We start from the raw sequence: 72,089 nt of genomic DNA on the forward strand, positions 1-72,089 counted from the left end.
GCGTGTTTCAGCCGAGAGCGCCCCCCGCTGTTGCTGCCGACGTGATCCAGAGTCTCTCGTGTCTACTTTGGTGGCCGTCTGAAACTGGGCCAAGAAACGTGGCGCCAGTTGTCGGTGATCCTGGCAGGAGCCGTCGGTGTTGGTTAGGTCCACGTAGGTGAATACCTGCGACCGTTCTTGGCCGGTCACGCTGCGGCTGCGTTGGCTGCATGCTTCCTGAGAAGGCAGCAACCGGTGGTACTTGGCCGACGGGGACGACTCGGACAGGCGGAGCAGCAGCAGGCATCCCAGGAAACAGAGTACGACGAGGATAGCGGCACCGAGAATGAGAAGCCCGATGAAAAGCGAGAGAGCAGCCTGCGTGTCGTCGACGCCTTTGACGTGCTCGATGAGGACCTCGGAGAGCTGGTCGTCATGCCGCCTGAGTCTGTCCACCGCAGCAGTAGATTTGGGGGAGCCAGCGACGACTAGGGACGCCTTCGCTGATAAAAGTACATAATTTAGCAAGAGCACTACGGTCGCGTTGCGGACCAGCGATCGGGCGCCCCAAATCATGGCTGCATCCGACGCATGGCCACCTCCCGCGACTAAGCCACCATGACAGTCTCCCAGTCGTTGTTATTTCTGATACAATGGTTCATACCCACTATGCGAGATAGGTCAGCAATCGAATGAAATCGAAATTAAAATAGAAATTAAATTTTATTTCCAAATGTGTACCGTCGCCGAAGAGTAAACACCGTGAGAAAGACTAAATAGTAAGTTACAGGTACGAAAACAAAATGCATTGGAAAGCAGGATAGCCGACAATTCGTACATCAACCCCGAGATAATTCCAGATGTTGGTCCGAGGTGTATTGTACCACAAGGTGCAGCACACTGTCACGCAAGAAAATGAGGTAGCTGTCGAGAACCACACTCGCGACTGATAAGATGTCTATAATTAGTGTGCGGCAGTTTAATTTATTGAAACGTTCCTTTCTAGCACTTTACTCTACCTTGACTAAACTGGACAAGCATAGCCATTTAGTGCAGCCAGGTTGAAAAATTGAAATGAATGGTTAGCATGGACCAGTGTTCATCTTTTTTTTATTTGAAAATATTAATCCCCGCGCCTTTGTCGGCATTATTGCGAGATGGATGGATGGATGGAAAAACTTTATTGAGGTCCATCGGATAGTGTAATAGCAGGTAGCGGGCCACTCCCACGTCGGCACAGAAAGACTTAGCCTTTCCGCTGCGTCGCGGGCCCGTTGGGCTGCCCATAGTCGGGCTTCAAAATTGGGACTGCGTAGGACAGCCTCCCAATGGGACAACATAATGTCTTCATCGCCCCGTAAAGCGAGGCGCCGCCAGAGCATGTGGTCTAAGTGGGCAAAGTCTGAGCAAAGCACTCAAGTGTTTGACGTTTGAATTTCAGAATATATCCGGTGGAAGAGGGTGGTGCTAGGATACGCGCCGACTTGCAAGAGTCTGAGTGTCAATGCCTGACGCGTGTTCAATTTACTGTGCGGTGGCGGGTAATTCCGCTTCTTCAGATAAAATCACTTTGTGAGTTCGTTGAACGAGGCAAGGGGTTCCCTATTGTCCGGAACCTCAGCGCCGTGCCAACCGATGGCTACGCGGTCGACGACTCCTCGCGAAACACTGTGGGCCGACTCATTGAAGCTGGAAGGGGTGCCCTTGATCTGTCCCATGTGAGCGGGGAACCAGACGATCGTGTGTTGCTTGGTTTCCTTGTCCAGTAGGATCCGCAGGACCTGTTTGGAGACGGTGCCTTTGGCGAATGCTCGGACCACCTAAAGCCCCTCCGTCCACGCGTCACCGCCAGAACCTGGTCGGCGGAAAAGTGTATGGAGCGGCTTTAGGACCACCGATATCGAGTCACTGTATATCGTCGTTCTCCCGTCGTCGAGCAGGGCCAACGCTACTGCGGCCTGATCCTTAACCTCGGCCGCCGTCGTCCGGACCGTCGATGAGTTTGGGATTTTCCTTTCTTGATCGACGCTGACTGTAGCGAACGCCTTTCCGTCAGGGTACCGGGCTGCATCGACGAAACAGCAAATCCGGGCGCGTGCGCCGACCTCTTCCAGGAGGGCTTTAGCCCTAGCCCTTCGTCTGCCTACGTTGTACTCGGGGTGGACATTTCGAGGAATCGGAGCAATGGTGATGAGCTCTCTCTGTTCTCGAGGTAGGCGAAAAGAAAACCCATTGGCGAGCAGGATAGCCGCCACTTCGTACGTCAACCACGAGATAATTCCCGTTGTTGGTCCGAGGTCCGCTGCAACACAAGGTGGAGCACACTGCCAAGCAAGAAAATGTGGTAATTGTCGAGAAATACAGCTGCTGTCTATCATTAGTGCACGGCATTTTAAATTATTGAAACGTTACTTTCTAGTGCTTTACCTGTTTGTTGGCTAAACAGGACAAGCATAGTGATTTAGTGCAGCATGGTTGAAAGATTGAAATGAATAGTTAGCATGAACCACAGATGATTTATTTGTTTCTTATTTGAAAACATTACCCGCAGCATCTTTGTCCGAAGCATTGCGGAGAGCACAAAGCTTCGTATGATCAATTCGCGCAGTCTTGCGGCCCACCAAATCTGCTGATAACAAATGGCATGCAGTAATCGTTCTTAGGGAAAACAAATGCTAAAAATGGGCGCCAACCCACTCTGTGAAGGTGGTTGGGCAGTGAAGCAGCGGTTCGTGTATCACGTAGCCAAATGGCACATCTTCTACATCAGTCTACGGCTATGAACTTGAACAAGGACGTTAATTTTGTTTAATTTGACCTACTGATGGGTACTAAAGTGTTCCGCACAAAGTGAAAGTGGTTTTGTTTGCACAATCTGCTCACCTACATCAATATACATAATATACAGTAATTTGTATTAGCCACAGGGACGTCTTTGATGCCGTTTGTTCTTTCATACAGTCAACAAAACAAATAGCATTTTTAATTCCTACTTTTACAGCTCTCTTAGTGATCTATGTGCGTTAAACCATAACATTACTATTATAAATTGTACTGTTTAGTACAATTTATTGATATGTATATATCGATTGCTAAATTGCACATTACTTGTAGTTTCCTGAAATATTAGGCAAAAGTTCAGGTGCCCAATTCTTGGCCAATCTTCCAGGGTGGGTACGTGCCATATTTTAGGGACATCATCACTATGATCATCGTCACTTTGCCGCGGGTGCGTCCCAGACTCGGCAACTACAACGAGGAGATGCCCAATGTCTACTCGCGCAACCATGGCCGAGGATGTTGCCCAGCCGGAGCCCTCGGACAGGGCCGCCAACCCGCAGAGGCTGGACGTGAGCCGCATCCGGTGGCTGACGCGGGCGATGCAGGAGCTGCTGGTAAACCCGTATGACGAGATGCGACGCAGCCTGCGAAACATCCGCGAGTGCCTGCACGAGTCGCACAACGTCGGCCGCGTGCTCGTCGCCTGCATTGCCAACGTACAGCAGTACATCGACGTGGTCGACTACGCCAAGGACTTCGAGAAGATGGGCGGCTTCCAGGTATGCTGTCCATCACTGACGGGCGCTGGATGCGGTCATGACGAGAGCGGGCTAGCAGTGTTCGAAAGCAGTTGGAGGACATCCCATGCTTCCGAAATTGGGGAGAGCTGGGCAAGTCGGAGTGGTAACTTGATTAAAGAGCGTCACACCCAAACGCGAAGACAACAGGCAACAAGCCAGTGTGCTGCCTTGTTGTGTTCATCTTTGGCTCTTTTTCACCCTGTTCCCGAGCTTTTAGTCGGGCCAAATACACAATATAAAACGTGCGTGGCTCCTCAATAGCATGCGTAACTCCCGCCTTGTTTGGCTATACGAACGCAAAACCACGCTGTGCCCCCTTCACAAGCCGCACAGTCTGCTACAAAAAGAGAGACTTCTGGCACGCTGATCATTCACCTCCCAAGGAAATAATTGTTAGTTCATGAATTTTCGCACTTGTGCCTCGAAACGTTCTTGTGGCGTTATTTTATTACACATATATCTTTCTAAATTGAAAATGCCAAGCGCTCATAGTTTTCTGAGCCCAAGGCTCTCGGACTCTGCCCACATGCATAATCATTGCGAGTTGGGCCATTTACAACGCAATGTGCTGATGAAAATAATTAGATTGCAAAGTCGCGAAGTCGTTTGAAGCCATAAAGACGGAGTCTAGGCAAATCCATGAGTAGCACATCATTCCCACATTGGATGAACCACCGTTCTAGAAGCTCGCGTATAAGCCAGCGCCACAGCTTCCTCTAGTAATTTTTGTAGGAAATTCTGTTACAAGTGACCATGTGCATGCGAACTTCCGCGTAGTATTTTGTTAGTGCTCGTACGGTACAACATCAAACATAGCTCACCCGGCCACGCCGTTTTGTTCGCGGCGCATCTAGGCATGCGCTATGTGTCGTTCTTGAAGTACGCAGTCGGTATGGTTAGTTATAGGAACACAGGAACTCATATATATATATATATATATATATATATATATATATATATATATATATATATATATATATATGAGTTCCTGTGTGGTTACTACCCGCCGTGGTTGCGCAGTGGCTATGGTGTTGGGCTGCTGAGCACGAGGTCGCGGCATCGAATCCCGGCTACGGCGGCCGCATTTCGATGGAAGTGAAATGCGAAAACGCCCGTGTACTTAGATTTAGGTGCACTTTAAAGAACCCCAGGTGGTCGAAATTTACGGAGTCCTCCACTACGGCGTGCCTCATAATCAGAAAGTGGTTTTGGCACGTTAAATCCCATAATTTAATTTTTTTATATATGCCTTATAAGAACACTAAAAAAGAATCGATAAGACAGAACCCACTTTGAGAACTCCATTTGGTGCTTAAGCGTGTGAAGATATTGCTAGAGCTGCTAGGGGTTCAATGCAATGTAAAAAAATTACTCCGAGGATTCGCTGCAAAAAACCTGTGAGCTGACGGTTACATTATGGGAGGGTCAAGGTGCCGTTGGCACCTGTGTTTTGTTTTTAGGTCCTGATGCTTGACAGAAAGAAACCAGGAAAGAGTACATTGCATTCAGTTAAAGATAAGCGAAGTAAGCAGTTTCTAGGATATAGTAAATAAAGCAGGTGACTTCTACACTGATGCGTAGAGCACCCCGAAAGGCCACGCAACCTTGATTGGAGGTAGTGACGAACAGAATACAGAAGCTGTAACTAGAGATGATGTTTGAAAAGCTCTATAATGCATGTCTCACGAAAAAGCGGCAGGAGAAGATAGAATACCACATGATTTAATCAAAGGAAGGATCGGATATAGAGAAAATCCTGCGACCGATACGCAATGCCCCACAACACCAAGTGTACTGAAGTGTTGGAAGAATACAAACATTACAGTTATTCATAAGAAGGAAGACGTTAAAGAATTGAAGAAATATAGGCCTATTAGGTTGCTTTCAGTAGTGTATAAAATATTCACCGAGGTAATTTTGAGACAATCAACGCAGCACATGACCTCAATCAACCGAGCGGACAGGCTGGCTTGAGAAAGAGGTATCGTGCAATGGACCACATCCGTGTCTTCGATCAGGCAATTGAGAAATCTGCAAAGTAGAACCAACCTCTCCATATGGCTTTAATAGATTACGCAAACGTATTTGATTCGGTAGAGTTACCAGTGGTAATGGAGGCATTGCGTAATATAATAGTATATGTAATAGCAATGTAATATGTAATGTAATATATAATACGTAGAAATGGAGGCATTGCGGTTGCTTAGTGGCTATAGCGTTGAGCTGCTAAGCATGAGGTCGCGGCATCGAATCCCGGCCAGGGCGGCCGCATTTCGATGGGGTGAAATGCGGCCGTGTATTGAGATTTAGGTGCACGTTAAAGAACCCCAGGTGGTACAAATTTCCGGACTCCCCCACTATGGCATGCATCATAATCGGATCGTGGTTTTGGCACGTAAAACCCCATAATTTAGTTTTTGAGGCATTGGTTAATAAAGCAGTACAGTAAGCCTACGTGAATGTCTCATCAAATATCTATAAACATTACTCAGCTACCTTAAGTCTTCACCGAAAAAAAAGGGAAAATATCGATCAATAAAGGAATCAGCACGGAGACACAATCTCTCCAATGCTATTCACTGCATGCTTAGAGGAACTATTCAAGCTATTAGACTGGAAATTGGGCATCAGGAATGAGGGTCAATGCCGAATATTTCAGCAATGTACGGTTCGCACATGACGTCCTGTTCAGCGACGCTGCGCATGCATTACAACAAATAATTGAAGACCTTCGCCGAGAAAATGGGAGAGAAGGCTTGAAGATTAATTAATAGCCAAACACCGAAGGTAACTCATAGCCTAGAGAGAGCCAGAATTCATGATTGGCAGTCAGCCTCTAGAATCTGTGCAATAATTTGTTTATCTGTCAATTGCGTACAGGGGACCCTCGTCATGAGAAAAAATTTACAGAAGAATAAAGATAGTTTAGAGCGCATACGGTAGGCATTACCAAAACATGACTAGCAGCTTTTCTTGAGGAGAAAAGTGCATAATTATCTCAAATTATTCGTACTAACATATGGGGCAGAAATTTGGAGCCTGGAAAGAAGCTTTAGAAGACGTTAACGACAGTGCAACGAGCGATGCAACGAGAATTGTTAGGCGTAACGTTAAAAGGAAGGAAGACAGTGGTGGAAATTAGAGAGAAAACGATAGCAGCCGATGTTCTAGTTGGTATTACGAGGGGGAAATGGAGCTGGGCAAGCCATGTAGCCATGTAAAGCGGAGGGCACATAACCGCTGATCTATTAAAATTACAGAATGTGCCAAGTGTAGGGTAGGGCATTCAAGGACGCAGAAAATTAGGTGGGGTGATGAAATTAGGAAATTTCCAGACATAACTTGGTATAGGCTAGCGCAAGACAGGAGTAATTGAAGATCCCTGGGAGCGGCCTTCGTGCTGCAGTGGAGAAAGAAAAGGCTGATGATGATGGTGACTTACTAAACCTCTCTTCACGGTAAGACTATTCTGTATAGTAAATTTTGAGTGTAACGTACTTGAAGAAAAACGGCGCTAAAGAGACGAGGACGACAAGAACATGTACGACGGACAGGCGCCAAACTTCCAACTAAATTTTATTTGAACAAACATGGTTTATATACATGGAAAATGAATAGTACCACAGTGACGTCAAGAAATCTCTATCGCATGAGAAATGCAATCTCTTTGTCGGCAAGTGCCACTGATGGGCAGGCAATGCACGCGAACTTGGCCTTAGCAATGTGAAATGTTTCTAATATCTCCCTTGCTAGTCTATCTCCGAAGCGTGTCCGAAACTTGGCGCCACGAAGGTACGGACGGTATTTGTGACGTTTTCAATGTTCAGCCGGATGACCCCCCCGCATTGTTATTTACGGACCAAGTGTGCTCTCGCGCCCTGTCATTGTAACATTTAATTTCAAGTTTAGCGTATGTCCGCCGTACATGTTCTTCTTTTCATCCTCGTCTCCTTAGCGCTATTTTCTTCAAGTATGTTACACCAACTCGCCCACATCAAGCTCCTGCTGCTTCAGAGTGTAACCTAATACGTCGATGCGAATGTTTGCTTCTCTTTTTAATGACAGTACCACGATAGTAAAAAATAAAAATTATGCAGGTATAATTTATGTGAAGCGGAGCTTTCATGATGCGGTTAATCGAACGTTATAAATTTGTCCATTTAATTCCTGCACCCTTGCTCTAAGGGAAAGTGACATGTGCATGTGTTTTCGCGCACCCGTGCTACTCAACGCGACATATGTAGCGGTGATCGCAAAGAACTGGTTGGCGTTGGCAGGATCGAAGTATACGCGCAATTGGGGCGTGATGGTTAGAGTACCAATCAGCTGTGCTGAGGAATGGTTCGATCCCACCATAGCGTACGTAATGCAATTTTCTTTTTGCGAAACCATCGAATGGCCCATTGCGCGATTTTTCGCTCAATGAGCCGGCGTCTGTAGTCTCTAGCCGTTAGAGGGCACCTTAATTCCCATTGGCTGCGACGCCACGTCATGAACGCGCTTAGACGGAGCAGAGCGGGAGAAACGGAACGTCTGCTGCAGGACTAGTGCGCCAAGTGTTGTGTGAGGGGAGGGGGAATCACCACGGCGTCCCGTCACCAGCGCGTTTCGATGGAGCACATACGGCGCCGCAGGCTCCTGTACGTACTGCTGGCTCAGGCAGTACGTACCGTTATAGAGTCTGAAACATCTACATCGTCGGCGGCCGCAGCCTCGGCATTAGCGAAACGTGGCCGTTCACGCTAGTACACCGTACACGAAACAAGGGAGCAGAAGAACGCAGCAAAACGAGCGAAGAGGCAGGCAGCGAAATGCACCATCGTCGTCAACTCGCCCAATACACAACGGTTGGAATGAGCGACGGCGCAATGTGCTAGGACACAGCGAGAAGACATTCGAAAGCGTGAGGTGGAAGCGGATTGCCAAGAGAAGCCTCTCAAGCGGCAAGAGGACGAATTCCTTTGACAACGCGTTCAATTGGACAATAATGCTTTCGCATTCATAACTCATAAGAAGTGTTTAGGTGTCCTCGGATATATTTATTGCCATAGCAATTATATAGACACTCTAGGCGCGTTTCTGCCGTCGGCTTCGCCGTCGCCGTCGCCGTGATGTTCTGTATGAAGTCCAACGCTGATAACACCGTCGCCGCGCCCCGCAGGCTGTGCGTGCGAGTGAAAGCACGCGATGGGAGCCGACGATCGCGAAAGGAAGGAAAGTGAGGTGGCAGCGCGGAAGGGAGACGGGAGCGGCTTCAACTCAGCCACCAACTGCGTAGGTTGCGGGGCAGGCTGCGGTCGCGTGTGCGTATCTTGGAAGAGATCAGCTGATGGCTCATACCTTTGGGCGTGCTGTATACTCGCCACTGTTTGCGTTGAAGCGATGGACAGCACGAAGGTCACTTCACTCGCTACTGCTGGCGCGCTTGCTGACACCAGCATTTTAACAGCGAATGTCCACGGTTATCGAGAGTGATGTGTTCATGTTTGCCAGTGCTCGCTGACGCCATGCTTGTTAATGCAGTTAAGGCTCACTTACACTAGGCCGACCCGACACCGATTTCGGTCTGCCGACTGTCGGTGACAGCGTTTTTTCTTCGTGTCGGCGCCTCAGTCACATTGTACCGATGCCGGCAATCTACCGACGGTCGGCGGAGAGCTCGGCGTCGGTACAATGTGACAAAGGCGCCGTCACGAAGGAAAAAAGATGCTGTCACCGACAGTCGGCAGACCGAAATCGGTGTCGGGTCGGCTTAGTGTGAGTGAGCCTTTAGCAAGCGAATGTTCCCAAGTTTACACGGCAGATAGAATTATTATCCCTACTTCGTATAGCTGTCTACTAAATTGATATCGCAATCGATCCTTCGCCTTTCGGATGAAACTGCGACTATTTTTTTTAAAGTACGAGCTATTCAAGAAGACAGCTGCATGCAGCCACCGTGAGCAACGCCCTGGAGAGTTCGCAAAGGAAGCTTCGCTTTACTATGACAACTAGTGTAAGGAAATACGAGTGTAGGATGCAAGTCATTGCGAATACACATCGGCAGCGGCATGAGCGATGCACAGCAAGACGTCAAATAGGACTGGTTGCCCGTATATAAACCATGAGCCGTCAGTGTCGCCAGCGTAATATCAAAGTGCAATGTCTGGCAGGTTCGAAGGAATTACCTGAGGGGTGGCCACCCAGAAGGGAGGCTCGAAGTGCCAGAGGCAAGTGTGAGTGACGATTACAGCCAGACGATTCACGTGCGGTAGTGTGAAGAAGGCACAATTTTTGCTGCAAACATTGCTGGTGGGTGTGGAATACGGGGAGAGCCGTTGGTGTCCGGCATGCCTACTGTCGCGTTGTAGTGAAGGTGAAGAACACAGTAGAACAACTGTGAATCTCGAAACGAACTCTTTCTTGGGCGAACCTGTGCCCACAAAAGCAGGTGTGACACTCAAAGCTGAACGGTATAGCAACGTGTACAGTCGGCCATTGTTGAAACCTTGGTCTGCGGGTCAAGCGCGCCGGCTTTTAGACATGACTTGTCTAACGTTCCAGTGTAACCTATGGCGCCCGTGTGGCTTTCAAAAAGTACTGCACAATTCGTGTCGCGCATATAATCTGCTTATGCAAGGTTCGGCGAGAACATACACAACAGATAGAATCAACGATAACATTCGAGTAAGTACCAAATTATGCAGATGCATCTTGCGCCTAGCAATAACTTTAAATTGTTAGCGGTAGAAATGCAGTCCTCGGAGAAAGGATCAATAAGTACACGTGTCATTATAAAGGCGCCACTGATTAACCGGCGTCGGTAATATGTATCATTATTGGGCATGTTGATTCTGCATAATTACGACGAGCCCGTGACGCAAGACGAAAATGCATAGAGGTGTGAGCCTATGCATAGAATGCATAGAAGTGATGCATAGAAGCATAATGCATAGAAGTGAGCATGGACGCTGTCCCTCACGTGGTGGCTGCAGTAATAATTGATCAGCGTGGCGATGCGTGAGAATGGAGACGTCGTGATGCGTGGCAGCGAGAAAGGGGAGAGAGGGAACGGGGCAGTTGCGAGCATCTTCGTATGCAGAGCAGACTAGCGAGAAAGTAGAAACCCCGCAGTGCCAAATGTTCATAGACAATGAGGAAAACAAAAATGAGCCCTGCTTCTTGAGAATGTCGGTCACCCGGGGAGGTTGCGTTATTTCATAGTTGGCAAAAATACGCATCTGCACCCAATGAGGCTGCTTGTTGGCATGGGCGCAGCTTATGAGTGGAAAAAGCTTTTCTTCCTGTGACTTAACGAATATTTTATAGTATTTGCAAAATTATTTTGAGATACATTGCTAGAATTATGACATGAAATAACCGGTTGTGTTGTATAGAAGCATAACCCTACTGCAATCCGCATCACCAATGAGGACAGGGGATATGCCAAAATATGAGAAAATTTCTGTTTTAATTCTGCAGTTCTGTTGCAGCCAAAGCCTTCTTCCCTGGTGACAGAATGTGCCTTGTCCTCCACAGAACCCGTCGGCCTAAGCGGAATACATTTGATATCCATGCTTAAAAAGAAACTTTGTCGGAACGACGGCATGTCAGGTTGAGCTGAACCAAAAATTTCTCTTCGGGTGAAAGGACTATGCCAAAACAACAAGCAAAGAACTTGAATTACACAAACAGTTGCCCTTTTTGACCTTGTTCTTAACATGCTTGTATATATGTAGCGTACTAGAAGAGATGCAGACAAAGGCATGAAGGTAGGCACAGCATTGGCAGCAGTTTGGCGTCTTTCTTCTTTACCTTGCGCGTTCACGTTCTCGAAGGTGGTTGCTAAAAATAACACCAGCAGCAAAATCCACTAGTTAAGACATCCGCTTTTTGCGACGGGGTTATATATAGGTTCGCGGCCATGCTTTCGCTGCACCAGGTGTTCCCCGAGCTTCTCGACTACCCTAGCTCGCTTGTTCGCGTGGAGACATGCGCGCTGATCGCCGAGCTGGTGCAGAACAACCCGCACTGCCAGCGAGCGGCGCTGCTGAATGCGAGTCGCCTGCTACGCCTGCTGAACACCGAGACGGACGACGAGGTGCGCTGCAAGGCCCTGTACGCCCTGTCATGCATGGTGCGACAGAACAAGGACGCCTACGCGAATTTCGAGAAGCTGGGAGGACCAGTCGTGTTACGAAGGATCCTCTTCGAGACCACCAACAGGTGAGCGAACAACCAAGATGGACATTGGATGGAAAGACCTCCTTTTTTTATTCTACAGTATCCAACCGTATTTGGCCTCCATGTATTTTTGAGTGGTCGATGAAACACGATGGATCACCGCGGATGTTTAGCAGGTATATATGGTGTTGCGCTGGTAAGCGCGAGGTTGCGGGATCGAATCCCGGCCGCGGCGGCTGCATTTCGATGGGAACTAAATGCAAAAACGTCCGCGTCCCGTTCATTGGGAACACGTTCAAGATACCGTAGCGTTCAAATTTAATCCGGAGTCCCCCATTACTGCGTGCCTCTTAATCAAATCGTGCTTGTGGCACGTAAAATCCGAGAATACATCCAAACATTCTGGTCATTGTCATGATAACATACACATTAGGCTCCAAATTTTGAGCGTTACTAAAAGGAATCTTGTGGGACTACGTTCAAAACATGTCATAATGAAAGAAACTTATTTAACCTGATGGCTTCTACATCTTGCTGTTGTAGACTACGGAAGTTGATAGCTTATTTGCATCCAGTCTGTATTGAAGATTTGCAAGGACACCGATCCGGGTCAGCATTTTTTATCTGTAACCGTGAAACTTCATGGTTGTGTGGTAAGCAGATAGGAAGCGAAAGTTTGCCATGTGCAAATTCTCTTATTGCGATAGCAATAACACGGACACTCGAGGTGCGTTCGTGTCATTGTCACCGAGACCACCCCCATCGTGTTGTTACGGGTGAGACGGCGCATGGGCACCCAGTGTGCCTTGTGTGGTGGAGTTCACGTGAACTGGTGCGGGTGCGAGAGCGGACACGCAACGGCCATCATATGGTTTCCAGCGCACGTCGCCACCCCCACCGATGAGGGCCTCATTAACTTGAACGAGGTAGCACACCGCTCTGCGCGAGAACTGACCCGCCGCACAGAATCGGGGACCGCCTCTTCGATTTCGGAACTGCTGGCTCAAAGCACGCGAGAACGCCTGGTCAGGTACAATGACATCACCAAGCACTACCAGCTAGGCAGGCGGTTGCTGCCCCCACCTCACCCCATGCTGAAACGTCGCCAGGCAGTCATCTGGCGACAATTGCAAACACAAACATTCCCCAGTCCGGTGCGATTGCAGCACATTTTCCCCGCGCAATACCCGAATGCTCTTTGCAAATTATGTCAGGAAACTAGAGCGACGCTGTCACACATGTTGTGGGAGTGTCGGGTTACATCAGCTAGAATGGCAGTAGCTCCGGAGGCTCTTGCGTCGAAGTGGGCCGCCGCTCTGCGCAGCTCCTACCTCAAGACACAAGAGTGGGCTGTCCAGCAAGCCCGAGAGGCGGCGACGAGGCAAGGCCTCGAAGTCCCCTCATGGGAGACCTGAGCCCGGGTCATCAAATTTGCCGGATTCAGAATAAAGTTGTTTCCATCCATCCAACGGCGAAGCGAGAACGCTGGCGCCTTGATGCGACACTGTCTTGCCGCGAGCAGAGCGCTGGGGGCCACGTGACGGGCTCAGTTTCAGAGACACAGTAAAATGTAATGGTAATGGGAGCTGCAGGAAAGCTCACTTTGGAACAATTGCACGTGCTCCTCGCGGCCGGCGCTTTTCATCCTGCCAGTGTTGTGACAGAGGCTGCTTACAGTCATCGAGTGAAATCTGTTCAAGTGCGTCGTAGGGGCGTGACAATGCGTCTGTTTAGTTACTAAGCGAATTCATGCAGCATTTTATATTACTCATAAGTGACACTAACGCACTCGTTGTGTAATATTCAATTGGCACAGAACTATCGCTTTTACGGCAGTGCGCAGCGGTTCTCATAGAGCATACTTCTTGAAGGAAGTCACTCTAAGCGTAACGTTGTTCTCTGTTTGCTTACCGACGGCGTAGGCACGTCAACCCATAGCGTGGAACACCTTTAAGGCGAAGCTTTCTTTGCCCCTTCCATCGACTTTTCCACTGCTGCTGCTGCCGTCGCCGCGGCGGCAGCGGCGGCTCTCGGCATCTTTTGCCGTTGTCAGGCGTCACTCTAAGCCTGCAGATGTAGTGCACAGCTTGGCTACAATTTCTTTTTGCTCATTTTTGTGTTAGGTTACATTTGGGCTACAATTTCTCTAGCTTTGGGCTACACCGCCTTGTCCGACTCGACCTGGCAACACTGCACGCAACTGCGCCGTTTGCTTTGTGCACGAGTGGACTAAAGTGCGCGCTCGTGCTCATATGGTCCTGTCTGGCTGTGTTATGTGGTGCGGAACGGCTTTATCCTGCACCTGCTTGACCAACGGGTAGTAGTGACATGCAACTTGAGCATTCTGAAGCGCTATCGATAGCCCAATACGAAGCGAAGGCTGTCAAAGCGTCTAACCAGGAGCGGCCAGGAGGGAGCATGCACTGGCAAGCGTGCGTGTGGTCTGCCCTTAAGTTTCGCGTTGTTCGAGGCTGGTTGAGTGTTCAACTATAATCGGATACAACTGAAGTGTCTGCAGTGAAGCCCCGCCTACACCCTCATAACCGCCAGCCACTTTTGCTGCGCGAGGCTGCAAGTAGTTCGTACGTTAAACATTCCCTGCTGCCTAAATAACGCGGTAACCACAAAAGTGAAATTAAAAGCGCGTATTTATACGTTTTCACTCGTGTATTATAGTGGAACGGTAGAAGCCTAGTTCTTTACTGGACTGAAATAAAACACGTGCTTCACTGCAACTATTTCCTATTTATTGTCGTTACACTTCACTTCGAAGGTTATATATATATATATATATATATATATATATATATATATATATATATATATATATATATATATATATATATATATATATATATATATATATAACCTTCTTCGACACCATACCGGCGTGTCACGACCACGCACTCCCCATTTTGGTCGCCATCCACTATTTAACTCTGTTCTTAGCAGATGGCCTGTTTACATGAAACCGACACAGTGGGCCCTAACAAGAAAAGGCTCAAAGAACGCCTCCACAATCGACTGTGTTTGCATGAAGACATTTTCGGCGTTCGAGATAACTGAGGTGCCAACCATAGGGGTTAAAAACAGTCCGTATGAACAAGTCCGTGCGGACAGCAGCTCTAATTGTCAAGTTCTTCGTCACTGCGTCCTGTCGACTCAGCTCGACTGCGTTTACACACACATGGGCAAATATGTTGGCGTGAAGGAAGCTAGCCCAGTGGAAGCGGGTTGACTCAGCCATTCTTAATAATGGCTGATCATGGCTGGCTCACATTTGCGTATTTTATTTGAGCTTGGCGGGTCTATTTGATCAATCAATCAATCAATCAATCAATCAATCAATCAATCAATCAATCAATCAATCAATCAATCAACGAATCAATTCCTAGGCCCCAATCCCCAAACCAACCAATAACCTATGATGACAAATGGGTTAGACTGTGATATCATTTCAACACTTGATATACATATCATCATTGTGTCTATATATATATATATATATATATATATATATATATATATATATATATATATATATATATACACTTCTTCTTCACTTCTTTTCACGTAACCTTCTTTCACTTCTTTTTCACGTAACCAAGATATATATATATATATATATATATATATATATATATATATATATATATATATATATATATATATATATATATATATATATATCTTGGTTACGTGAAAAAGAAGTGTTTGTGAACTTGAACGTTGTGCCTGTTTCGTTTTATTTCCGTCTCGAAGCCTGTACTGCATTAAAGCGAATAGCTCGCTTTGCCTCCTTCACCCGTGTTCGAGGTTGGTCTGTGGTCACTTTCGGTAAGGAAAACGTTCATTTGTTCGTTCGCTTGCTGGCTTGCTCTTTCATTCATTCGTTCGTTCGTTCGTTCGTTCGTTCGTTCGTTCGTTCTTTCGCTCAAGCGAGTCGCTCACGTTGTTAATGTTGGACAGGGCACTAGCATTCGGCGATCGCTACAAGCACTGTCTTGGATGCTTTTACGACAAACATGTATCAATAAAAAGAAAAGTGAAACTTCAAGACGGTGTCTCAATCTAGAGTCGCAGAACGAGGGAAGCCTCAGCCAGTGTTTCGGCAACGGGGCCTGCTTTCACGATGGCACTGACTATAGGGCGAAATATTTTCTTGAAATTTTCGCTGCAGGCAGGCTCACCCACCGCTCACCAGGTCAGGTCGGGTCATTCATTCACACATCAGAAAAAAAAAATACCTCGTGATTTTCTCCGACCATCTTCGCGATTGAGCGCGCCCCCGACTATCTCTGTGCAGGCGTCTCAAGACCAAGGCGAGCTTCCTGGTGGCCGCTCTGTGCAGCCAGGAGGACGGCTTCCGCGCAGCGCTGGCCGACTCGGAGTTCGCGTGCGACGCCGTCCGGCTGCTTCCGCGCGTCGACGGCGACTGCCGGCAGTTTCTGCTCAGCGCGCTGCTCACGCTGGCCACGCACAGCGTCCAGCCGCTGCTGGGCGAACTGCCCACGGTCAGGGAAGCCCTCGTCGCCACGCTTGCCGGCTTCATCCGCGAACACGGCGACGCGGCGGAGTTCCAGGAGGAAGTGCAGTATTCTACCGAGATACTCGACCTGCTGAAGGACCGCGGCGAGCTGCCGAGAATTATTCGCTCCTCATAACGCTTTCCGTACCGTTATTCGCTGAACGTCGGTCGATAGAACGACCACGAGGCTTGCGTACTGTGGTGTCGCTCCGTTATAGTGATGAGCGAAACCTTTATAAACGACGCTTCTGTTGATTTACTGCAATTTGTTTCTTCGTTTTCTAAATGTTTGTCTTACTGTGTCCCTGTGCATTCGACTAGTGTGTTTATGCTGCGGTGCTTGGAAATATCGGGAATTGATTTGGGAAAATACAGATATGTCGCCTGATCAGGCTGTAAGAATCACAGTATGATACCTCAAGGTCTTGGTCATGCCAGAGAGAAATAGAGTGCGATCGGTATTTTGAATTAAGCTGCTGCCTTTATAAGAAGAAAACTGCATTGTGTGTCGCAATCTCTATTTCTTAGGTGTTCTGATCACTCTATGTTTATTATCGTTGCTCAATATCTGCCAGTACAGTACGTGGTGTCTGTCTTCATCGTTCGCGTACATTTCCCTCGATCTTTGTACGGCCATACCCTGGATTTAATATGTTACATAATTCGCAAGTCTCGGTCGAATAAACATGTTCGAGTCAACTACGTTTTCTTTTTTTCATAGCGACTGCGACTTGACTATAGCGTTCAATGAAATACTCTGACGCTCCCCTTACTTTTGCCCCGCAATACACAAATCGGCGTCTTGTCAGAAAAGTAAATGGAAGAACAGTGCATTTTTACCACTAGTTCAACAGCGCACACCTCTAATGCAGTGCCATCCTCAAAACGCGTGCCAAGTCGATATCCTTCGCAACTTAATACCATTATGGGCAGTAAAGTAACTAGTGAAGAACGTTCATTAGCAAAATTGCCTTAATTAGTCGATTATGCATTTTTATTTCTCCTGAAAGTATGTGCACCCCTTGTAGTAATCTAGTTCACAAAACCTGCGATTGAAATACTACAAATCTCTTTTTCGCATTTCGCGATCTTTCTTTCGGTCTTGGAAAAAGTTTTATGTCGCAACACATTGAGCAACAAAAAAACTGCAGCAGGAATTTTTCTTTGCCGTCTACAATTCTTTAATTGTACCTTTTGCTCTGCATATAATATTTGAGCAGTTGACTATTCATAACTAATTATTTAAGTAGGCGAAAAACAAAAGTTAGACTGACTTGTTCCAAGCGATGGCAAGCAACGTTATCTTGGTTCTGTCCATCTACGTGGCACTTGCATATTTCCGAATTTCGGCGGAAATTGCGTGGGGCCCCCAGTACGCTTATCGGTACATTCCGACTACCCTGCGTGCGCGAAAATCTGGTCAACAGCAAATCCCCAATCAGCCAGGCAATCACCAGCCATGAGGGCTGGCGTCCCCCTCTGGCAGCGTGCTTATATACCGTGTGCCTTGCCAATGAGCGGCCGTGATTATACCGTATATACTCGTGTAAGGGCCGCATCCCCACTTTGAAAGGCCGAATATTAGAAAAACATTCAAAACGTCCCGCCGGAATGTGAAGTTAGTTCCATTGCCGCTAGATGACCCGAACTGCTTCGCCGCGCCGTTCAAGCCGGAGCCGCCGCGACATTATTTCTCCGCTTGGCCAGTCGTTTCGGCTGTGCTGGTAGTGTTTTTAGTCAGATCAGTGGCAGTTCGCTTGCAGAAAAGGAATATCTCTTTGGGTCAGCGCTGGTCTGGGACGACGGGCCGGCATTTGAGGTCGTTTACTGCAGCGTATCGTCACTTGCGCCTCTCCCTCTGCTACAGTTGTCTTACCCTCTTTCTACAGTTGCCGGAGCAGTACGAACCTTTAGTGGGCCGTCATCAGCCTGATTCGTGATTCTTGGCCGCACAAAGTTAGCACTAGCTTAGCGCAAAGTATCCTTTTTGCTAAGCTTGAGGCTATCGGTGATCTTGATCCTGCGCTCTCACTATAAAAAAGTTACTTATCAAACAGAGTTCAGATTGTGTCTAATGTCTATTCCAGACAACAAACCACGAACATTGGCGTCCCTCATGGATCCATCTTAGGACCACTACTGTTTTTAATTTATATTAACGATCTAACTGCTTGTCGTCTACTAAGTGCATTCTGTACGCTGATGATAATGCCATATTTGACTCTGATAAAAACATGTCACTTCTTAATAACAAGCTAAATACTGATCTAGAAATTGTTTTAAGTTGGTGTAATGCTAACCTATTATCTATTAATGCCACCAAGACTAAATTTGTTGTACTTTCCTCACATCAACAACATTCGGCATCCTTCCCTTCTTTAACTTATGGCTCACATTCTATCTCTCCCAGTCCATGCTCATCTTTCCTTGGTATTTCTCTTGACTGCAACTTGAAATATAAAGATCACATTTCTCACATAAAAAAGAAAATAGCATACGGTATTCACATTCTAACTAAACTCGTCCCTCCTTTACACATAATACATTAGTCTCTCTATACCACTCATTCATTCACTCTCAAATTAACTACGGCATAATATGCTGGGGTAACACATATAACACTCACTTGGCATCCCTCCAGGTAATCTAGAATCAATCCATAAGAATTATTACAAGCAGCTCACGCTTTGCAAATGGAAAATCCCTACTATATGAAAACAACATCTTAACCATTTCAGAACTAACCAAATATAATCTAGGGATCTTATTCTACAAATATATGACTAAGGAACTACCATCGATCTGCTTCTTGCCTTGTGATCTGATAGCTCATAGTCACACTAGATTTGATTGATCAATAATTTCGGTCTACCTAAAGTGCGAACCAACTATGGTAAACAGACTGCGGAATTTTCCTCGATATAGCTTTGGAACACTTTACCCCCTATAATCAAGAATGCAAAAAATTTATACCAATTTAAAAGAGAACTAAAAGCATTAATAATAAAAACTTACTGATATTGTGGATTTTCCCCCTAATTTTATTCTTTTTTTTATATTGTCACGCTGTTAAGAAGCGTTCTTATTACTCTTATGCTATAAACATGTTTTGATATTACTCTTAGCTCTCACCTGTACTACGTTGCTTTAAACATTGTATACCATCACAAGTGTCATTAACTGGAGGTCCCGATGTAGTCTTTGACTATGGGACTTCCTTATGTATACAACGCACATGCCATTTTCTGTATTTTTACCAATACATATTATTATTATTATTTTTATTATTATTATTATTATTATTATTATTATTATTATTACCCTGCCAAGATTCTAGAAGAAAGTAAGACCCTTACACGTGTACATACGGCACTGTGCACCCACGAAGACCGAGCCCCCGTTCCTTAGTCATGTCGGTGCCAAGGCTCCGAGGTTTCGCGTCTCAGCGCTTCCAAACGCACGCTTGAGCTAGATCGCCTAGAACACTGGCTGGCTTCCACAGCCGCACCTCCATCCTCAAACTGGCGCGCGGTTATTTTCAACATTCCTCGTCCTCTGCTCTGCGCGCCAATCTCACCGGCACGCTCTTTCTCTCGCCATTCTTCTTCACCCCTTCACCCCTCCAGAATCCAGCGAGCGCTCACATTCACTCTAGCGGAGATGGGGGAGAGGTTTTTGGGTAAGATATCGGATGTGGTCGAGCTTGCGTCCTGTATGAGGCTTCTACTCTAAACCCTTACCGCATAGTGTGTCATATATCATCCACACAAATCAACTCGTTCAAACCTAATAACGTCAAAAAGAAATAAAATTTGGGATATTTATCCGGAATCTTATATCGCGTCTGGGAATAAGATCACCAGCAACCATAAATTAGTAAATAATTTTTGAATGATTTTTTTCCCTAGAACAATGTATGATCGCAGCTAAACACACGACACACCCACCGCGGTGGCTTAGCGGCTACGGCATTGCGCTGCAAAGCGCGAGGTCTTGGGTACGATTCCCGATTGTGGGACAAAAAGAAAGAAAGAAAAGAAACACTTTTGTACCATGCCTTCGGTGCACGTTGAAGAACTCCAAGTGGTAAAAATTTATCTCGAGAACCCCCCTAAGGCGTGCCTCATCATCATTATGTAGTAGTAGTGTGGCGACCGCGGGGGTCATTGCTCCCTGCTCGAACCGAGGCGGTTGTCCGACAGGGGTACAGCCACTCGGCAAACCGGCTTTTACTCTTGAATAAAGCCAGTCGTCTCTCCGTTCTCTCCGGTCAAAACAATTTTTACTTGCCTCCGCTAAACCGAGCTCCCAACAGTAGTATATTTGTTTATTTGTCGCATAAACACACCAAATCGCAGTTTTGGGGTGTAAAATTGCCGAATTTACTTTTTTATATCACACAACACGCACAAATTTCATGAGTAAACAGGCTATTTCCACAGATTTTACATTTGTAATTAGCACGTAACACCACCAGGGGGTTTGGATGCTTTTATTTATTTATTTATTTGCCCTCAGGACCATTGGGGCGTTACAGAGGGGGTGGGAACATGGTTGAACAAGAATAGAATCTTAAGTTGCGGATGAAATCAAGAAACAACAGAAAAACAAAGCACCTACGTACAGAAAGAATGTAGTGCAGGGCTTTAAGAAAAATAATAAAAAGAAACATTCAAAGTACAAAGATAAGCTAGCGTGTTTAAGCTACAAATGCAGAAAATTTTTCATCGTGCCTTCGAAGGCCACATGATCTTCTATGAGGGCAATGGATGGGGGCAGGTGGTTACAATTTGTAGTAGTTTTCGGCAAGAAAGCGTGCTGAAATAGATTTGTGCGGCAGAATGGGGCGTGAACTTTATGTGTGTGGTTGACACGTGTTGATAAGTAAGCTGGTTTGGAAAATATTTCACTTCTTAGAAATGGGTTAGTGAAATAAATTTTGTGAAGTAAACATAGACGGGATAGCTTTCTTCGAACATGTACGTTAGATAGACCTAGTTGCGATTTCATTGAGGAAACACTCGCAGTACGGGCATAGTTAGATGGCATTAAACGCGCTGCGCAATTTTAAACTGCTTCGATATCGTTAATTAAAGTACAAACAGCTGGATCTCATATCGCGGAGGCATATTCGATCTTAGGTCGAACTAGGGTTAGATGCAAAGTGAGCTTAAGAAGCTTAGGCGCTTGGGAAAAGCTTCTGCGCCGGTTATCCAAAAGTGCGATTAGCATTGTTGGCGATGTTTTACATGAACATGCCATTAAAAGTTATTTGTTAAGCAAACACCAAAATATTTATAAGAAGTGACATGTTTAAGGGTTATCGAGTTAATTCTGTAGCAAAAGGGAGGCTTGTTGGTACGGCGGGAACTCGTCATGCTTTTGCATTTAGTAGCAGTTAAAGTCATAAGGCAACTGTTGCACCAATTAGAGCTAGCGTCAAGGTCAGATTGCAAGAGGTTAGTTATTTGACGATAAAGAACAAAGTCATCAGCGTAAAACTTCATGGATGAAGAAATACATTCGGGAAGGTCATTTATATATATTAAGAATAATAAAGAGGCCAAAACGGAACATTGAGGAACACCGGATTTTACAGGGGATGCAGATAAAAAAGTTATTAGCGGTTACAAACTGAGAGCGGTTAGAAAGAAAATATTCACTCCACTGCACGATGGAAGGGTCAATGTTTAGAGTATGTAATTTTAAAAGAAGTAAGCTATGAGGGACTTTATCGAAAGCTTTTGCAAAGTCGAGAAATATGCAGTCTATTACCGATCCATGGTCGAGGGAGGAAGCTATGCTGCTAGTAAGAGAGAGTAGTTGCGTTTCGCATGAATAGCGCTTCCGAAAACCGTGCTGAGCGGGACTAAAAGATGAGTTTGATACAAGGAAGCCTATAAGGTTAGAATATATTATGTGCTCTAATAGCTTACACGGGATACTTGTTAATGCGATTGGTCTATAGTTAAGAGGAGAGTGAGCGTTACCAGTTTTGAAAAGCGGCACCACCTTACCCACCTTCCAGTCCTGCGGCAGTGTGCTGTTCTCTAGAGACTTTGTAAAAATGTTGAATAATATGACTGATGAGTACACTTCAATGTTTTTCAAAAGTTTCGAGTTAATCTCATCCACACCATAAGAGGACAAAATCTTCAAGCCTTGGATCAGTTACATCACTCTAAATGAGTCTATCACAATAGGATTCATCGGAAAGAAGTTGCGACTGCGGTTTACTGTAATGTTTTGAACGAGAAAGCTATTTGGGTCGTTTCTGAGAGGCAAAAGTAATTGCGGTATCCTATATGATTACAGTAGGCAAATAACTGTTCTGTGAAGTAAGGAAGGTATTTTCTTTCTCGTCAGAGAACATATTTAGTGGTAAAATGCACATTTACAGGCCATACTATTTTTAGCGCCGTTATCGACATGTATATGATTCAAATTTATGACAGTGTTTATGTTTTAGGCAGTGTTTATAGAGTTTACGGCCAAAAGCAAATAAACTCTATCCGAGTGTTTGTTAACTGTATATTAGCGTAGCTTAAGTGCGAGCATTTAAACTTACGCACGTACCATTATGCACGCATCTGTAGACGTTCTGCATCACCGCGTCGTCGACATGATGATGCAAGAGAAGTGCTTTCGCGACGTTTAAACCGAGAAAATAGTTGTCCAAGTCCCACATATCCTGGAAAATCTCCATCGGACGATGTACTCCCCTGAGTAAAGCTATACGGACCGGAGATTCCGTGATAAAGTCAATTTTCTTCTCCGCCTATGAATGTGACTTGAAAATGATTACTGCTGTGTAATCTTGGCATTGAGGGCTTTCCAGTGCACTCGTCGATTGCGGTTTGCGTGTCTCAATTACAAAAAAAAAATCGCTTTTTTTTCGATGAGCCTGTAGTCCGTACACTTTTGATGTCGAACGCACATGTCCTTCGAAGTTAAACGCTCGCGGTAAAACGACGTCAGAAAGTATAGACGTGCAGTTCGGCTCGCGCGAGAAATTGTGATTTCACAGCACAGCAACGACAGAGAAATGGAGGAGGAGCGCACGCTGCACTCCCCACGATTTTAAATTAATTTTCACAGGTGGCGCCCGCCACTGGCGCCGCAGCGTCCCCAGGCGGATGTTTAGTTGTACTGCATCGAGTCTGCTTTTAGGAGCACGTGATGAGAGAGGACGTTGTCGGCTGCCCGTGATATAAGGTATGGCTGGGTTGCATTTCTCGACATCTGTGCTCGTCTCCAGTGCACAAGTGCATGCGCGTGTGAGAGGGTTGGGCCAACATACACTCTCCGTTTCTTGACTCGGTGTGCCGGCTTGTAGGTGGGGGATCTTACCTTGGCGTAGCAGGGCAAGGTGGTGTGTGGAGAGTAGTTAGGTTACCGTTCAATAGTGACGGCTTGTCCGTTCAGATTTCACCACGAAACAATTTTTATTCGGTATTGCGGGAAAGTAAGCTCTTAACCTCGGCGGCCTCGGGTGGCGGTGCGTATTAATGTCACCTAAGTGGTGACATTCTGGGACTTCCCTGGCTGCGTCTCGTAGAGCCTCGGCCGTCTTAACGTTTTGAGAATGATGTGGATCGATGCTTTCATGCCCATTACTTTACTTTTTTTTTAAGTTCGCGCACTTGCTCTCATATTTATGTGGTATCGTCTGGGTTCTGTTCGGGTGAAAATCGTTTGCTACAGACGGTGAAGGTAGCAATATTGCCAAGAAACAGCGACTGTGCGCAGACAGGAAGACTAGCACTAATGATTAATTTGATCAATCGAATTGCTCAGGGGGGAACCTGAGCACTCGGAAAGAAAAGTAACACTCACATTTAAGTTGCCACAGCAGCGAAAGTATAGGGTGTCCACCTGAAACCTCCCTGATTTAAAAAAAGGAAGTAAAGTGTACTGCAATACATTGACACCTGTAGTCTGCGGCGTCATGTTAATCAACTCAATATGTGTGGTGGTTTCCGTAGCAATTCGCGTCGAAAATTTTGTTGCAGAGCAATGGGTGACTTCGTTTCCGCATACCACACTGCGCATTAGCGTCTCTCTTGAGGTATTGCCAATTTTTGGTATTTATTCAGCATTTGAAACAAAACAAGAGGTTAGAAAAAAATCTACAAAAAACCTTTTGAACTGATTTACATGATGCCACAAACCGCAGGCTTCTATGTGTCATAGCTTTTTTTTTACATTTCATTTTGAAATGAGAGGGATTTCATGTGGACAACCTCTACAATTGGCGGCCCTAGAATGAGATGACACTGGTAGTTACCAGTTGCTATTTATATGCGTACACAAGTCATCGTCTATTCATAGCTGTCGGGGATGCTAGCGTGGATTCCAGAAAATTCCACGCTATTCATGACTCGTATGCTGTGTGATAAGAAAGGTCTGTCTCTCTAAGCGACTACAGCGTTCACGAAGGCTCCGGTACATCATGTACATCCTACGCGAGACATATGCGACGGTAACAGCGATAATTCAGCGTAAGCGATCACTGGCAATTGTTTAGATAACGTATGTGTGGCAATATTTTACCAAGTTATATCATACGGCCGCTTTGTGGAAGACCTCAAAACTGGCCACGCTGAGTACCCTTGTTAAAAGGGATTAATTAACTCGTGCGGGGTTTAACTTCCCGAAACTGCGTGGTCCGTTATAAGGGACGCCTTGGGAAAGGGCTGCGGATAAGATTTTACCATATTGCGTTATTAACATGCACCAAAAACACGGTACACAAGCACATTATTTTTTTAGTTCTACCTGCATAGGCATTCAGGTGCTGCGGCCGGTAAACGAACCCACGACCTCGTGTTCCGATGTGCAGAGCCGTAGCCACTCAGTTAACGCGGCAGGTGTGGAATGAGCTGGGACAGTGCTTCCCGGTGATTTACTACATAGGGCGTGGCGGGGTGTCCTTTGTACTCATGCACTGACAAGAACGGTTGATACTTTCAAAACGTGTCTCGTAGAAAGTCGAGTGGCTCCCACCACTGATGCGTTGGTATTTGTTCATCGCTTGTAGGCCGTGCACTATGCCTCTTGCGTCGCTTGAGTCCAGAGCAAGGCAGAGTGTAAGTCGTGCACGAGTGGAGTCCGATGCCTGACGTCAGGTGTTGTTAATGCTCTTTGCAAGTTGCCTTTTTAACCCCTTCTAAGACATTTAAAGGGACTTTTGCTTGTGCAGCACAATTCTTCTAATGTTGCAGTTTACGTTCAGTGTACAGCTTGAATACGTGAAACGCTCATGCATTTGAACCCAGAAAGCAAAGTTGTGCTGAATTTTTTTTCAGCTTTGCTTTCCTTGTTCATAAGCTGTGTTTAATGGTGACCTCAGAGACGTTGTGACTTCTGCTACCGACGTACTGTTTGCGTGTTTTGTAACGTTAATGATTTTATTGATCGATATAAAATTATTGATTATTGGTTTAATTGGCTAACAACTTTGAGCTATCAGATAAATCAGGAAAATAAAGGCTAATTGACCAAATTTGCCAAACAATTTCAGCCTCATTCCTAACAATTGAATCGAGGAGACTGTGATACTTCACTGCAGTTTTCCTCCATTTAGACGTGTTCATATTTCTATAACATCAGCACACTGACAGTACCTTGTCAGCACTGCGTTCAAGTGTTCATTACACACCGCTGAGCTGTCAGAAGTGAAAGAACTAAGGGTAAAGGAATGGAATAGCAATATTTCTTTAAGAGACAGATAAATTCTTGTTGGCATTTTCGCCTATGGGTCTTTTTATCAGTACCACCAAAATTACAACGGCGCCAGACGCGTCTTGGCAGGCATGACAAAGGGCCAAGAAAACAAAGGAGGTCTGGGGGAGGGGGATAGTAAAGTCAAATTGTAGGGCATCGGTCGAGAATATGGATCGTGCACCATTTATCGCTTTTCATGAAAATACCATGACATACTCTTGCCAGTGAACGACGCGTATATTGCTTTGTCGTATGCGTTCCCAGAAGGCCTCACGAGGACGTTGTTGATATCGCCGTATTTGGTGTAGGGGATGGTCACATACATTTGCCAGTTCCTGTACTGTAAGTGCGAGAAGCCACGGCAGCCAACTTAGTCCTTACATGTAAAAAGGGTTTTAAGCATGCGACGAGAGCTCACTTGCAGTGACTTATCTTCGCAGTACATAGTTTGATGCGGTTTCGCCTGGTATACAGCTAATCACGTAAGTCATCGACATTTTGTGGTCATGCGTTTTTACATCCTAATTTACAATATACTCGCGCTTCTTGTAGACGAGTTTATCAGTGACGAACTATGGAGATGTTGAGCTTAAGAATGCTTACGAATAGGAGTTATTCCTGCAAAGCTATCGATATGAAAGTATATGCATGCTTGAAATTTTGCAAACATTTCATGTATGCAGAGGCAGGTGTGATGCTTTATATGGCGTCAAGATAGTAAGATACGATAGCTGTGGATGCGATGGACCGATAACTGTACGAAGATAACATTTCTTATTGTAGAAGGCCACATAATAACGTACTCAAAAATAAATTTTACACTTTATGATGAGTTAGTTTTGCTGTTAACCTTGAATGTGTTATAAATGAAAGTTCGTTCTCAACCTGCAAATACCGAGAGTTGTAACTTCACCCAGTGCCCTGTGAAACTGAAACTGAAACTCTAGTTTTCATGTGTGACGTAAGAATGTTAAAATTTTCTAGTATATTTATTATTTTCTGCACATAATATTTCATATCAAACGAATCATAAGTGTCTGGTGACGTTTACAGCGCCAATACATGTTGAACATAGCTACTATAGCACAAAGGAGGACTTTCTAGTAAAGTTTTAAACAATGGCATAGGGTTAGTACCGTAATTCTTGTGCTGACACATTGATGAAGTGTATCTTTGAGAACATATTGTATGCGAATGACTGCATTAGTGATAAGATTTGACAAATTAACTCTAAAGGTGCATGTTGCGTGAGCTTACAAACACTCAAGTTTTGTCTGTGCGGCACTGTCATTTCTGCAGTGCTTACAGAGGCACATTAGGCCTCACAATGAAGTTGAAGTGGAACTTGGCCTGTCTGCAATGATAGCGCGACTGATAGATCATCACTGCATTGTGAAAGTCTCACATCTGTCTACTAATTCTTCAAAACAACCTACGAGAAGAAAGGATGTGTTGCTACACTAGCAATAAAACACAACAACACTCAAGAAGTACCAAGTTAAAAACTTGCGAACTGTTCAGTTCATAAGCATATTTCGTTTGGACCAGGTGCAGCTGTTTCAAACCTTCTATGTATTGATTTGTTAAGAGCTACCTTTTCTTTAATTTTCTCTTGCGCAAACAAGCATGAAGTCTTTCTTTCTAACTTCGTATTTGCTTTTAATATGTTTATGCATGTAATGAACTAGAATAACCGAATTTATGTAAAAAATGCGTATTTGGTAGAAGGAATACTTTCAAGAAAAATCATGTTTTTTTAGTTGCTGAAACAATACTCAACCAAAATTCTTTTGCTATTGTTCATTTCGGTTTCTTGCAGAGAAAGTTCACGTATTCGTCCGCTAAAAGGGTTTTGCAATGAAATGATCCGGTTATGATTGTAGGCGTCAGGCGCGAATGCTATATTTTTTTAAAACAGAAATGGCTCTAAAAATGTGCTATTTAAGCTGCGCTAAAAATCTACGCCCCTTTGCACAACAAAACAAAACAAAACAGAATGTGGCCTCATACTTAAGTAAATAAAGTTAGAACGTCAACATTCTCTGAGAGGGCGGGATAGGGCATGACGTGAGATAGCGTTCTGATAGCGTCTTGATAGCGTTTAGATGGCGTTTCGTGCACTTCTTGAAGATCTGTAGTGCGTAAAAGCGATGGTTTTATATGATATAATTTTATCCCAACATAACACCCGAAATAAAGAGTGCGGCGCCCGAAGGCTGCCGTAACTGTAAGCCGTTCAGTTTGAAAACAATCGAGACGCATATGTGGCAATATATAATATATAATATTATTATAATACATAAAATTAATATAATATATAACATTTAAGCGACGCCTAGTAACTTACGTGACATCTGATAAGGCGCATAACAAACGCAAATTCAAAGCGTCTACAAATAGAATATATTGGTATACAGGTGGGATAGGGGCCGCGCAGGGTGGTAATGTCTTTTGTACTCAAGTTGCCTTCGTAGTCGTAGATTATATGTCACTTTTGTTCAACGTGCAGTAATGATCTGCGGGGCATCAAGTGTGAGACGAAACAATTACGAAGAGGCTTCTGAGTTCAGCACTTTCCTTCTCAGCATTTCTTCGACATGGCTTTGAATGCTACGCACCTGCGAGTCACCGTTGCTGCCGTGAGTATTCCGGGCCGTTTATATCCTACAATAAACGTTTTGTACGTTCTTTAGCGACATTGTTTGCTGCACCTTTTATGGCATGCGCAGCACTCTATCCTCTTCTATAGGAGAGACGATGCTAGGCGTATGCCACAGGATCAATGCTTCATAGTCATGAGACTTTCAACTTTTGCTAGTTCAGTGAAGAAAATGTAACGCGCGGAGTGCAAATGAAGCGATATAGCCAGTAGGCGCTCATAGTTGAGCATTAAGAGATGAACAGGTTGTTGGGTCCACATTTGCAAAGGTAGTCTAGTCTACTCGAAAATTTTTTCTCAATACCTTTTCGAACATCAAGAGGGCTGAAACTGGACAGTTCATTCTCTGCATATTTAAGGCTGTCCCTGTTCTTCGGGTATGTAAGGGGCGCTGGATGACACGTAAAAATACCCGTGATGAACAGCTTCGGCGATAAATCTGTAAAGTACTGTAGAACAACAGGAGCAATCGCTGCGCCTTGTCATGTGGACCCTTTAGCAAAGATAGTGCTTGGGATCTCGTAGAACTGAGTGACTATGTTCCTGTAAAGATATTACGTTGGCATTGCTCTCGGATCAGCGACTAGAGGCGGCAGTTCTCCTACAATGCCGTGTTCAAGCTTTCCGGTGTTTCAGTGATACGCATAGGCATCATGTGCGCACGTGAAGGCTAATTGAACGAATTGTAGGGCTGGACGTGGTTGCTACGGAAGCTTCCAAGTGGCGTTAATACGTAGTCCGGCCGCAGAGTCTTTCAGTCTTGTAGTGGCCTAGCGGCTTTAAACCTTCAAAGCTGCGAAGTTGGTTCTGTGCAGGCTCCGCCGTGGGTACAGCCGGAATACAAAGGGGGAAAACTCCACGTGGCCGGCATATTTGGCCAAATCCTGCGAGCACTCGCTGACTTCGTTCCTTTCAGGTGAATAAGCTGCTTACTGTATTAAACATGTTGCTCTTCTTTCTCTTTTCGCGTCTGTATTCTAGCAGTAAGGCGAAGGCATAAAAGATACCACGCGCAGTTGTCGCTCCTCATCGGCGACATTGCTTGAAAATGTGAGGCTGCCGATGTATGCACTTAATGTCGAATTTATTAGATGCCTTATAATGGCGGAAACATTAGACGCCCAAATGTGATAGAGTGGCAATAAAACTAAAAAACTAAAATATTGTAGACTGTCTCTATGTATATAACATTCGCGCATCCCGATTTTTTTCAGCTTTGACGTCACATACGACCCCCAGCGTTCTTTCGGCACTCGCCTCGAGAACGGCAGCTACACAGGCATCATCGGACTCCTGCAGAAAGGGGTGAGTGAATTTCACGCCTCATTACGGGACGTTTGCATGAACAAGTTGGTGTGCAACGGACTGTTTCTTATTCGATTTTATTGCTGAAATGAAGTAGACGGACAAGAACGCAGGTAGCCACAAATATCACTATACAAATAAAATTGTGCAATGTTTAACGACGCTTTCCTTTTATAAAAAAATATATCACCGGCATCCCATAGTGCATTTCCCTGGTTGAAATAGTTTTACTGCGCAAAATGGCAACGCAGGCAAATGGACTAGGGTGAAGTTCTCACGGCCACTCCAATGCATCAACAACTGTGAACTTTCTGCAACATATTACTTCTAGAACAAACACCGAGAGAATATTATCCATATATATTTATCTTTAGGTAGAGAGAAACGGGAAGGTAGGTGTCTTTAAGGGCGTAGCTGTCTTTTAACTATTCAAAACTCAAAGAAAAGCAAAGCAGTGAATAAGATGAAAAAAAAATTCTACAACAAAATAACAAAACAAACAGTGGAGACACTGCAGACAATATAATACAACTCGCAAGCACGTAAGTAGTGTCATCCTGGTAATGAGCCTTGCAAGCACGGTTTATTTATTTGGTACAGTCACCACATCACACTGAGAGAATCCCACATGAAAACTTGTTCAGGAACTTAACACTCAACCGGGGCTCTGTGGCAGTCCATGAAATTAGGCACTGTTGAATACTCCACTGATGATTCCAAGCGCTAGCCGTAATTATTTCCCGCACAACACTTTTATCCAACTGATCTCTGTCTTTGCCCGGAGAGTAAACATTTGTACGGCCAGCATCGATTTCAAATTTTATCGCGCCAATTTCAATGGTTCTCTCAGAGTAAAATAGCATATACATTTTGCGTGGACACTTTTAGAGGATGTCTTAGAGGAGACCTTTAGGGGATCTACTCGCAATAACGATTTCTCGGTACAACGACCAGTAGAGCTTTGCGGATACGCTACTGACGAGCGTAAGTTGCTGTACATCTCGCTTATTGCAACACCACCCGCTCATGCGCCTTGCCTGCACTGCCTCCGGTCTTTTTAGCCTCCGCTTCACACTTCGAAACACGTGGCTCGGTGCCTCATCGTCTTGGTCGATACGGGCGAGTATGTTACACTGCTCGTAGAATAAAAGCGGTTTACCTGCAGACGGACGGTCGCGCGAATCTATACCGAATACGACCAGAGTCCGCTGTGGTGTGCTCCGTTCTCCAGCGCTGTTGGCTCTCGCGTTCCGCAGCTCGACAGCCACTGATTGGAGCACTTCCCGTAGACCACAGAGAACACGTGGGACGTGCTTCCTGCAGGGAACGTTATATAGACGCATAGCGCAACAACTGCTGACCAGACCTGTCGAGTTAAGCCATCGGCAGAGCTGGGATTTCTGTTGGCCTGTGCAATACAGGCGGCAGCATTCCAAATAAGGACGGAGTGCAAGAAAGCTTGCTTGCCGATGGATTCTTTGACATTGGAGTTCGTCAGTTCGTTTTTTTTTACTTAGAAAGTTTGCCTTGCGGCTCACTTGTTGCCACAAGTTACCCCGCATGAAGTCGTGAGTTAGTTGTCTCACACAACTTTACATGTGCGTAATGTGTTGACGTAATTTGTGAACAAAAATGGGACCGCTGTTCCGTTCAACACGAGTAGCCAGCATACAGGGCCAGTGGTTTAAAAATAAGCAAAGTTATCGAAAGTAGTGGAACCAGCTAAAATTGGTAGGTCGGAGCCACCAGCGGATACGGACGAGGAAACCCGGCGTATGATTCATGTGTTTTGACATCGTTCTGTGTGACAGCGCTAGTTAAGGAAGCCCTTGCAAAGGTCATATTTATTAAGATTACCCAGAGTGGCATGACGGCATTATTGTAGGAAGGTTACAATGTTGGAAAGTTAAAAGCAGATTCGACCAACAAATATTTAAGTGCAAAATATTGCCATTAGAATAAATTGCGAACATTGCTGCAAAGAGGGAGACAAAATAAACATACAAAAGCTATTTCAATAAACATTTGGCCTCATGTTTGCGAACTTAAATTCAATGAAAAGCCACGTCTTCTTTTCGCCTATCTAATGACGTGTCATGTTAGCATTCAGCGGTAGACTAAACCATCAGAAGGATGAGGCTCGGCAATTACTCTGCGTGTAAAGCGACCAATTAAGAGTCACACAGCGGCTCCGTGCTGAAGAGTGAGTTTTTTAGACAACCCTTTCACTCATCTTCTTGATACAGTTGTCTCCTTTTCTGCTCATCTTATCTAAATATATTTGAAGCCCACGCATTACTTTATGAGGCAACTAATGGTCAGATTCAAAGGAAGATTGGTTGATTTTAATACAAACAACGTTAGTACATATAGTTTCCGAAAAAAAGAATATCACCGGTGCTTTGTGCAAGCGGCTGGCAAATAAGCACCGTCTTCTGGCTATGTCCTTTCCTATAAATTTGCGCAGGAGGTTGACCTGGCCGCCGCCTCGGTATTCTTGCAGTCTGACCGCGCTGAGGTGGTGACGTACGCACCCGTCATGTACACCAGCCATTGCGCGTTGATCGCTGTCGCCGGAGAGCCTTCTGTCAACGCGTTCGGATACCTGCTTGTCTTCGATTGGCAGGCAAGTCAGCCTTCCTTGTGCTTGGAGAAATTGTCTGGCTGTTCGGCAAAATATTCCTTAAAAGACAGCATTGACCCCCGGGAAAAAATGTAAAAAGAAATGATGCAAAAGCAGTTATTTAGAGGAAACGCTGTAGGTTGATTCTTTCTTTTTGTAGTGGGGGTGGGGGGTGCGGAAGTTTTGGCATCCTGTAATTTTCATCGCGATCATTCTTATTTATTTTCCACGTCTTTCTCTAATGCTGAGTGGATGGCCATAGCTTGATGGACACGGACATCTTTTTTGGGGGTGGATGTGGGGGGGGGGAGGGGGGTTGATTAACAAAAATAAAGAAAAGGTGGAACGCGATTCAACCTCTAGTGAAAATAGATCTAAAACAATGTCTTCCTGAGCGAGTTGGGGTGAGAATGGGGCCGAGTCACTGCGCAAGGCAACTTATCGCAACCCTCCTTCGCGTAAGGAGAGTGGCAGGAGCGTCGGATTGCTTAAGAGTTTGGGCAGTACTATCTACGGGATCGGTCCACATTTTTAGACTTCTCATACGGACTGGAACGGCCCATATTTTAAGAGTACGCTACCTTCAAGATCAACCCACGGGAAAGGCTGGAAACACACGCAATGCGAAGGACTGTTGGTAGCTTGCTAAGAAAGACATTCTCTTCAATGCACGCCCCGTTCTCCTTACGAGCACGTTAAACATGCTAACTGCCTTTTTTTCACGGCCAGGCGTGGGCAGCGATTGTCGCCTTGGTTCCGCTGATGTCCGCGGGTCTCGCTTACGTCGAAAGACGAAGGCCTCGAAACAGGGACAACTTCTTCCGAGAGGCGTACGACAACATCTGGGACTTCTTCTGTTCTTTCACCTACAAAGGTGAGTATAGAAATGTGGGAGCTTTGTGTTCTGGGGAATGAAGTCAGTGTTCTTATTAGTTTGGTTGCTGCCGTTTGGGCTACTATGTGCCTTACTGCGAGAAATTATCTCAGTGAAGAAAAGAAGAAAAACAATATAAAAAGAATGTAAAAAAACTACAGATCCAGCGCATAGAGGCAATGAAAACAGAAAGCGTAGAGGAAAGGCAAGCGTTTTGCCTAATTCAAGTGTATTATTTATAAGGAATATCCGAAGGGGGAAATGAAACTGGACAAAAAGAGGAATTGCCGTAGGGGGAAGCCAAACTCGCGTCTTCCGTTGAGTTACGCTATAGGCTCCCTTTAGGGAGGGAGGCTATTACAGTAGATCTAGTCTTCCGTACCATAGGAGTGCACCGCTTTGTCAATTAAGCTATCGAGGCGGCCATCCTCACAGCCATTTGCATGGGTATTTGCGTACGTGCAAGAGATTGACCCTGGGTATGCTAGCCAGCGCCGCACATGTCTGAGGGGGCTAGCGCTCCTAGGGATAGTCTGGAAGTAGCACACTGAATGCTGTATTTGAGTAAGTCTTGAGTGCGTAAATGGTGTCCCGTGTACAACTCGATACACGTGTCAGCAGCACGGGTAGGTGGGCCATGAGCTTCATTCGAGCCGTTCACTATGTGTGGTCATCGTAGAACAGCAGATGCTTGAGCACCTGAACCAACAGCTAGATAAATATCTTCACGTTCTAACAAAGCATGTTCCATAGTTTCCCTAGTTTTACCGCAGCAAGCACATGCTTCTTCCTCTTTGGTGTATCTCGCTTTATAGCTGCGCATCCTTAGGCGTCCTGATCTCGCTTTGAAAAGTAAGGAACTTCCCTTTGAGTTATAAAGAATCATTTCTTTCCTGATTTGGTTCTTCCTCTTGGATATTTACTCATGACAGGTTTCTTTTCCCTGCCGCCGCCCATGATATTGTCTCAGCCTCTCTGACCTTGTGTCTGACGTTCTTTTCGCGACGTTCCTTACTAAACCGGTCGCATACCTGCTGGTAAGATTCCTAGTTCTTTTCCTCCCTCGTGAGTCAACGTTCATCGCACACATATAACTGAACGCTATCGCAACATTCCCTTTCATTCATATTCCTTAGTCGTTCTTCAATAGCAAATTTACTCTGAGCTTCCCTTACTTCAAAACTTGTCCAGCCATATCACCTTGCACAGCTTCATTTGTAGTACTCCCGCGAGCGCCTAATGCGAGGCGTCCCACTGACGTTTGGTTGCCATCGAGTTTTCATTGTACCCCTGACTTCAAGCAAACAACCGCATTTACAAATATAAGTAGCGGTACCATTACACCTTTCCACATAACTCGGATCACCTCGTACCTACTACATCCCCATAGCGCTCTGTTTTTCATTCTGACCGCATTTTTCTTGCCCTTTGCTATTACTGTTTGTTCCTGTAATTCCATATATCTAGCGTCTTCGTTTAACCATACACCTAGTTATTTGTATTCTTTTACCCAAAGTATTTACTGGCCCTGTATTGACACTGTCTGTTCACTGTTTTCATTGAATAGCATAAAACATGATTTTTTAACGTTAAATTTCAATCATAAATCGTAAGTCATAAATATGACGACCGCCACCACGCAGGCTGCAGATGTGCTGCAGTGTCATGGACTGGCTGACCTCTAAATGCTGTGGGGCCGTACCAGGCCCGGCCTTGCAGCCCGCCCCAGTGGGCACTAAAGTTTCCTCTCTCTCTCTCTCTTTCTCATATTCCTGTCCAGATATATTAGCCAGACGTTGTTAGCAAGCAACACAATGTCGTCTGCATAAAACAAACCTGGAAGCTTTTGCTCTACTGCTGTGCCCGCCTATATGCATGAGGGATTAAACCCTTATAAAAGCGTTTATTATTCAGCGGCGTTTGGGGCCGACCGTTAGGCCCGGACTCTCAGCACGAGCAGCGTTTACCGAGCAAGAGCACTGAAGAGAACAACCCATTAGAAAGCGCTGGAGAGGACAATTCACCATACCGTTACCAATTCTCCTCTGCATTACCCCCGGGTACGAAAAGGGAACCACCCGACGACCTAACAGCTTGTCACTATGAGAGGGTCATAGCAGGTCTTGAGGTGGTCGATGTTGACAGTGTCTCGTCTGCGACGGCGCATGTCCGAAGACGGTTCAACGGGTTCGATGACGTAGATGATGGGGGATGCACGTTCGATGACACTATAGGGCCCTTTATAATTGGGTAGTAGTTTTGAAGACCAGACCAGATGCAGCAGAAGGAACCGAGAGCAACACAAGCGCTCCAGGAAGGAAGGTGGGCGCAGAAGTGGTGTCACTGCGAGTGCTGCTCTGGAACTCTTGGTCATTCGAGCTAAAGACGCGAGCGGGATCGCGGTGCTCTTCAGCATGTCTTGCCGTGGCAGAAAGGGGAGCACATTCATATGTATCCGGCCGGCATCGTAGAATTGTGTCGATGGTATGCGACGGGTGCCGACTATGCAGCGAGGGCCCTATAACGTAAAACTATTCCAATATGCTTTTATTCCAATCTCCTGACGTCAAATTTGCGTAACCACCGACGCAGGGTTGTCTGAATAGACCAATCAAAAGCTGTTGTCGTTTATAGGCGGTACTTATTGTTTGCTTGAAAAACGAACATCCTTGCCTACACTGAGCGGTTTGCCTTATCTAATTGGCTGACAAGAGGCGAGGATCAGGCTAAGTGGAGAGAGATTCGATGGGGCCGAGCCAGTGCACTGAAAATCGATAACCGGATGAAGAGGGCGGTGCTGGCGTCTGCGATTGGTCCGTTTTTCCTTACTTGGCTTGAGCTGGCTGGTCGAAAATCGCGGCCGCATGCAACGGAAGGTTAAGAAAGCCGCTAAAACAGATCCTCAGCAAAGAACAGTTGGCAGAGCGAGGTCGTAAACGTGCCGAAAGTGCTTGAAGGCTTTACACGGCCACTCAGAAAGGTTTATTGTGTGCAAAAAAAAGCCCATGCTCCCCGATAGGTGCGAGTTGCCAGTGCCTGAATGATCGGCGGCATTCATCTTTTATTCCTTGCGGAAGGGCGCAGTCTACGGCTATTCAGAAAAAATTCAGTTTTGTTTGGCATATTAATGCGTCTTTAACGCGTACATGCCACGTTGACGCGGTGAGTTTTCGCGATTTTGTGACGTCGCGTGGCAGGCAGGTGAAGTGATGCTGCCGAAAACGTTTGACCAATAGCCCAGAGTTAATGGCTAAAAGGCGTCGAATCAGAAATAACTTTTTTTGTTCGGTCGAGTGATGCATGATTAGTGCGTACGCGTCATATCAAATGCGGAGCTATCGCGGTTTTTTTTGACCTCGCGTGACAGGCAGGCGAAGTGGGGGTGGTCCAAAAAAGTTTATGACTGATCGCGGAGGGCTGACTGCAGAATTGGAATATAAATGTTTGGGATTGCTTTACGTTACAGCGCCCCAATACAAATTTGATCATTTTCCATAACCTCATTATGCGCCTAAATCTGTAAAGGCTACTTTTGAGTATTTTCTACAATACACCTAACCAACCAACGCTAGACTCTCTTCGCCTACGCCGTCACCTTTGCCGTTCCCAACGTTCTCTGAGTTTTATTGCGCTGTACAACCACAGAGGTTCTCCCAATAACATTTCTTCAACATCTGTATCGGGTGTTTGGAACGTGTGTTTGAGAGCGAACGTTCTATCGCAGTAATTTTTAACGACTACACATTATTTAACATCGCAATGATCGGACTTTCTAAGGAGCTCACGAAGATTCAAGGAATCAACCATACCATCTACGGAGATGACATCACCATCTGGTGCGTCGGCGGGAGCGACGGCCAAGTTGAAGCCGCCATGCAGAGCGCCATCGATGCGACGAGCGCTTCCTCCGCCCCACTGGGCTCAGATGTTCTCCATCGAAATCTGAGCTACTACTCTACAAGAAAAGACCCAGAGGCGGCGGCCATCGTGATTGGAAACCGGCGTCCGAAAGCGAAATACGGCTTTTCACTGGTGACGGGTCTCCGGTGCCCAGAGTCGACTCACTCCGAATATTGGGGATGTATATCGAGTCTAACGGTGCCAATGGAACCGCTCTCAGAAAGATCACCGCCAAGACGGAGAGTGCTCTCGGCCTCATTCGGAGGATCGCCAACAAACACCGGGGAATCAAGGAAGACAACCTCATCCGCATTATACATGCTTTTGTTCTCTGCCACCTTTCATACTCGGCGGCCATGCATAATTGGCATGTTGCAGAGAAGAACAAGCTCAATTCACTCATCAGAAAGGTCTTTAAGCTCGCCCTCGGCTTACCTGCAAGCACTCACACCGAAAACCTGTTGAAGCTCGGAGTCCACAACACGCTCGAAGAAATTATCGAGGCACAAGAGTACTCCCAGCTGCTCAGGCTATCCGGCACCCCGACGGGCCACAAGTTACTCGGCGAGATGGGCCTCAATCCTGTCGACCAGTGCCCCGACACCGTGCGGATTCCCAGCGACATCAGGTCTCACCTGCACATCGCGCCCCTTCCCCGCAATATGCACCCCGCAAACAACGTCGGCAGACGTCGGGCCAGGGGTACAGCTCTACTCGAGCATGTCCGCAATAACCACATTGAGGCAAGCTTCGTGGATGCCGCGGCATATGTCCAACAAGAGGCGTTCGCCGTCTCCATCGTAGACTCCAATTCAAGGCTCACTTGCTGCGCTACGGTACGCACTTCGAGGCCCGTGGTAGCCGAACAGGTAGCAATCGCGCTGGCTGTGCTCGATGGTCGCAGAGAGGCAATATATAGTGATTCCAAGGCAGCCATTAAGGCCTACCAAACCGGTATGGTCTCCCCCCAGGCCCTCCGCATTCTCCAAAGCGCCAAAAGTATCCCTCCGCATTCTATCATTTGGTTTCCCGCTCACTTGGGGTCGAGTGAGGGTTCTCCCTCTAACCCTAACGAGGGCGCACACGAGGCCGCGCGAGGACTCACTGACCCCGCCGCCTCAGCAGTCCCCCAGCCCCGCGGGGAACCCTTGCTTAAGTTTAATGAGATCACCACGCACTACTATCTGTCACGACGGGTCTTCCCCCTCCCGCACCCCGCCTTATGTAGGGCGCGGGCGGTTACCCTTCGACTTCTACAAGCCCGTGCATACCCTAACCTCGCGGTTCTTCATGCCATATACCCTGAAAGATATCCCAGTGCGGACTGCCCTGCCTGTGGACTAAGGGCAACATTGGACCATGTGTTGTGGGAGTGTGAAGCCATCGGCTCCTCCTTCAGCGAGGATAGGTGGGCTGCGCTCTTGGGCAGCCCCGAACTCAACGACCAAACCCTGGCCGTCCAGAGTGCCCGCGATCGGGCCGTCAAGCTGGGCTTGGCGGTCCCTATGTGGGATTAGCCGGGTGGCGCGGGGTCTTCTCTGCGTCTTCTCTGGACCAAAATAAAGTTGCTTCACTCACTCACTCACTCACTCACTACAGTTTGCGGAACAATAAGGCGGCTTCTTTAGCATCCCACATGGATGGCATTGACGTAACTGCTCGGACGTGAGAGAATCAGTGAAGAAACGTAAGGTGGGCTTCAAACAACTAATTTCATTAGGAATTAGTAAACTATTTATGGCGTAACTAATGTATTTGCTACTGCTCATTGGGCTATTTGGTTCATACTTTCTTGTGGTGTAAAAAACAAAAAGATGGCCCTTAACTCTGTGGACAAGAAAAATTGGCAAGACAGTTGCGGGTTTCACTCTTTCCTGTCGACTTCGCATGTTTCGCGCCTTTTGACACGACGAGGAATTAAACACAGCAGCAGTTCCGGGAAGGTAATCCATAAGAGTCTTGCCTTTGGTGCCCGTCACTTGTGAGAGCTTCTGAAGCAAAACCTGTTTACCTCGACGTCTCACCCTTTCCATGGCAGGGCACACGACACCAACGGAGAGCTACGCCGGCCGGTTGCTGCTGTCGTTCTGGTGGCTCACGGCGCTCGTGCTAACGAACGAATTCGCCGGTCACCTCATGGCCAGCATGGCCATCAAGAGCGAGCCACCGCGATTCCGGTCCGTGGAAGACGTCGCGTACCAGACGTCGATACGACCGCTGATCTGGAAGGACACGGCGTTCGATACCTACGTGCGGGTGAGGGTGCGCGTATACTGAGGGTGTAGCGATTCCCAGCGGTAGGGTAAGTGAACACGCGATGAGCACAAGGACTAGTTGGGCTCAACGTTCTGTGGAGTAGTACCGCAGAAAAGGCAAGCACACGAGAAATGTAAAACTTACTCCACGAGCGCTCAACTGACAATTGAAGCTCATCGCTGACGAACCGACATGTATATCTTAAAGCATTTTATGCGCAAACAAACAGGGACGAAGAATAAGAGCAACACAAGGACGAGCGCGTCCTTGTGTTGCTCCTATTCTTTGTCCCTGTTTGTTTGCGCACAAAAAGCTTTAAGATGAATCTGTTCTAACTAGGCCGAGTCGCAGTTATGCGACATGTGTAGGTACAGAATATCGGTGTGGTGAGCAAGAAAAACAAAAACTGCATAAAAAACACAATGAAAGCTATGTTATGTCATCTCTGAACTGTAATCGTCTGTTACATCACGTGGACCGATTTTATTTATTTTTGCCTGCGCAGGAATGGAAGTTCTTTGTATACAAAAGCGCGAGTGAAGTGGTGCTGACAGCGCTCGTAGCGTCAGTTTTACGTTCATTCTGCTCTTGTCTTTCCTGCGCTGCTGCTTTGGCACATAAATATCAGCACTTCCTCGGTAAGTATCTGTGCGACAGGGAGAGCGGCAGGGTGAACTCTCACTGACGCGCTGAGGAGCGCAAAGCGTACGCAACGCGACCTGCACGGATGACGGCATCGTTCGCAGGAAGCGCATTGCAGAGCTCGTAGCACGCCCGCAAGGTTTTTTTTTCACGGTTTTGCCACAGCAGGATCGGATCTGCCTCCAATTGTTTGCGCTTAAAATGTTAGTGTATATATTGCTATCCAAAAAACGTAAAAAAGATGATTAACTGCTCGGAGCGCAGCAGAAATACAAGGCGCTGTCATTAATAAAGTACAGCTTGCCACACTGAAATATTGCCGCATGCATTTCCGTGTATACACGCATTGCTAGTTATTGCGAAAATGACATGGACTGGAATGTTGGTTTATTTTTCCACGTGGAATACGCAAAATAAGTGGGTTTGAGCTACTGTATTAAGATGAAACATAAGGTATTGGCTGAATTCTTCCTTTATCAAATACATTCCAGCACATGGAAACCTATAGGTTTAAAGCCAGGCTACAGCGTGAGTCGCATATATTGAGGTAATTTTAGCACTCTGGGCACAGCAAGCCCACTGAAAAAAAACATCCGGTTCGGTGGTATTCACGACTGCATCTATTGAAACAAGAAGTTTTCAAATTGACTGAAATTATCATCGATCTTCTTCTGATCGGGGTAGCAGAGAAATGAGCACCGAGTTTTCCCGAATCCTTAATCTATCACGAAAAATTAACGACGTTTGACTATGCTGTTTAGTCTTGGTCACTCACGGCGCATGCACGCACAGACTGTTTTTGTCTTGGCGTGTTCTCCTGCGTGGTGAACTAAAATTTCTTTTTCATCCGCTTACAGTGAGTGTAAAATTCTACACTGGCAATACGAGCTGGAAACCTTGCTCTAGTGTACGCGTCTACATGTTGCCAGAATGACTGTTCGGTACACATGGAGGTTACAGGCACCAAACAAATTTGTCACAGCTTCCTTCTTTCGACTCTTAAGGACGTTGCCGCTGTCTAGATCTAAACTACCCGACGGTATTCATTTTTTTTTCGCAAGCTCTATGCATGACCTTCATTTCTCTCATGTAGATCCTGATTGCTAGAAACCAAGTCTCTTTTGAATTTATACGACCAGAAAGAATACTTTATAATATCAAACATTATTCTGGCGATAGTGAGTACTGTCGTCCAAGTGTCCAAGTGGTATCTAGGTATAGTTGAAAGCAAAAGTGCCGTGCTTTAGTTACGGCCAGAAAGTAACACGACCTAGCACAACTTAAAACACTTAACTTCTCTAACAAATCGTTGGAATGCTTATCACTCACTTCAGCGTCAAAGAAGGGCAACAAATCCGTAATATGTTTCCTCAGAGAAGCTATGCCGAGAATAGCAACATCGATGCGCTACGCTTTATTCCCGTGCTAGTAGAAAGATTGCAGCGCCAGATTTTCCTCTCGCTATCTTAGTATGAAACTCTATGGCGCCCAGCTGCCTATTCACAACACAGCACACTGCGTTACGGTGACCTATGGTATGGTATGAAGAACTTTATTTAGGTCCTGAGGGATCAGTCTGGGACTGATGCGGGCCGCTCCCACGTCAGGACAGAGAGGCCGAGCCCCTCTGCCGTCGCACGGGCCCTCTGGACAGCCCTGAGTTGGTCAGCCAGCACTTCACTGTGCAACATCCGCTGCTACCACTGTTCAACCATTACCAGCCAACGCCAAGCAGCGCCAAAGCATGTGTTCTAAATCGAGCAAACACCCACACTTGCTACAATAGACTGAAACCCCGCAGTCCGGATTAATTTTATTCATGACGACCGGGTTAGGATACGTTCGTGTCTGCAGAAGCCTTAATGTAACCGCCTGTGGCCTACTTAACTTAGGATGCGGCAGGGGGAATGCCCTGCGGCTCATACTTCTTTTTCGGCCTGCCGTGCGTTTGCATTCAGTGCATTTCAGCGCCGCTACATTTCGTACAATCACTACTGCAGGTTCCCAGTTTAGGCGTTTGACAAGCACTATTCTTTGCGCAGACGTCGCAAAAGCCCTCACTGCGCGCACTGACCAGCCTGGCTCTTCACCAAGATGGATTCGTGCCCCTGTCCGAGCTGTACTCCCAAGCTTCCCTGGAGCAGCTGTACAGTGGCCGCGCTGTGTTGATCAACGACCGAGACGGGAGCATGCACATGCTTGCTAAACACTGCCGCCTCACCGGGGGAAGGCTGTACGTGGCTCCGGAGCTGCTCTTCACCTCTTTCAGCACCATGGCGCACTCCAAGCGGCTGCCGATGAAACTGCAGAAGAGGATTCGAGCGAAGTACGCTTTCGGGTTAAACTTCGTCTCCTTGGCACTCCCCTGCGCCGCATGGCTAGTTCTCCTAAAGCTCTTTCGCGCGACAAAGATAGCTGTGACCTGGCAGGGACGAAGGTGACGTAACTGGAAGGAAACCGTCACTGTGTACATAGTGTGCCTTTTTGTTCTCTGTATATAACCAGGCATGCAAATTATGTCACGTGTTGTTAGAACGCTAAAGATCAATGCTCCTCCACCTTTATTTTATTGATCCCAAGGTGGGCATCACTACCTAAGAAATGCTTTCTTCTTTTGTTTTTACAGCGTGCCGAGCCTCCCACCGCCCTTATATATATCATAGTAAGGTTAAACTGAAAAGTGCACCCCTATAAACCATTTTTTTTCTCGCGCATTTCTTCATATCGTTTTTCTTAACAATCTTTGCCCGGTGCAACAAGTTTCAAGCTGCGATGGATGTTGAGCAGTGTTTAACCTATTAGTTCTGCGGAAACGCGCAAGGTGGAGAGAAGTAACTAATAAAGGGAAAATAACACATCCACCCAAACATAGTCAAGTGCTACAAAGAAACCCATACCGGTTCCTTGAAAGAAAAGCTTCGCAGTTGAAGAAAAATTCGTCCTGGTCCGGAATTCGAACCCGGGACCACCGCTTTCCGGGCCAGCCGCTCTACCATCTGAGCTAACCAGGCGGCTAGCAGATGGCAGGGCGAATTCGAATTTATCAACAACAGTGTTTAATGAAATGAGCAGTGTTTAATGGAATCTCAGGTCACCTTTATCCTGATAGATCCAGATGGGCACTGCCCGCATCCTTACCATGTGCTGTGTTCTCCCTCTCTGTACTTTCTCCCTTCTTAAACGCACTTTCCGGGCGGCTTCTCTTTACCGAAGAATGAGAGCCATCATGGAGTCTGGACTTCGCCTCGAGTGGTACAACGAGGGAGTGAAGGAGTGGCACCGCTGCCGGGACATGCAGCGGTCGGGCGCCTCCAAAGCCGGCGTGCTGTCTTTCGAGGAACTGAGCTACGACGACATGGCGGCCATATTCGCCCTGTGGGGCATCATGGCGACATTCTCGCTCGTCGTCTTTCTGTTGGAGATGTGTTTTTACACCATGACGACGCAACAAGAACATATGCTCCCACGCATCAGACCCAGACGTTACGTAAGGTAACAGACGTCAATCGGACCGGCATCCAGCACAGCATATTTGGCACCGATTGAAGATGTTATGGTTGACAATTAAAGACTAAACTTGATCTCTCATTGTCATTAGTAATTTACGCACAATTCTCTCTGCAGGCGCAATTACGCTGGCGAACGTCCTTCTTAATGTGACACTGCAACTACGCAAGGCTTTTGGTTCGTAAGGTCTACGTGTATCTGTCGCCTGTGTGTATTACTACCAGTTTACCGCAAGGGTCCCGTTGTGTATACAAATGACAGTGCAGTCGCATTCAACATTGCTAAGATTATTGCTAAGTCGTATTATTTACTGATTGAAAGAAAGCTATATGGGGTAGTAGGTATTGCAATACTTGAAGCACTCTAGCAGATATAAATACTTCGTAAACCTAGGATAAGTTGCATGCAATACGTGAAGCTCGTATATTGGTTCGATTCTTGACTATCAGCTCAATACCTGAAGCACTCTAGCAGATATAAATACTTCGTAAACCTAGGATAAGTTGCATGCAATACATGAAGCTCGTATATTGGCTTGATTCTTGACTATCAGCGATCACATTGCGGTCACATTCGTCATGGAACGCCACAACACAGACAAAAAATATTGAATCAGCTGAACCGAACATGCCCTGCCTACAGTTATAAACGACCCATTGCTCTGTTCTCGTATACTACAAGGTCAAAGCGCCATGCTTTCGAAAATGAACATTTCCTCAGTCAGTCAACGTACCACTTCTTAAAACCTCGTGGGGCAATAGACAGCATGTGCAGACACCTGTTCTCTGGTCAATGAATTCAGTAAACTTAAACACCTCCATTTCAAACCACCTGCGTAGCTTCGTGAGCTCAGCATGACTATAGAAAGTTCCGCAGATATATGAGCCATTGATTACATACGACATGCGGGAAAAAAAAAAACTTTGATCTTACGAAGCAGAACACACTGACAGTTTCGGTTTCATCACGCTGGAAGGATTGTAGTAGCATTGACTGAAGACCGAAATAACTTTTCGTGGACCCTGAACGGCTCCAACAGTCACACACCTGACGCGACTCACCCTTGAAAACGAAGGTCGTAATCGGCAGACAAGAACGCACTTTCGTGGCTTGTACAATAGCTTCCGACTCGCAGTAACTGCAAAATCAGAGCAAGAAAAACTATGCTTGCATGCGCTGAGGTGGTGGAGCGTTGCCTACTTTAGCAAGGAAAGTTGTCCTCGACGTCGACGAGACTGTATAGATTGAGCTGGACGTTGCCTAAATGCGAGCCTTTCATCCTACTGAATGCCAGCCGACACGAATGCAGCCGACATGACACGACACAAACCTTAACCACAGTCACTTCTGGCTGGCTATTCCAGGGCAAACCTTGAACTGCTAACGTCACGGTTGTAGTCTCTTCTTCTTGAGAGACGTATGTAACGTCCGACACATGTATTTAAGGAAAAGTGAATTTTATGGCTTTTACATAAACCGTGATCTAATCATGAGACATGCCGTTGTGGGGATTCCAGATTAGTTTTCAGCACGTGCGCTAAATCGAAGTAAACGAGTGTTTCCGCATTTCGACCCCCATCGAGATGGGGGAACAAAACCGCGACCTCAATGTTAGTGTGGCGATGGTTGTTCGCCCACAGCTTCTGTCGCTCTGTTAATTACGATGACAAAAAGTTCACTTTTTGCTGTGACAGTCCATAGACAACCTATTCAGTATAAATTTGATATTCACCTGTTTTCAGTACAATTCATGCGAAAATTATGTGCATTAGGTTAAATTTCCGGATCATTTCTGTTAGAACAGCGCTGAAACCACATGGAACTAGTGGAACGCGTATGGAGTTTTCCCCTGTAGCATCGCTTGGATGGTGTTTCCATCGCCCCAGTTCAATGTGATGATGAGTTTTCCGTGTTAGTGACCTTTTATGCGGTTTGATGGGAAATAATGGTTTCAGTATGTCTAGAGGCTATAGTCATGTTTGTCACAGATTATGCGCGAACTTTACGCGCGATGCCATGACTACATCACGTGTGATATTCATATACTTGCCAATTTGTGCGACGCTGTCGATACGTTTTATTCTTCGCATACGAAAAATGTTTACATTACTTCTGCGCTTTCTATTTTATCATTCTTTCGTTTAATATAATTTTTGTCTTTATCTAGAACTGTGGTATGGCGGGCTCCCCAGTAGCCAAACATCCCATACTGTCGCGATTAATAAAGAACAACTTTCAGTGCCGTATAGATAAGACACAGCCCTCACTGACAACAATACGCATACAAAACAAGCATACTAATTCTGTTCTTATACCTGGCCTCGGCCAGTTGTATTTCCCTCGTTTTGTGACAGGAAATGCAAATAATGAATATTGAAGGTACGTCAGTTATTTCAATCCTTATCAGGTCTCAAGCAACATGGGCTGCTTGTAGTTCCCGAAAGTGAAAGATTACAACGCATTAACTTATCTACTTCTTATAATAACATGTCCCACGGCTAAATTGAAAGGCCGGTTGGACAACAATTTATCATCGCGAGAGCCCCGGTTTCAACCTCCGACACTTTGATTGACTAAAAAAATATATTTGATACAAACCGAGCCCACATGCCTTTTTTTTTGGTTCTCTTCAATAGCATGCTTATCATAGAAAGGGGTGGAACGTCGCGGGAATATTGTACAAAGCATTGATTTGCATTTGCGTTGCTATAACAACGAGGTTTCTTTGAATTGACGTGAATGCTCGTCGCATAAAGAGCATAAATTATTGTCGTTTTGATCTCTGTTTGAAGCTACTTAGTTGGCTTCTTTTATTAAAAGACAATATTGCATCCCTACCAAGCTACTAACGGTTCGACAAAGATCCCATGTCGCATTAGCGCCTTACCGCTTTCACCTTGATCGAGTTTGAAAGACATATTTCTAAAACGCGTGTAGAGCGCTATTCACGTCACATGGTGTTTTACAGATAAAATTTTGCATTTATGTTACATCTGGATATAGAAGCTCGAATGGTATATGTGTATATTCACAGTGTTGAAAGCAGCACATACTGCACCGCCATCGCCTCTACAAAGGTGCCTTTCTGTATTTAATAATTTCTTGCCTTGTGTTTGGCGCAGCACAGCCTTAGCCGCTTTTGCGCCACTAAACCACATCTAACTAACTAACTAACTAACTAACTAACTAACTAACTAACTAACTAACTAACTAACTAACTAACTAACTAACTAACTAACTAACTAACTAACTAACTAACTTAACTAACTAACTAACTAATTAACTAACTAACTAACTAACTAACTAACTAACTAACCAACTAACTAACTAACTAACTAATAATTTCTTCCTACTTCACTACCACATTTTCGAGGTATACGCGGGAATTTTTTTATATATTTTACTAGCGACTCCACTTGTCATACGGTACGGTATAACGTAGCCGCCTCCGGAGTACGGTTCATCACGCTTGATAATAGATAATTTTAGAATAGCATTAGCAACCGAACGTAGACGTATAACGTACGTAAAGAAATGACGTCGTTACCCCTGCGCATGCTCCGAACGTTATTGGTGTTCTGTGGTTTACGTGTGCTGTGATAACGTACGTTATTCGGCAAGTTTAACATTCGTAACGTTTACGTACGCTAAGAAAGGGTGTTGCTCAACAATGGCGGCACCCACGGCTCCCGCTTCAGTGTGAATTCTCATCATGGCTATGTTCTCGTTCTCGTTGATTCCCATCAACTGTTGAAATGGGCTTTCGCTTCCTCTAAACTCACCTGAAACGTTAGTCATGAGTGCATAACGTGTCCAATTTCTGAGATGGTTTGGCGATTCCTGCGTCCGTACGCCTAAAAGAGACGCGTTGGCATAGCAAGAACTGGATGATTGCTAATGAACTGTCTTGGCTTGGATATGTTTGGCACAAGGCGGCAGACGGCGCCCTGTCTTCTATAACGTCCTTCTTACGTTTACGGTCCGGCACGTTAAGCTAAATGTATTGAAGGGACACGCGCCATACTAGTGTCTCGCAAAGGTGCTTGCGTTTAACGTACGTAAGGCGGAAAACGCTATTCTAAAACTGTCTAATGGTTCGACGCGGATGGGTTGGGCGCTAAAAAGTGATATCGGCTTATGATTATCGGAACGTCAACAGCACTCCTGGCACCGCCACCGGCAGTGCTTGCGTCATCAAATCGCCTTACGCCGCCGACCGCAGCGCTGCCTGTTTATAGTGGTCGGATCAAGTTTCATAACATTGATAATGACACTGGGCTGCGCGGAGATAAGCAAGTGACACGAAGCTTACGCATACTTAGACAACTCCCTGAGGAGTTACCGCGTGAATCATTTAAATGAGGCATATTGACGCGTGCACAGCCCTGTTTCTGTGCACGCCAGTTAGGTACTGCTTTCTCTTTTCGCGGTCACGAGCAGTCGAATGCAGCACATTCACGTGCATGAAAAGCACAGGTCATGAAAACCGCCAAGTTCCATGTAATCTTGCTTATTTTCCGTAACGTGACAATCACTGCGCAAGTTACTAAGTCGACCCGCGCACCTGAACGCTTTCTGCTTACCTTTCTCTCATTTTGAAAACTTGGTTTTGAGCACGAGTAGGCCCGCCATGGGCTTTCCGTCAGGAAAGTAAACCGAACAGAACCAAAATAAAGACGGCGAAAATTCGTAAACGGCACTGTTATTTCTGTTATCGCAGGCTCGCAGCGCGGGAAGGCAAGACACAAGCTTTCGCGTAGTTTACAGCAACAAAACCGATACCAACCCGCCGTGGTTGCTCAGTGGCTATGGTGTTGGGCTGCTGAGCACGAGGTCGCGGGATCGAATCACGGCCACGGCGGCCGCATTTCGATGGGGGCGAAATGCGAAAACACCCGTGTGCTTAGATTTAGGTGCACGTTAAAGAACCCCAGGTGGTCAAAATTTCCGGAGTCCTCCCTCCACTACGGCGTGCCTCATAATCAGAAAGTGGTTTTGGCACGTAAAACCCCAAATATTATTATTATATCAAAACCAATACCCACCCAGCAAGCCTGCTCGGCACGAAGTCTTTTCTATTTAAAGCCACTATACTATAGTGTCGTTCCTCAGGCACTGCAGGAAACTTGCGCGATGAATGTACTCCACAAATACACAAACTTGTGTCTCCGTGAACGTCGATCGCAGGGCTCTCGCATGAACAGCTTCTTTCTTTTTTCTCTTGTTGTTGGTGCAGCCAATGAGGTCACAGTGCCATCCGGACTAATGCTCTTTGTACATTCCGCTCAGCAGATGCGGTAGGAACACGTTTAAAGCAAACAGCTCAGCAGACGCCGCCCGTTAAGAACACATCGAAAAACATAGCGCGCGCATACGCGCCGCGCCGCAAGTCCATTTTCTCCCGTCTCCGGTCGCCCTCGCCGCTCTAATCAGAAGTCGTGAGTAGCGGCGCGGCTGACACTCGCGCTAAGTGGCTATGAACAATCTGGTCTACATAGACCATTTTTTTTTTCACGGGCGCGGCCATATCGCTTAGGCAGTGGCGCTATCGGGCTAGCGCTCCGTGTTGTATGCCAATTACACGCTCGGTGGCAGTTTCTGGTGGCTTGAGCCTGTACTTCGAGGGCGTGTTTGACCCTATACTCAAACTCGCAGATCAGTTGTGTAATTTTGAAAATTGATTTCACTAATGTGAACTTACTGCAGCATTATCACTGTAGTTCTAAGCTGTGATTCTAAGCTTAACTCTTGTCCTTGAGCTGGATTATTCGAATTGGAGAACATTACTAGCACGAGAAATCGAAACACATATTTAACTAATTGACAGTAATTAACTAATGAACTTCTTAAACAGCTACTTTATGGCCCATATTGCAATTTCCAAATTGTAGCCGGCGAACTTGTAATAAGTATCCACTTGAAATGAGTTTCCAGGATTACAAGAGGTGCGAGATAATATTTACCAAAGTGGGAGATGAAATACGTGGGCGTTCCAGTTACTTTCGTGCTTCAATGCATAAAAGGGCGTTTTGTTAAAAAAAAAGTCAGTGGAACGACAGATCAGTCTTATGACGAGTTTGATGGCGCATATTGTCAAACTGGTGCCATTCTGGAAATTCATTCCAAGTGAATGCACATAGCAAGCTTACTCGCTACAATTCTGAAATTGCAATATGTGCCGTAATGGAACTAATCAAGTGAATTAGTCAATTTGTGTGAATTAGTTGAATATGTATTTCGATGTCTCTAGCAAATAATGTCTGCCTCTCCAGATCAAGGTATGGTATGGTAAGGAATTATGGTATCTGCAACAGGGATTCTTTTTTTAAATTCCGTAACGATTACTAATTATCACTTGGTAATGTGCTGGTGTTGGGCTGCTGAGTTGGGCTGCTGTTGGGATCGAATCCCGGCCACGGCGGCCACGTTTCGATGGGGGCGAAAATACCCGTGTACTTAGATTTAGGTGCACGGTAAAGAACCCAAGGTTGTCGAAATTTCTGGAGTCCTCCACTACGGCGTGCCTCATAATCAGAAAGTCGTTTTGGCACGTAAAACCCCATAATTTAATAATTAACTTAGTAATGTGCGTAGTCGAAGCATGCAACGTGACCATCCGAGGTTTTATTGCGGCGTTAGCCCCTGATTCTTCTTTTTTTTTTTTGCGAAACAAGAGGATGAGAAGCAAGGCTTTTTTTTTTTCTGGTCTTGTTCGCTCCGTTCGCTACGACGCACTCACCCATCATACGGAAATTGTGCCCTCACAAATAGCGGTCGGGTTGTTATTACGCGATCCCCTTTGGATTTAACTGCTTTACAGCGCAAAAGGCAATCGCGGAGCACCAAGCTTATGTGTATTATGTTGGTTTATCAACTGCAGTGATCGCTATGTGCAACGCCATCGGCCTCATGCGGGAGGCTAACTTTGACGTATAGCATAGTGATTTCAAGTTTCCTAAATACGTGAGAACGATGCAGGGGGCTGACACAAATGTGGTATACCGATTGGGGCTTGGACGTTTTAGGCTGCATTGCGTTGGCCGTACGCAAGAACACTTACGTTTTAGTTCCCACGCCAATCGATCAGATAATGAGAATATTTTCCAGTTCGCGTTAATATGCTGTACCTGTTCTTCATTCCAGCATTTTGTATATATCTCCTTAATCTTTTTCTTCCTGAAGACTTTTCTGTCCCACTTGTACCGCTACCTATGAAACTGATATGTATACATGGCGTGCCACCTGGTGTAATAATATGCAACTACAGCTCAACGTGCGCACGTGTCGACAGTACGCGGCGCGCATCTCACATTGCGTGACAAGTGATGATGATAATAATGATGATGATGATTGTGATGATTTATTGGCGTCCGCTTTAAACAGGGCGGTGACGAACAGTCCCCTAAACTGCTTGATTTATTCAGGTAAACTATACATGCTTTCATTCTAGCATTTTTGTATGCATCTCCTTCGTCTTCTTTTTTTCCTCTATCTACCTTGTACCGCTACCTATGCAACTGCTACATGGCGTGCCACCTGGTGTAATAAAATGCAACTGTCAACACAAAGTGTGGATGTATCAACGCCTCTCACATCGCGGGTCTCCTCGCACGCTATGACGCGTATATACAGACTTTCACCACTAAACTACAGACCCATTTTATTAACTAGCATTCCCTGCAAAATAATGGAGCATATAGTATTCTCGCAACTGTTTCACTTTCTTGAAAGTAATAATCTTTTCGCATCACTGCATGGCTTCCGGCGCTTATTTTCATGCGAAACTCAGCTTCTTTTCACGCATTCACTGCATGCTATACTAGATCAGGGTTCCCGTGCTGATTGTATATTTCTCGATTTTTTTCAATGCGTTTGACAATATAAGTCATAAGTTCCTAACGTATGAGCCGTCCTTACTTAATTTGGATCCTGATCTACTACTATGGCTCGAGTGTTTTCTCATGAATCGCTTTTAGTATGTTACTATTAACGACCGCCATTAACCACTATCTGAGCTAACATCTGGTGCTCCTCAGGGTTCTGTTTTAAGCCCGTTACTTTTTGTAATTTATGGCAATGACTTGTCTAACCAAGTGCCTTCATTAATGCACTTACATGCGGACGACTGCGTTCTTTACCGCGAAGTTTGTGACCTCAGTGACGAGCAGGCCTTACAAGCCGATCTTAATTCTGCTGAAATTTGGTGTAAAACTTGGAAAACTTAACCTTAGCAAATGTAATATAATGCGCGTTTGACGTGCATTATACCGTACAACCAGCGTAACACTAATGAAAAATAGCTTATCATTGCCATCGCTGTCATTACGCTTCCGAAAGGCTTTCCGTCTTCGTCTTTTCCATAAAATTTACAACCACACGTCTTTGAGCGACCGGCTCATTTCGACACCCGCCTAATATTCGTCTCAGGTTGACTACAAAACTAAAGTCGGCTGCCCATCCGCTGCAATCCATAGGCTTTCTCTAGTTCTTTCATGCCACGCACAACTGTAGACTGGAACCACCTGCAGGCTTCTATTGCATCTGTCAACGACAGTACACTTTTTTTGAAAAGGGTTATTTTTCTTGCGATACTAACGCCTGATATATTTATTTTTCTTGTCCCAATGCGTATCATATACATCTGCAATAAGGATATATATCTGTTTGCGTGGTGCGCATTCAGTGGGCACCTTACATTATGTACGCGTCTGGCATATTGTTAACCACTAGTGCTAATCTTTTTCTTTGTTTTTCCTTTCGGTTTACTAGACACTATACTTGTTGAATGTCAGGCCATCTTTACTCTTTATTATAAATAATGTTTTCCAGTGTTCTTACATTTCTTAACCCTTGTATAATTGTACCTCGTTTCTGTTTCTGAATTTTCCATTGCTTTTTCTAATTGTAACCCACTCCCCTCTTTAAAGCTTCGGCGATTGAGTGTACTTATAATAAATAAATAAATAAATAAATAAATAAATAAATAAATAAATAAATAAATAAATAGGGCATGTTCGCGCTGCAAGCAAGGAAACTCTGGGCGTGGTTCTGTGGTAGAGTAGCTGACTCCGTCGCAGTGGGGCCGGGTTCGATTCCTGCAGTAAGTGGGTGCTTTGTTCTCATTGCTGGCTATGTAGCTGCGATGGACACCGGCGGCATCGTCGGACACATCGCCGACAGAAGCGGCTCTCGGAATGAGCCCATAACAGCTTATACGTTGTAAAAACTAGCTTTTTGAATAAATAGAGAGGAAGCCTCCGTTTTTATTGGTCTTTCTTCAAGACTATCGTATTTCATGGTTAGCGCGGTCTACTGAGAAGTCTGCCACCTCGCGTTTCTTTCTAGCAGGAGCTGTGGCAGTGGCGGCAGCCAGCTGCTCGTGGGTTGAAGTGTCGGGACTGTTCCCACTCTGCGTGCGCTTGGCTGATACCTCTGCGTAGGCTGCGTGCCTACCTGTGCGGTGGGATTGCGCTGGCTGACTGCCCGTTTGCTGACTCTATTTGGATGCAGGATTGACGCTGGCTAACCCGGGCTTCGAATAACGAAGGAAAGGCAGTGGCTGCCGTTGAGGGACGTTGTTACCCATTATGAAAGGCGCATTCTTAAGGACTGCGGGACGACGGCAGGAGTCAGGGGACCATCCCATTCTCTTGGCCGTGGCAGGGTATCTGTTGTGTACCTAAGGTGACGAAAAGAGTTGAAGTTTTCCAACTGCTTCCTGTAGGAGGTAGTTTGCGTTCGGCTAGGGTTAAGAGCTGTTCATCACACGCCGAGAAGAGGAAGCCATGTCCCCTTCTTACGCGCTGCTTGAGACCAGGATAAATCCGGTCATAAGCGCAGATTAACATCCGGTGCTGCTAGCCTTTTGTTTGAGAAAGCATCCTTATTTTACCTCTTAAGTTTCGTTTAGTGGGGCTTCTGTCTCAACCCGCCGTGGTTGCTCAGTGGCTATGGTGTTGGGCTGCTGAGCACGAGGTCGCGGGATCGAATCCCGGCCACGGCGGCCGCGTTTCGATGGGGGCGAAATGCGAAAACACCAGTGTGCTTAGATTTAGGCGCACGTTAAAGAACCCCAGGTGGTCAAAATTTCCGGAGTCCTCCACTACGGCGTGCCTCATAATCAGAAAGTGGTTTTGGCACGTAAAACCCCAAATATTATTATAATCTGTCTACGGGCTTTGGTGACTGTCTATTTGCTCGAATGCGCGATTAGTAGATTGTTTTTACCATAGAAAGTAACGTTTATGCTATTGTGTTTACGGTGAAAGTTGTGCGTAAAATTTTCTACTCCTAATGTGTCTTGTCGTTCATAAAATGTTAAGTGAGCCTGACGCAAGTGTTACGGTTCAAATATCTGTAAAATAATTCATCGTGTTCGCACATCAATCAGTTTATCGAACAATTTGTGTATGGATTGAATTGGGCAAGTGGCGCGAATCGATGAACTTCTCACCACTTTCTCGTAACCCCTAGCAGTGCGCAGCCTGGCGTACTTTATCTGCCATATTGGCGGACCACGCTGTGTTCACATTTGTCAGGTCAGCACACCGGCAGGTGTTCGTCAGCACGGATTGAATACGTGTGCCCGTTACCGACAGCTTCATTGCCAGTCGAGATGGCTTCACTGGAGATCAAAGTATGAAAGAGGATTGTTTTCGCAACACGCTGACAAACTTCTCGACATTTTGCATTCGCGTTCGTGTCTTTTTGCGAAACAGGCAAAAATCGAACACGGCAAACGCGTCACAGTGGGCGTGACTACGGCAAAAGGAAGGTTCGGGGTGGGGAATTGTAAAGTCATATTGTGCGAGTATCGGCCGCAAATATGGATCGCGCGCCATTTCGCTCGATACATGAAAAGGCCATGTGATTAGCCTGCCAGTCAAAGAACGCCTATATTTCGTAGCCGTATACGCGATCGCATAAGGCATCACGCCGGCGTCGTTGACGGCCCAGTCTTTGGCGTAGATTATAGTCGTACTCGGGTCGGTTATTCGGTAGTAACAGCAAGAAGCGGTTCGGAGCCAGTTGTGTCGCGTCGTAGAAAAAGAACTCGAAGCGAGAAATGAGAGATCGGTCGCAGTGACTCGCTGCCGGAATACACAGGTTGCGGCTGTTTGGCGAGCTCCAGCGCGACGCGTAAGTGAAGCTTTTCCTTGTTAGTGCTTTAGTCAATCTTATTTCCTTATTGATTAGCATACATTAAACGTGCGGAAGGCCTTGCGGAGAAGTCGGGCGTACGATGTTGTCAAACACTCCAATTCAATTCATTTCTTTTTGCAATAACATGGCGATGTTAGCGAAAATCAGCGGACCCAACGAGTTGGAATCTGTATACAGCGAAACTCTGTGTGAGTGCTTAAAGAGTCGAAATAAGCACACACGCGCGAACGCATGCACGCACACATTCACACATACTCAGAAACACGCACGCATACACAAACGTGTACACAAGCGCGGGCGTACAAAAATTATACTGAGCCTTTTGTGAAGCGGAGTCACTGACTACTAGCGAACACGACGGACGCCTTGGACGCCTTGGACGCATAGTGGTTGCAGGGGAACAATGTGCATACGTACGTAGCACAATGCGAATCAATTCTACCCGCAAGAAGCACTCGCTGCGGTGGCTTAGCGGATACATGGTGTCGCGCTGCTAAGCACGCGGTCGCGGGATCAAATCATGACAGCGGCGGCTGTATTTCCATGGAGACGAAATGCAAGAACGCACGTGTCCCGTGGATTGGGGGCACGCTTAAGATCTGCTGGTGGTCAAAATTAACCTGGGGTCCACCCAGCAAGGCGTGCTTCTTAATCAAATCGTAGTTTCGGTACGTAAAACCCCATAATTCGATTGACCGCAAGAAGCGTTTACTTCCTTATTACCGTGCAGCCGCGGATGTGCGAAAGCGAGCTTTCTGGTTCTTATTTTTCTCTACCCCGCACGGCCGGCGTCACCGCTGCCGCCGATGCGCGGAGGCGAGCGCCACTGGTGCTGTTGTAAAGAACCCAGCGGCGCGCGCGGCGTCTGTACTCCGCTGTGATTGGCTGACCTATTCGGCAAGGAAACAGTGAGGACGCAGCCGCGCTCACGAAGCCCGGCGAGGTTAACAACAACAAAAAAAGCTTCGCTTTTAAAAGCCACGTTTTTGACCGCATGACGAGCTCTTCTCTGCATACGTGTGTCTTCTAGGCAAGGTGTCTAAGTCTAAAGCAAGTGGCTATCCAGCTCAACTGTTCTCATCCTTGACGGAAATCTTGCGGCAAGAGGTTCGTTCCCCCATGAAACCGCGCGAAGTGGTAAAGAACATAAACAAGCCTGTTGCGAAAACGTTTGTAAATTGTGTATTCCACCACATCAAGGATGCCGCGGCCCGGGCAGGTATTAAGGTGGTGTTTCCCGCACTTAACAAGTTGGAAAGGGTGTGCGAAAAATTCAATGATAGCCGGCAAACACCTGGACTGTGTAGTAAGCGGAATACCGCCAAGCCTGTAGATTGCAAAACCAATGTAGTTCATGCCATTTCCACTTCTTGCGGCTACACTTACATAGGGCAAACTTGACGCTGCCTTACTCAACGTTTACGTGAGCATGCGTACGGTGTCAACATTAAGACTGGTAGAGATCTAGCTGTTCATTGTGCATAGTCTGGCTGTTCACCGAGGCTAGAAGACGCGCGTGTGCTGCGAAGGTACAGCGATCGGACGCTTAAAGAAATCTTTGAGGCCTTTTCAATTTCTCAATTAGGAGCCACTTGCGTAAGCGCCCCTTCTATAGCTCTTCGCGATCATTTTAAGTTCCCTAGAAGTTAATCAGTTTTGATCATGTCCATTTTATGTGTTTTACCTTTGTATAGATTTACATACGTGACGCATGCGCAACAAGAGTTGATTGACGATGACTCGCCTATTCTTTCTTCCTTTCTTTTTTCTTTGTTTGTTTGTTTGTTTGTGTGTTTCATTCTTTCTTTCTTTCTTTCTTTCTTTCTTTCAGCCCATTGCGAATTGTGTATATTTGTGCAGTTCTCAATTAACATGTTGTTGGCAGTCAGCGCTAGTCCTGTGCTCTTCGTAGTGCATCTGTTTTTTGCCGCTGTTTAAAATGAATAAATGATTACTTGTGGTATGAAAACGTATGATAATAAGATATATGGGAATTAAATAAACGTTTTAATATTTATAAACAGTTTAACAGAATGCTCGTTTGGTATACAACTTAAGCCATACAAGACTCAGCGGCAAAACTAGAACAAAGCGAAAAATCGTTAAGATCAAGTGGTTGGGCATCAGGAAAGCACTACGCTGGTATGCAATCAGAGCCCGTGAAACGCATGTACTACATACAATGTTAGTATATATAGAACAGCTATCAGAGAAACACCGATATTTTTAATACATCTCTCTACTTACAGTAACTTCACCTTTTCAATCAGTTTATGGAGACTCCCTACTAAGGTGGACTTCTGAAAAACCTTGGTATGTGATAGCATCAGCCTCCCGTACTTGTTCCCTATAAGGTAACGCTACACTTCTTTTTCATATGCCTGGTGGCCTTTAATGTAAAACTATTCCGATTTATTTTTATTCCAATCTTCTGACGTCCAATTTACGTAACCGCCGACAGGTCACTTTTTTTTTGTTTTCAAAGCGAATAGCAGTGCCTACATTGAGCAGATCTCCTTATAGAATTATCTGACAACAAGCGAGGAGCACGCTTTGGTGGAGAGGATTTCGATGATACCAAGCCAGCCCAGTGAAAGTAGATAATCTCAATAAGAGGGTGGTGCTGGCGTCTGTTATTTAACCGCTTCCCCTTTCTTAGCTTGCGGTGAGTGAGTGAGCGAGAAAACCTTATTTCTAATCAGAACGATTCGCGTCCGGCGAGTTAGTGGGCTGGGGCACCCGGCGAGGTTACGGCCAGGAGTTCTTGCCTCCCGGCAGTTTCCTTGTCCCGCTGGACTGTCCAGCTTGCGTTGGCGAGTCGAAAATCGCGGCGGCGTGCAAACGAACGTAAAAAATGCCGCCAGAACAAATCCTCAGCAAAGAAGAGCTGTCAAAGTGGTGCCGCATACGTGCCGAAAGGGCTCGACAAGGTTATACTGCCACGGAAAAATGTTTATTATAGGCAAATAAATCCGTGTTCCGCGACCGCTCTGAGTAGCTAGTGCAGAGCAATCGGCCATTTCCTATTCCTTTCAGAGCGAGTCAGTCTCCGGCACTGAGAAAAAAATTGGGTTTTGTTCTGCATATTATTGCGTCTTTAACGCGTACACGTCACTTTGAGGCAATGAGTTTCCGTGGTTTTGGGACGTCGCGTGACAGACAGGTAAAGTGGGCGCAGCCCGAAAACATTTGCTCAATGACACAGTATTATGGCAAAAAAGGCGTCGAACGAGATATGATCTTTTTTTTATTTCATTCGGTCTAAATATACATAACCAGTGTGAAAACACCATATGAGAGTTTTTCGCGGATTTCATGATGCCGCGTAAGAGACAGGCGAAGTGGGGATGGCGCGAAAATGTTTTAACCAATCATGGAGGACTGATTGCAGAATTGAAATAGAAAAGTTTGGAATATCTTTACGGTATATTGCCTCTGGTATCATATGCCAGTGGAAATATATATTCAAATTATAGAGATGTATCTGAAAGTCGTTTTTAGCCTTCATTCGTCGTCCGGTTCCGGGGCCTGTTACCAATTGTCTGCGGGGGCTGGCGAACTAGAGGAGAAGCGACCGACGAAAACTGCCTGGCCTGCTGCGGTGACTCACTTTGTGAAAACAACAATGCGCCGAGTCAACAGGCCGTCGGCGCCACCATGTCTGCTGCGACGACTCGCTTCGTAAGGATGACGATACGACAGTACCCAACCAAACGGCGCCGCGTTGTATGCACGCCGTCGGCGGACCAGGTATCGTTAGTGGATTCGCCGTCAACGTCACGGTTTGTTTGAAGCGGTGGAACTCCTGGAAGAAGGTGTTTTGCGGCACCGTCTCATGGGTCTTGGAAGTCGCCAGTCAATGGACAGACGCGGCGGCCACTGTCTGCGGGGTCAACTCTAGGACCAAGAGGCGCCTGCTCAGGACAAGACCCGTGTCTGCGAAAACCCTCTTAGGGATCTAGGCAGGACAGAGTGTTTATAAGCAGCCGTGGTGCGGCTGCTGGGTGTGCATTCTCTTTCGGTCATGCTAAAGTTATGAATTGTAACTCTCATGTAGATACTGTAAATAAATCCTATATTCCTCGCTATCGATGAGAACAAGTCCCTCCTTTCCACAACGTCCTCAGCGTGAATGAGTTGGCCGACGGAATGGGCCAGATACCATTTATTTCATGCCCAACCCCAACCATCACAGGCCCTAACGTGGTATTAAAGGGAGACTAAAGGGGTAAATACTAAGTCGACGTGGACTGTTTAAACACCTTCCAAGATACCTCGCAACGCTTGTTTTGTTCCAAGAAAAGACTTAGTTTACGAGAAATTTGTATCTGGAGGGTCCGAATGCCTTTTTCGAAATTCAAATTTCCCGCGACACAACCGGACAGTGGTGACGTTGCATACGCCATCCCCGCCCTTTGCTGCCGTCGGAGAGTAAAACGGCGCCCGACAGACGGCGGCACCGAGCCAAGACAGAGCGGTGGATTCGCCGCTGCAACTGCTTTTTGGTCAAGCGGCGTAGACTGTTCGGGCATCCCGCGACATCAAATGGAAGATGAATTCTCTGCTACTTGCAGATTTCGCTAGCCAGAAAAACTAGTGCAGCACTACGCGACTAGGAAAGAACTGAAACGCCAAAGCGTGGGCGGCGCAGAGTCGAACGAAAACGAAACCTTTCGACCGCCCGCGTCGTTGTCAACGGTGACTTCAATGAGTTCTTTTTTTTTTCTAAACATGAAATGGAACGGGATAAGTAACATTTTAGTTCATCTTATAATACAATACGAGGATGTTTCTGCAACGAGTAGTTGAGTATTAAAGCCGGAATTCAACTGAGGAGTGCTTTCGTTTTTGGCAAGTGCTTGAATGTCCCGGGAGAGTCTCTAATCATGTCCTACATTTATCTCAATTTTCCGATTATTAAGGCTCTTTTCACGATAATATTGTAGCCTTAGAGATTCTCGAGCACTATTATATCACTTTAGCTTAGCTTTGTATTTGCCTTTAGTGTCCCCTTAACGCCTTTCCCACCCCTTGTGCCATCCGATTCAATCAGGAGGATGGCAACTCGCAGAGCAAGGTCGACGTTCTTGAGAAATATATGCAGAAGCGTAGAGACACTGGTTATGATAAATCGGCTCTTAGCTTCGTAAAAGCTATTATACGATAAAAAATATAAGTTCTTGAGTTTTACGTACCGAAACCACGATACTATTATGAAGCGCGCCGTAGTGGGGGGACTCCGGAAATTTGGACCGCCTGGAGTTCTTTAACTTGCCCCTAAATCTAAGTACACGTGTATTTCCGCATTTCGCCCCCATCGAAATGCGGCTGCTGGGGCCAAGACCCGATACCACGACCTCGTGCTTCAGCCCAACACCATAGTCCCTAAGCAGCATCAGCGGGTAGGTGGGACTCTAAAATAATTTTGACATCCTATGGTTCTTCACTGTGCACCCAGTGCATGGTACACGCCGCCATTGATGCAGTAGTGTGTTAAACTGTCCTGGTTGGTGCATCTTGCACCAATCACCTCGCGAGATTTGTCAAGCATTTCATATACACCCCCACGGTGCTTCGTGTGCAAGCGCGCCCTTGGTATTTCTTTACTGCAGTGCGTCACGCTACTTCCCAAGAGGGTGATAGCCTTCAGACGGAAATGGCTTGTGATGACCTCGTGCTTTCGGCGCAGAACGTCTGTCCTGTATACAGGGTGTTTCAGCGAACACTTTCAAAAGTTTTTAAAGATTGCCTGTGGCAGATTAGCACGATTCTAGCTGATGGAGTGGTCTACTCCAAGCGGCGGACACTACTGGAGCCGCAAATTGAAATGCACAATCGACTAAGTAACAAGAATTCCCTAACTAACATTTAACTAGTTACCCCATGGCACATATTTTAATTTACAACAAATCATGGCTGTGGACTTCGCAAGGCGGATCAACTTTGAACGGATTCTCAGTATGGCACCAATTTCGAGATATAAGTTCCCGAACTTCGCGGAGAAACGCATTGGCGCCCTAGTTACATTTGTGCTTGAAGGCATAAAACGACGCTTTGTTGAGAAAGTAAATGGAACGCCAATGCGTTTCTCCGCAAAGTTCTGGAATTTGTACATCGAAACTGGAGTCATCCTGAGAATTCGTTCCAAGTGGATGCGCCTTGCGAACTCCAGAGCTAGAATTTGTAAATTGCAATACGGGCCATAAGGTAATTAGTTTTAAAATTAATTAGTGAATGTTTGTTAATAAGTCAACTATGCATTTTAATTTTTTGCGCAAATAGTGTAGGCCAGCTCATGAACTAGAAGTGTGCTACCTGCCAGAGGCAACCTTTAAAAAAAAAATTTGCATAGCGTTCGCTGAAACACCCGGCACATCGCCGTTAATATGCAATAAAGACTGGTTGTTATTCCGCGTTGTATCTGTAGTCTTGGTTTACGTCTTGTCATTTGCGCTGTTCGATTTTCTTTTACATCAATGAATGGGATGTGTTTTTTGTATAATGTGCGTTTGTAAAAAATAAATCAAAAGCAACTTATATTCGCATCATTCAAGTACAATACATCAGTCTAAGGCAAGTTAAAACTGCCTGCCGGAAGTTTCTAAGCCTTGCAGGCGTTGTCTTCTGGAAATAAAAAAAAAAACGCTTTAGGCTCCTCATATGTATAGAGATCGCATTCAACATTACAACGTTATCAGTAAGACAACATAATAAAACGCCAGATTTTGCAGAATCCGTATTCTAGATAGCTGTTCAGTGCCTATATCGTTGGATTTCATTCCCAGAAAGCGTTGCCGGTATGTATGTTTTGAGAGCATGAATATTCAGTTAAATCTTTTAGCATGTCGTTTGGACAAAGTCGGTCAGAATAAATCACAAAACCAAGTAGATCTAACTTACGTAGGAGGGTTGAAAACCGAGCTTCTTGGTACATTACGAGAATACATTTGAATATCGGGAAATTACTGCAAAATAGACAGCATGGTACCTTGTGCACCTTGTTTACTGCTTTATTACGTTCTGATTTTTTCAGTTACACATTTAGCAATTTAACTGATCCACCCCTCCACGTTTTTAATCCCTAAGCTTGCTTTTACACGCTGAATGATGATGATGATGACAAACTTTATTTATCCCTCTTCAAAGGGAAGGGGGAATGGAAAAGCACGATATCGCGCACGCCGCATTTTAGCTGAACCATGTTTAGAGCTGTTTTTTTTTATGTTTCTCAAGTTAATTTTAGGGATGTCGGCAGTGCGCATTTGTACTTGCAGAATCGAGCAGTTTCAGTCGAGCGTGACGAGAACCTGCGCGTTACCAAGCGACGATATGATTAACTTGACCTCGGGAAACGGGTAAGCGCGTCTTCAACCGTGACATCACTGAGAGGACGGTATACTGCAGGAACAGGCAAGTCAAGTCGTACTTATTGGGTACCACGAATATCAGCGTATCGACCTGCCGTATCCTGGAGAAATCTATTCAAGAGCGCTCGCGTGTGGACGCTGACAATCAGCCGCCTGTCCTTGCAGTGTAAGATCAGAATGTCTCTGGCATCAACACTATATTGCGAAGCTATGTTGCTCGTCCGATTTATCTGCTGAAAGTCTCAAGGAAGGCTTCAGGTGCCCGTGCAAGATTCTGCTACTGCGGAGTACTGCAAGGACGCTCTTGTGCTGCTTTGTCTATACGATCCGTTAGTGCTAAATTATTGATTTTGCTGCCAAGCCAATCTGCAGGCAGCGCTCGGTCCAACAGGTACCAACACGGTTAATAATATCTGCCGACAATAGCAGGCAAATTCCAAACCTGGACAGTCCGTTAACTGCACTGACGTCGTATTCAGGAGGGACGTCTTCGAACGCACCGATTCATTCACAGTTGTAATAACGCCACTAAAAGGATCTTTGATTCAGCAATTACACTTGCGAGACGTTATTCGACGACTTTCACATAGCTTACGAATGCAGTCGTCAATCAGCAACATGCCCCTTCCAATGTTAAGTAAGGCCGAAAAGATGCTTTCGAGCAAGCGAATACAAATATGTGTTTCTGGAGGTTTTGCTGTCGTCTCTACAAGGTGCGAAGACAGACGACAGAGAGGATGTTCGGGTACTCTGTATGTGTTCACTTGGTGGACATGTCCATATCGTCCGCTGCTGAAGTGCTGAATGGTTGTGGGTGCGTGTATCTTGCTCACGTGCACCTCAGCCCAGCCAATCATTACATCAGCAGGTCAATTGGAGATGTCCAGTAGGTGGACACTTACAGAATACCCCCCTCCTCAGGTTTGTTATTCACCTGCCGCAGTGGCATTGTCGTTCTGCTTCCTGCATACATATAGCCTGAGGTCCTGGGTTCAATTCCTAGCCGCGGGAGCCGCTTTTCGATCTGGGCTAAAGGCACGAACCCTTGTGGACTTAGATTAAGGTGCAGGTTAAAGAATGCCAGTAGGTCAAAATTAATGCGCAGCTCTCCACTACGGCGTTTCTCATCAGCTCAGCGTTGCATTGGAACGTCAAACCTAGTGCATCAATTACCAGGTCTGTTGACTAGCATGTGTGAAGGAGGCCTTCCACGTTTTGACTGGTGTCCAGGGCTTCTGATGTATGGGGCACTGGTTCAACGATGAAGACAGCTAAAATCCAAATTCAAAGCCGAGCTGGCTGGTGGCGGTGGAAGAAAATAAAAGTGAAATACAGTCAATAAGAAGAAATTACATGAACCAACTGAAAGGGCGCACCAGTAAAAGTAAGAGAGAGAGAGCAAAGTGTTTCGAGAACCACGGACGTCGTCTACCCGTCTATTTTCGGTCGATTCTCAGCTTGGTGGTTTCCACAGCACGTGGATCAATGGGGTTCTCCTTAATGTGAGGTGACGTGGAACAGACCCCGCTGTAGTATATTTTCGCAAAAGGTTTTCTTTGCAGGTTTCTTGATGTGAAACCTTAGCTCCTTTAAAGAAGAAATTGATTGGTTTCCTTTCTTTCACCACATCACTTTCTTGCGTAAAATTTTTCTCAAAGCCTCTTCTCGCCATCTTGCATTTTTGATGCCACTCCCCCTTCATGATTATTTGAAGCTGTTCAGTCGGGCCGCAACCACAGGTCAGTTTGGTCTGCACTACACAAAATCATCAGCCTACGTTCCGTCTCTGCTACAATCTTCCTTATCGTTTTCTTGTTCGCATATTCTTAATGTTTGTTTGTTTCCTTTTGTTTTCTCGGTGAGTCTTGGTGTTACTTTCAATTTATTCCTCACGGTGTGGCGAATTCATCTCACGGGTATGTCTCATATAATAAAGGACTCAGCAGCAGCATCAACTCCGGGTGGCAGTGCAGAGGGAACAAGACCGAGGTAGCATAATAGAGCTCGTCGTGTTTCGGCACCGAAGCACACTTGCAACCTAGTCCGCCTGAGGCCTGGGGACTTCACCCGTCTGACTCTTCGCCCGGCGCCCATTTGCTGGCGCACTCGGAAGCAGACCGTGCCTGTGCTACCTTTTACGTGCGCCACACGCCTCGTACGTCTGTACTGTCACCGTGATGCGTCGTCTACCGACTCTGTGCCAGCGCCGCATCAGCACCGAAATGGTGAACCCTGCCCCCGTTACTTCTTAACGGGTTTTTGTAGTTTACCTATAGAGCCCAAGCTTTACTCCACTGTAGTGATTCACTTAGTCTCTTACTTTACTTTAGGTCTTGGATTTTTGCTTTAACACCTGTGTTGAGGGGTAGGTTTGGTGTTCATGTTCTTAATACAGTAATTTTCAACGTAAACGGCACCGTTCCATTAGGCGATTAAGCCTTTACCACAGTTGTTGTGACCTCACGTAACTTGCTTGATACGGTAGCACGTGATACGCCAGTGGCAATCGGCATTGTCAGCAGTAAGCGTTACCATGGTGCTCACAGAAACCCGCACTCCCAATTATTGGTGCCTGGCACTGGCGGAGGAAATTTCCGCAGTGCCAGGAGCGATAAAAGCAAGAACCTTGGCCTACATCTAGCGTGAGTCTTTTCATTACATGCCGTATATCATCGCTGCTGTAGGGACTTCGTGTTCAGAGGATTTTGTTGTTGGCTCGGAGGACGAGACGGAAGGGGCCGAGAGAGGACCGGTGAAAAAGGCAAATATTTAGTATGCCGGTATCGTTGCTCAAACTGCCGGGAAGGGGGGAGGGGGGGGGGCTCGTCGGAGGTGCTGCCCCAAACTTACCAATAAAGCTGGCGTCGCGGTCACTCCTAGCGTGTAGCCAGGGCTCCACGTCTAAGGAAGCCATGGGCGCGAGCCCGCGATTTGATGGTTGCGAGCGGTTGCCGATACTGGCCGAGACGAATGCGATCACGCTCCTTGCCTGGGTCGACGCGGGCATAATGCTAGCATATGGATTTCTTTGATTCGAAGACACGCGTGTAAGCACTCATTTTCTGTAATAACCACGCTACCGATAAGCAGATGTACTGTTGACCAGCCCGATCATCGCTGTGCGCTTCAGGTGCCGTCGACACAAAAACAAACTAATACTTCTCCGGATTGTTAGGTTTAGCAACTGAACATGTACCTTGAGCTGCCCTCCCAAGTAGCACCGCTAGGTGGCCTTTACAGAGTGCATGATGCATCAACCAATTTGTCATGGACTGTCGCCGGCGTGCTTACCCTGATCATTGCAGGGTTTGTAGATATTGTTGCCAAGGGGTCCGACAAGCCTATTTGTGCTTGACGTAAAACCATTTGGGGACGAAGTATTCCGAATGCTGCACCGTATGCTTTAGCTGAATGGTATATCGTAACTTTGTCAGACTAACTTTGTCAGGAATATGCCCAGAGACATGTTCCCACGGACTCTGGCAGGTTAAGTGCCTCCGGGCACGTACAAGACCTCGACCAGAAATGGACGTGTCTGGTTGCAAAGACATACTATCGACAAAAGCGGCATGCTGTCGGTGAGGTATTGCATCAAAAGTTCGTCAGAAGTCAATGCCTTAACCACAGAGGAAGGAATAATGTGGGGAATAGCGCTATTTTTCCCCCGGAATAAGCTCAGCGTCATCAGGACAACCGGAGGCTGCTGGAAGGAACTTCGAGCTTGGGAGCATCCTGTCGAGGGCGGAACAACAGCGCGTGCGTAGCAGCTCTGACCCCCGTCATGTGCCAGGGAGAAGTATTTCTTGCACCAGACGCCGATAGTTACCACACAATGCCTTAGGTTTCTCCTTAAAAAAGAAATACTGAAATAACACGCCTCTGAGTAGACTTCACAGTTGTATCGTTCAGTATACCCTTCCTGCAATTTGTTCTAAAATTCTAAGAAACAATGGTTTAAGAGAGATGCGGTAACATCAGCATTGTTTTGAGGGGCGTTTTCAGCCTCCTCTTACCCTCGCTCTTTGTTGTTCGCAGAGATGTGAGTGAAGTTTTCGAGCTTGTTTTGATACAAACATTTCCACCAACAACTGATTTGCAATACTTGAATACATGCTTTTAGTAAACGCACAATAAATGCTCGTGTTGTCAATTGCTTTTAGCTCCAAAGTTTAAACGGAAAACTCATTGCGCCCTTTGCCTGAGCCATGACACGATCGAATACCCACCAAATACTGCCGATTACAGCAACGTATAACTCAGGTGTATTATTTACTATACGTTTCCTTTCGCTCATCGATTTTTTATACATTCGAAAAATCTTTCTTAGCTTTTGATTAATGAATTTCTTTTCGTCGTATTACGCATGAATTCAGCTGTTTAAAGCAACCACAAAGTATTTAGGCAATTGCATGTTGCTTAGTTCATTACGTTTTTTGTTCATCTAATTGTGTATGACAGGTGAACGTCGGAATTCCTATAAACGGTCAGGCAATCTCACGCACTCTGAGAACTTATCTGCTGAGTGTGATGTTCTCGATTCACTTGTTCAAAGGTCAAAACGCGCGAGGTCTTTCATTACGTACCATTTATACAACCTTTGACCAAACGTATGTTTCGTTACAATCGAAAGCATGACATGTGTACATGCATGCATGGTTCCTCTGATTTGTTGCCACAATGCAGTAGAGACTACGGCTCGCTGTTCTTTACGTGTCGTGTAAACAAAGTGTCTTCACACCTATTATTATTCGTCACTGATGTCAACATGCAGCAATGAGCCAGGAAGGATCCAGCGCGCACAATAACGGGGACGATCCTTCTCGGAGCTCCACTCGCCTGCTCAGCTTCTCGTAACATGGCTGTGAATGCTACCCACCTACGGGTCACTGTTGCTGATGTGAGTATTTCGGGATTGATCTTCAAAGCATATATCTTACTTATGTTGAGCGGTCTCCCACGCTTTCCGGACATATATTACTGCACGTAGAGTCCTCACTTCTCTCATAAGGGTTATTTCCGATCACTGGGGCCCAGATGATTTGGACGCGGCGCTGCCTTGAGGGAGGAGCGCCGGAGAGTGTCTCCTGTGCTTTGGGTGCTCTGGTATGGCTGGAAACGAAGCCGCCTACGATGCCACCCGAGCTCTTACATACCGGGCGTATCATCCTTCTCCTGCGTCTTCTGGTTCTGACGAGCCCTTTCTGCATCGCGGTTACGCGCGTGACCACATGGTCACGTTCAGAGAAATCCTCCTTCACTACCTCAGAGAGCGGTTACGCTACCCCAGCTCACGAAACGCTAGATCAATCTCAATCCACCACTTGGAGACTACTTCAGACGCCGCCGCAAAGCAAGGACTGACCGCCTTCCGAGGAGGGGGGGGGCGCTAGCCTATCGGCCCCCGGCACCCCCGGACCCCATTAAGGACACAATAAAGTTTTATCCCTCTTACGATCACTCATCGATAGATCCTAACTTTCAATTTCTGCTTGCCCACGGCATAAAATTATGTGTATTTAAGTAAAGTGCTGAACCCAATCGAATCTACAACTTGACATTCAAGAGATTGAAAACACAGATAACTATATGCTTTTATTATACTCGTCCATTTCGTCAAACTGTTATTCCAACATAAAAGTAAGCGTCAAGAGAAGTTTATTGAAAGCCTAGTTTCTTCGAGTACTTATGAGTGATTTTTTTAACATCTACTGTAAGCGCGCTGGATTGTACGCGGTCAAGCACATGACCACTCATAACTTTGAGAACCACTGCCAGCAAATGGTGTAAAGCCGCGCCTTGTGCATGATGGAAGTGTGTAAACATGCCACACTCCAGACCTGTAGTGTGAGGAGGCACGAAACGCCACACATGCAGCCATGTTAGATGACGATGATCAGGCAGAGACGCAGTCACAATTCTCTAAAAGCTGTCGGTAAAGATAAATTTCCCAATTGTTTCGCCATGCCCGCCTTGCGGCGTAGTCATACATGTGCAAAGTCCCAGTTCACGAAATATAGTGATCGACGCGGTTACAGCGAAGTTTTCACACGCACCGTCAGCATGCGGTCAGACGAAAGATAACTTCAGTCGCGCAATTTGACTATACAGGCAAATCTCGCAATGACTGTGTCTTCACGCGTAGCCTACAACAAAGGTACCTCAACGTTGTCTTACCTTTTACGTTGTTCATGTGCTCATACACGTGATCTAGTCCTGGAGTAGCTGCACGAGTGTCAGTGGTAGCTTTAGTGTCACATGGCCACAGTTTCGCACCATAAGGGAAACTGAGGACGAATGAACTGCCGTGGATGAGAGCGCTCAAGGTTGGCCAGGAATGATGAGGATTGTATTACAGTTCTTTTGTGCACGGCGCGCCTCGGTTAAGCTTTCTTCAAAGGTTTCGAGGCCGCAGAGCAACTGACAGGAACTACAGGACTATAGCGGTTGCATAATTTAGGCTTCCCTATTCATATGCGTTGCACAGGCATCTGGAGACAGAAAGGAATGAGAGAGAGAGAGAGAAAGAGAGAGAGAGGGAGGTAGAGAGAGAGAGGGCGAGAACAAGAGGTCACAGGCTTACATGTTAACCAAATCAAGTGTCCGGTGAGTAACTTGGCCCGGGGGAAAGGGATAAAGGCAGAAAACTCGGGAAAACAAGAGAAGATAAAAAAAAATAAGGCATGGAGTTCCCGCACTGTAGTTTTTTTGACCAGCTGCGTTGATTTTGAAAAGCAGGTTTTAAAGGAGTTCGGGCCAACGGGGGCTAGGACCAGGGTGCAATAATTCTGGCCTCCGTAAGGGGATGGTTGCCAGCCTTGTCGAACACCGTGGTGCTGAGTACTTTTATTTGTGCATACGCACTGAAGGCGCCCACTATCGTCTCGTTGCGCCAACAAACTTCACATTACGGACTTGTGGCCATTCCTATGAGGCAGGAGTAGGCAATATCAAAAGCTACTCTCATGTGTCAGGAATGAAGCTTTTATCGTACTTATAAGCTGTGGTAAAGTGTACTACAGCTGGTGGAATTCTGTGCAAACGCGAGGAACTGGGCTAGTTGGTTATCATTCTATATGAACTGCGCCGTTAAACTAATCGCAGGAACCAATACAAATCCTGTTTGGTGAGTGTATTTGTGTTAGTATCCGTGTTTAGTTTCACTCAGTGCAGCTCAGAATGAAGGAACACGATGTGTCGCAAAATTCTTTACTATTCATACCACGCTTTAGAAAACTTGATAAATATTTGTTTTACTTAGGCTGTACTTTAGCCACTTACATTTGGCGTCGCACGGACATCGGCCATAGCGTTGTCCTTATTTTTACTAAATTTTGTCTCTGTGTCAGCTACAGTTCTCCAAGGACAACGGGCTTAATTCTTCTTCGTTCGTAAAACATTCGTAACGATGCAGATCGTTTGGGTACGTAATTTACTGCAGAAGTCGCAATTAGGCCTTGCACTTTAAGCTTCGCCTAGACAACTACCATAACGTTAGCCTCCTTCCACCAAATATAAGCAGGAAGTCCAGCTTATTTCACTGAGGCCGCCGGGAAAAACGTACTGCAATCGCTTTATTTATTACGCATGAGAATAAGCTGAAAACGAGCATTAAGTAATGATTTTCAGCCTTAAAATTAGGTTTTATATGGATGGGCTTCTATGAAAATTTCAAGGGGAATTAGGGTTACTTTGTTATATCCTTTAGTTTGCTGTAGTCCTTTCGTAAGAAGAGGTATACTTCGTGGCGAAGTGAACGGCTGCCACTTCCAGCATCGCCTCGTCAGTACGTTCCAAAGTACCGCGCGGAAGAGACGCGCCGCGGTTTCTGTTAAGTGATAGCCAGGCCACCACACCCTTCATTCACTCGAAAGGCGGTCGAGAGCGCTGCATTGCGATAGCGCATGAATGGTATTTCGACTTGAAGCGGCTTTCAGTTCTGTCAGCATAGGTGGTCGCTTTCTGGAAACCGCACGTAACGAAAACTTGTAGCACTATCATCGCTTGCATATTCGCAACCATCTTAACCACGCGTCCTTGGTATTGTTGCGCAGAACAATCAAGCCGTTACTCGTTCGTGCATGGGTCGCGTGCGCAGGTGGTGCTGTTCTTGCACCACGAATGATGCAGTCGGAACTAAATTTATCCTAAGCTTGCTGGACGTTCGGCATAGTATAACAATATGTTTGTCCATCTCAGCGAAAGTGGTCCACCTTGAGAGGCCCCACTCTGCCATACTGGGCGTAATCCATCACACTCAAACCTGTGCTCATCACGAGTTTATATATATTGTCTCACAGGTGTGCAGCTCGTTGCAGAAATTTGACGGATAATAAGTGACGGCGCTCCCGCGCTCGGCGCTATATATAGCGGGAAGGGACTCGCGCAGAAAGACGCAGGGATGCCGACTCTCGCCCACCACCTCTGACCTCGACGCGCACGCCATGAATTAGGAGCGCGTACGATTGCGAGATTAGACCCTAGAACCCCCACTAGCTGTGTCACAAGTCAACCGTCTACGCTTTCTAATTCGCGAAAAAAATAATGTCATTTGTGTATTTGCTTACGTCCATTTCTCTCTACCCTCTAGTGCCAATGTATAGCCCTGCAGGACGCACATGACGCTTCAGGTACCCTACTGCGGCTGCGTCCCCGGCACAGCCTACCAGATAATTTTCGTTTCTTTTTACAATTCGCGAGATTCTTTCTTTTTAAATGCCGGACGAAAGCACCACGCAGGAGGTATACGTTGCCACAAAAAACGGATCGGTTGTTTCTGAACCACCTCTACAACATAACGAAACGCACTTGGCCCTTAAGTGAATACTTAGAAAATTCATACTTAATTTAGGTAATTCAACTAATTATGTGGAATATGAACAATACTCTTAGTAGCGTGACATGATGGTAAACAATGTACACTTGATGTCACCCCACTGCGGTGTACAGCTTTTTTTTTATTCTCGGCTCAAGTTACGTTTTACAACCGGTATGTGTGTATATATATATATATATATATATATATATATATATATATATATATATATATATATATATATATATATATATATATATATATATATATATATATATATATATATTGTAAGGCAGTTTGTCGTGTGCGTATCATGGCCACGCATGCTTATATCGTCTTTCCGTTTCTCTACCACGGTTGCGCTTTAAAACCACGGCGCTGCAAGTTTGCTTTCCTTTCCTTCCCTCTTCTCCGCCCTTAAACTGGCTCTCTTAACTACTACACGCAGAGACAAAGAAACAGCGCGCGCATGTGATCGCATAGATGAGATGAATACATATATATAGAAAAGCATCAGTCATAGCTCTCGAAGTATAATATAATATAATATAGAATAGCTCTCGAAGATAGCTATTCCGGCGGCTAGCTTCCCACGCTATGCGTGCCGCCCTCGCACCTGTGAAAGCTTTTCCTAGACGCTAGAGCTATACTATTCCTGCGCAACCTTGAGCGATCGGAAAGCGCGTTTTCCACGCCTGGCCGGCGGAGAGGGGAGGCTTCGTTCCGGCCGCGAAGCTCTCCACATCCCCATAAGGAGCCTGGTGGTGGTCTCGTGCTGACGATGCCCTCTCGGTGAGCGCATATTTCCCCCCTCATCTTTTAAGAGATTCAAAACATACAAGCATTTGTCTCGCAAACCAGATTTATTTCAAGGGAATTTTCCACGTCTCAATAATTTCTCTCGTCGTATTCGAGTGCTGATTGCCGTGTTACAGTTTGTTAACGAAGCTTCCCCTCAAGACTAAATATTGTAAGGCAGTTTTCCTAGTCTCTAAAGCCGCTCG

The 72,089-nt window shown here is 46.0% G+C and overlaps 3 protein-coding genes across 3 annotated transcripts; all 3 read left to right on the forward strand.

Annotated features, from left to right (window-relative positions):
* The first annotated feature begins 3,266 nt into the window (after positions 1-3,266).
* Positions 3,267-16,940, forward strand: LOC142578321 (uncharacterized). Its single transcript, XM_075687721.1, has 3 exons — positions 3,267-3,539; positions 11,482-11,765; positions 16,030-16,940. The coding sequence occupies exons 1-3, from the start codon at positions 3,267-3,269 to the stop codon at positions 16,385-16,387; spliced, it is 915 nt and encodes a 304-aa protein (XP_075543836.1). The 3' UTR covers positions 16,388-16,940.
* Positions 16,941-28,403: 11,463 nt separating this feature from the next.
* LOC142578323 (glutamate receptor ionotropic, kainate glr-3-like) lies at positions 28,404-32,660 on the forward strand. The gene is made up of 4 exons (XM_075687722.1): positions 28,404-28,616; positions 29,452-29,552; positions 29,851-29,941; positions 32,409-32,660. Exons 1-4 carry the CDS (start codon positions 28,575-28,577, stop codon positions 32,658-32,660), a joined length of 486 nt encoding a protein of 161 aa, XP_075543837.1. The 5' UTR covers positions 28,404-28,574.
* Positions 32,661-33,300: 640 nt separating this feature from the next.
* Positions 33,301-43,784, forward strand: LOC142577925 (uncharacterized). The gene is made up of 4 exons (XM_075687363.1): positions 33,301-33,438; positions 39,377-39,594; positions 42,279-42,562; positions 43,450-43,784. Exons 1-4 carry the CDS (start codon positions 33,327-33,329, stop codon positions 43,730-43,732), a joined length of 897 nt encoding a protein of 298 aa, XP_075543478.1. The 5' UTR covers positions 33,301-33,326; the 3' UTR covers positions 43,733-43,784.
* Positions 43,785-72,089: the final 28,305 nt, after the last annotated feature.

The sequence above is a fragment of the Dermacentor variabilis genome, chromosome 4 (assembly GCF_050947875.1).
Source record: "Dermacentor variabilis isolate Ectoservices chromosome 4, ASM5094787v1, whole genome shotgun sequence".
NCBI classification, from domain to species: domain Eukaryota; kingdom Metazoa; phylum Arthropoda; class Arachnida; order Ixodida; family Ixodidae; genus Dermacentor; species Dermacentor variabilis.

Excerpts from the sequence above, each read along its gene's own strand:
- LOC142578321 (XM_075687721.1), top strand. The coding sequence starts at position 3,267 with ATGGCCGAGGATGTTGCCCAGCCGGAGCCCTCGGACAGGGCCGCCAAC. Across the intron at positions 3,540-11,481 it reads AGAAGATGGGCGGCTTCCAG|GTGTTCCCCGAGCTTCTCGA; the intron begins GTATGCTGTCCA and ends TCGCTGCACCAG. Across the intron at positions 11,766-16,029 it reads CTCTTCGAGACCACCAACAG|GCGTCTCAAGACCAAGGCGA; the intron begins GTGAGCGAACAA and ends ATCTCTGTGCAG.
- LOC142578323 (XM_075687722.1), top strand. The coding sequence starts at position 28,575 with ATGGCTTTGAATGCTACGCACCTGCGAGTCACCGTTGCTGCC. Across the intron at positions 29,553-29,850 it reads GCTGACTTCGTTCCTTTCAG|CTTTGACGTCACATACGACC; the intron begins GTGAATAAGCTG and ends GATTTTTTTCAG. Across the intron at positions 29,942-32,408 it reads TCGGACTCCTGCAGAAAGGG|GAGGTTGACCTGGCCGCCGC; the intron begins GTGAGTGAATTT and ends AAATTTGCGCAG.
- LOC142577925 (XM_075687363.1), top strand. The coding sequence starts at position 33,327 with ATGTCCGCGGGTCTCGCTTACGTCGAAAGACGAAGGCCTCGAAACAGG. Across the intron at positions 33,439-39,376 it reads CTGTTCTTTCACCTACAAAG|GGCACACGACACCAACGGAG; the intron begins GTGAGTATAGAA and ends TTTCCATGGCAG. Across the intron at positions 42,563-43,449 it reads CAGAAGAGGATTCGAGCGAA|AATGAGAGCCATCATGGAGT; the intron begins GTACGCTTTCGG and ends TCTTTACCGAAG.